This window comes from Prosopis cineraria, unplaced genomic scaffold (genome assembly GCF_029017545.1).
Source record: "Prosopis cineraria cultivar Desert tree isolate PC_DT_omini unplaced genomic scaffold, ASM2901754v1 PC4, whole genome shotgun sequence".
Taxonomy (NCBI): Eukaryota; Viridiplantae; Streptophyta; class Magnoliopsida; order Fabales; family Fabaceae; genus Prosopis; species Prosopis cineraria.
The window spans coordinates 3595387-3660431 of NW_026555335.1; the positions used below are offsets into that span (position 1 = coordinate 3595387).

General features: G+C 33.2%; 7 protein-coding genes and 1 pseudogene across 9 annotated transcripts; 5 read left to right on the forward strand and 3 right to left on the reverse strand.

Annotated features, from left to right (window-relative positions):
• Nucleotides 1–3290: 3290 nt before the first annotated feature.
• LOC129310053 (transcription repressor OFP12-like) lies at nucleotides 3291–4630 on the reverse strand. The gene has a single exon (XM_054951889.1). It carries the CDS (start codon nucleotides 4480–4482, stop codon nucleotides 3886–3888), a length of 597 nt encoding a protein of 198 aa, XP_054807864.1. The 5' UTR covers nucleotides 4483–4630; the 3' UTR covers nucleotides 3291–3885.
• A 5727-nt stretch (nucleotides 4631–10357) lies between these two features.
• Nucleotides 10358–11388, reverse strand: LOC129308358 (late embryogenesis abundant protein D-34-like; annotated as a pseudogene).
• A 538-nt stretch (nucleotides 11389–11926) lies between these two features.
• LOC129308089 (pre-rRNA-processing protein TSR2) lies at nucleotides 11927–13445 on the forward strand. The gene is made up of 4 exons (XM_054949087.1): nucleotides 11927–12158; nucleotides 12257–12348; nucleotides 12892–12985; nucleotides 13121–13445. The coding sequence occupies exons 1-3, from the start codon at nucleotides 11984–11986 to the stop codon at nucleotides 12949–12951; spliced, it is 327 nt and encodes a 108-aa protein (XP_054805062.1). The 5' UTR covers nucleotides 11927–11983; the 3' UTR covers nucleotides 12952–12985; nucleotides 13121–13445.
• Nucleotides 13446–15385: 1940 nt separating this feature from the next.
• Nucleotides 15386–20386, forward strand: LOC129309834 (folate-biopterin transporter 1, chloroplastic). Its single transcript, XM_054951568.1, has 9 exons — nucleotides 15386–15708; nucleotides 16387–16628; nucleotides 16853–16917; nucleotides 17004–17166; nucleotides 18177–18325; nucleotides 18411–18665; nucleotides 18797–18965; nucleotides 19056–19148; nucleotides 19752–20386. Exons 1-9 carry the CDS (start codon nucleotides 15474–15476, stop codon nucleotides 20055–20057), a joined length of 1677 nt encoding a protein of 558 aa, XP_054807543.1. The 5' UTR covers nucleotides 15386–15473; the 3' UTR covers nucleotides 20058–20386.
• Nucleotides 20387–30121: 9735 nt separating this feature from the next.
• LOC129309729 (uncharacterized) lies at nucleotides 30122–31257 on the forward strand. Its single transcript, XM_054951414.1, has one exon. The coding sequence runs from the start codon at nucleotides 30336–30338 to the stop codon at nucleotides 30720–30722; it is 387 nt and encodes a 128-aa protein (XP_054807389.1). The 5' UTR covers nucleotides 30122–30335; the 3' UTR covers nucleotides 30723–31257.
• Nucleotides 31258–39072: 7815 nt separating this feature from the next.
• On the forward strand, nucleotides 39073–40675 carry LOC129309927 (uncharacterized). 2 transcript variants are annotated; one of them, XM_054951696.1, is made up of 3 exons: nucleotides 39073–39774; nucleotides 39922–40071; nucleotides 40191–40675. In XM_054951696.1, the coding sequence occupies exons 1-3, from the start codon at nucleotides 39136–39138 to the stop codon at nucleotides 40479–40481; spliced, it is 1080 nt and encodes a 359-aa protein (XP_054807671.1). In that variant the 5' UTR covers nucleotides 39073–39135; the 3' UTR covers nucleotides 40482–40675. The 2 variants fall into 2 exon arrangements, with proteins under 2 accessions (XP_054807671.1, XP_054807672.1); XM_054951697.1 differs by having other exon boundaries at nucleotides 40201–40338.
• A 716-nt stretch (nucleotides 40676–41391) lies between these two features.
• Nucleotides 41392–44133, reverse strand: LOC129309290 (pentatricopeptide repeat-containing protein At4g14820). Its single transcript, XM_054950805.1, has 2 exons — nucleotides 43253–44133; nucleotides 41392–43019 (listed from the first exon to the last, which is right to left on the reverse strand). Exons 1-2 carry the CDS (start codon nucleotides 43840–43842, stop codon nucleotides 41426–41428), a joined length of 2184 nt encoding a protein of 727 aa, XP_054806780.1. The 5' UTR covers nucleotides 43843–44133; the 3' UTR covers nucleotides 41392–41425.
• A 1904-nt stretch (nucleotides 44134–46037) lies between these two features.
• On the forward strand, nucleotides 46038–56171 carry LOC129310078 (uncharacterized). 2 transcript variants are annotated; one of them, XR_008593013.1, is made up of 7 exons: nucleotides 46038–46227; nucleotides 46619–46724; nucleotides 47202–47246; nucleotides 47390–47498; nucleotides 53245–53530; nucleotides 54115–54438; nucleotides 55229–56171. XR_008593013.1 is itself a non-coding variant. In XM_054951918.1 (6 exons), exons 1-6 carry the CDS (start codon nucleotides 46180–46182, stop codon nucleotides 54307–54309), a joined length of 789 nt encoding a protein of 262 aa, XP_054807893.1. In that variant the 5' UTR covers nucleotides 46038–46179; the 3' UTR covers nucleotides 54310–54579. The 2 variants fall into 2 exon arrangements, 1 of the variants encoding a protein (XP_054807893.1); XM_054951918.1 differs by lacking the exon at nucleotides 55229–56171 and having other exon boundaries at nucleotides 54115–54579.
• The last annotated feature ends 8874 nt before the right edge of the window (nucleotides 56172–65045 follow it).

The following is a 65045-nucleotide window of genomic DNA, read 5'->3' on the forward strand; positions in this document are numbered from 1 at the left end:
ATTCAACTCTCATCCGTATGTTTTGTCAATTAATATACAACTGCATAGGATGAACATCCCTTAGTTACTGAGTAGTTGTACTCACCCTTCTTTTTTAATATTTTACAAGCTCTAACTTAGGTGCAAAAAGGTAAAAGGCTTTAGAAGCTTTTTATTATTCCTACTTTAAAGTCTCCAAAACTCATTTATTTTATGCATAGAATATTGCAATTTAAGGGATGCATTTTGTTTACACTTACAATATATCATTGTTTATGATTATGGGATGTATTTTGGGCCTCAGAATGTGGTATCTAAGTTTGATTATTGATGATAGGGCTAAAATACTAATGTAAGTGTAAAAATGTTGAATTATGTATAACTATAAAAGTAAATTAATGAAATGAAATGTTAAAACTTCCACTTCTGTTTTTTATATTAAAGGGTTGAAGAGTGAAAATGGGATTTTATTATGATTATGTACATATGGTGTTATACAAGTAGTCCTAGGTCCATTGAGTATAAACTGGGTGTTAGCATAAACTTTTGGCACAAGTTTGGGTTTTAGACACCTTTATACTATAAAAAGTGTGAAATAGTAAAAAAAAAAATTTAGGTATCCAACTCTCTTATAAGAAATAATTTAGGAGTGAAACCTATGCCAGAGAAATGGGGCGCGTCGAAAGTGCCATAGGTGTTGTCATATGATAGCATAGAACTGTCAAATTTTATGTAGCACCCTATGGCACATAGCCTCCGCATTATAGCACGCATCATAAAGAAGGACAAGCCACAAGTGTGTCCCTTTATCTTTCACTCGTTGATATCTTTCAACTAGTTTTAAGTTTTTTTGACTCCCAAAAGATATTCCAAAGAAGTAAATAATATTTTATTTACTAAATAATATTGTGAGTATTTTCTAAATAAGAAAACTTGAGATCCTATTTCAACAATGGAACTACCAAACACCAAGATCAATTATTGGTAAGAGGTTCTTTTATCTCAATCAGTGGTCTTAAATTTGAGTCCTGAAAATATAATAATATTAAAACTTAATGACAAAGTTCATGACAAAAGGTCCTACAATGCTTGATGACCCAATTAGTCCCCATTAAATCTCCTTAACCAAACATGGGACAAGCCCATGATATTGGGTGCACATGCAAATCAAAAAATCAACACCCATAAAAAACAAATTGGAATCAGTACTACTCTTACCCATAAATTATTAATATTCAGGCCAATGATAGCCTACTCAATGTTGACAGTAGTCCAAATGAAAGTATGGTAGTAGTTAGACTTTCCTTAAGACAAATGGTAGTAGTTAGACTAATTCTTTTCTTACAACTCTAGTTTTTTTTTTTTTAAATGAAGCGCCTCCCTATCATCAGAGGCTCATTGTTTAACTATATACGATTATTAAAATCAAGTCACTGTCTCTCTCTCTCTCTCTCTCTCTCTCACGCATTAGATGCATACTCATGGATCCAGGTGTTCGGTAGTTCCATGTGGACGTTGATCATTGATTAAAATTAAATAGGATATTGTATTATAGGTGAACATTCTTGCTAATAGTCCAAATGAGAAGTATGGTAGTAGTTACACTGTTACACTTAATGGAAATTGGTTAATTATTGGGAGAATGACATTGAAAGCCCTAAAAAAAATTATTACAATAAAGACTTATTAATTTTGCATAGGATATTGTGTTATAAAAATACAGATATATTGTTGTGAAAAGGTTAATTTGTATTTTTTTATTAGGATTTTCTCAGAAATTCAACAAGTTAAAGTTCAACTTTTCACAACATGTCCGTGTTTTAATAACAAAATATTCAAAGCAAAATTAATAGACCCATGTTGTAATAATTTCCCTTTTTAAGACCTCCAATGTCATTCTCCCTTAATTATACAGCCATGCCTCCCTAAAACCAACGCTAATGAGGAAAACGAACGTCTTGACAAATAATAATTTCTCAACTGTATAAGGACAAGCAGTATACCACTTACAACCTCAGCTAAACCACCAAATAAAACTCTAATTAATTACATATTAGTACTAACCTCCGGGACTAGTAATTTGCAATTCTAATTCTCACAGCCATTTTCCTTTCTGATGTATGTAGCTGCTGACACGCTCTACTTTGGATCCTATCTGGTTTGTCTCCGAGTGTCCCCTATATGAATTAATTAATCAGTACCGCGTTAATTAATTAATTAACTAAAATCCCATGCACACCCCTTTAAATTAATCCCCCCGATGTAATGCTCATTAATTGATGAATTCTTCAACCATATCTTGTGTTATGCATTTTATAGACCATCTCGGAATTTTGGACCTGATCACTTCACCCATCTCAGGACCCTGAGACAGTACACTTGATTTCCGAACTCTTCTTATACGGACATCTATACCTATTCAATTCATCTTGAAGGCCATTATTCTCAGGAGAATTATTGTGTAACGCAATCTAGATAACAAATTGACAAGAAAACGCATGCTCGTCGAGATGAAAGAGTTGTCTCTTTTCATATATTTAGATTTTGTGAATGCAAAGCGTTTTGTTTAAGCGCATTTGTGTCGGTGTTGTTCTTCTTGAAGCGTTGATTATTATTGACTTTTGACTCGATGTCTTGGACGTCAATTAATGTTTGAACGTCATATATATTTTTATTACAAATATAGAAAATAAATTTATTCTAGGAAAAACAAAACACACACACACACACACACTATGTAACAACTGATCAGCTTGCTCGTGTTTTAGTATATCTGACCAACGGTCGACTTACCAGATTAACTTATTCTGCTTCTTAAGGACAGGCTCTCGGAGAAACAAAGCCAATCATTGTACTTCCTGCTTCATACCCGTATACTAATTAATTGCCCCTCGTGGAGAGGTTTGTGACCCAACCGAAAAAGAAAAAAAAAAAAAAAAGGCTGATCATCAAGTTGGTTATTAGTACTACCATTCTAGGACCACGCAATACAATGCAAGGACAATAAACCCCCTCTCGTTTGTCCCCTCCCAAAATGCCACAATTAATTCCATCAAAATTACAGCCCTTTTCCCTTTTCTTTTGTTTTCCCGTCTCACTCGAAAAAACTCAGAAAGAGTGCGGTACTTCCTCCATCTCAATATACAAATATATATACTATATATACTTATCAAGACAAAAGAAGTTAATTATGTCCAAATTAAATATTTTATCTTTTCTAAAATCTACTTCTAATTAAATGTTTCATGATAGTTAAATCATTTCATGAGGATCTAAGAGAAAATCATCAAATATAATAGTACACGTGAAAATATTTTATAAAACATCTTATTAAATTTCAACATAAGTTATCATAAAAAGGGGACAATGACTTGAAAAAAAAATGGGTATGTTTGGGGATAGAGGGAGTAGTTTTGCTAATTTCCATAACAAAGTGATAATAGAGAAAACATTATAATAATACAGCATCGAGACAATACTAATAATGTCTCTCTCTCTCTCCTACAGGCCTCCTTGGTTATGTGAAACTGTGATCTTCAAAATACAATTTTGCTTTGTCTTCATCGCTGGATTCGCAATCCCCTTCACCAAGCACTAAGTATAATTTATAAGGGAAAAGAGAGGGGGGGCCTATATAGAATCACAACGGGCTTCACAACCGCCACTCCATTTCTCTCTTGGAAAACGTAATATACATCGATCATCAAAGCAAATTTATGTTATCCGACCAAGGGATCAAAGTTCAGCCTCGAAAAAATTAGCGGAATAGCACGTAGTAAAATTCTAAACATACCAAACTGGCGTAGTAGAATTGACGCTTCAGATCCGTAGCAGCGATGTGTTAAAGGGGGAAAAATAATTTTACAATAAATATACAAACACCCGAAAAAGAAAAAGCAAAAAAAGCTACTGTGGTGGTGGTGGTTGTTGGGTGGTTTCCGGTAGGGAGGAAGACGGAGGAGGAGAGGACAAGAGATGGACGACGAGGTCGGTGAAAGCTCGGACGATGTACCTGTGAGTGTGAGAAGGGTTGAGAGCGAGATAGCATAAAAGGAGGTCGTAAAGATAATCCCAATCTCTGGTGACGTCCACCGATTCCCTGGAATCAATCATCTCTTGCATGGAACGGCGGAAATCGTCGTAGGGATCGAGGGAGTACTTGGGCACTCCGACTCCGCCGCCTCTGGGCAACAACGTCGACATCGTCGTGTCAGTACGGCTGTGGGCGGTGGTGGTTGGACGAGTGTCGGGAGACTCAATGATGGAGTTGGAGAGGCCGGGAGAGGAGAAGAAGAAGCGATGGGAGGCGAAAAGGGAAGAGAAGTCAGGCGGGAGAGGATCGCGAGTAGAGTCGGAGTCGGAGTCGGAGGAGAAATCGTCGGAGAAAAGGAAGGTGGAGGCGGAAGAAGGAGATGGAGAGGAGGAGGAGTGTTTGGGACGGGGTGGTGTGGCGGTGGGGCACTTGAGCTTGAAGAAGCAGAGATGAAAATGCTTGGAGAACATGTTGGACACAGAGAGAGAGAGAGAGAGAGAGAGAGCAAGAGAAAGCTTGGGTGTGATTATTTATATATAGATAGATAGAGTGGTTGCCCTCTCGCATTTGTCTGCCTAATAATGCAGCCCCTAAACAAGCATCAGGATATTAAGTGGGATTGCCTTCATTTTGGAATTTGCAATCATGCATTTTACACATAAAATCTATCTATATATACATGTTGTAAATGTGGGCCGTTAGGTAGTGCAGTACTGTAGTAGCAATAAGTAATATATGTATGAGGAATCCATTTTTAAAATATATTGTTTATAATTTTATTATGTACAGGGAAGCCGAAAGGGTAAAATGAGTTATCATCTAGATTTTATTATATTAATTTAACATATTTTTTATTAATGTAAATTCGGTTTTAATTTTTAAATAACTTATGTTATAATAAATTATGGAATAAAATATAGGATAAAGTGAAAAATATCCATAAAGTAGTTAGCCAGGTGATAACTCACATTTATTACACAATTTTCCTTATTATTATTAATCAAAAATCATGTTATATTTATTCAAATTGCATACTTATTGCATTAATTGTGAGAAATCGCCTAAGTAGAGGATTCTGTGAATTATGGGCATTTTGGTCATAAAATTGAACTTCTGAAAAAATGTTTGAGAAAATTAGTCAAGATGTATTTTTAGTCCAGAAGAACAATGGTTTAATTGGATTTCTAAAATTTATTTTATATTGAGAGTAATTAATTTCATAAGTTGACTTTTTTAGAAAGCCAAAGTTTAGGTTGACTTATTTTTTTGTACTTAGGCTAGGTCATTTTGTGCATGTGTGGGCTTATAATTTTTAGGCTATATAGCATGTCCCTAACCTCTTTTATGATGTCAAAATTAATTTTTATTATTTAATTTATATTGTGCCACATATTCAGGAATTAACTTTAATAAAAATGTAATTATTATCCATATGCTTGAACTTTAATCTTGTGTCTCATATTTATTTGTATAGGGTTACACAACTTGAATTTAGCACTGAAGTAATAAATGAGTCAAAAGGCAAAAACACTTGAGTTTTGAGGTGAAGTCAAGTCTTACATGATCTTGCACATTGTACCACATTTGAATCCACTCACTCTTTCTCTTAATTTGCCCATTACCTTTAACTAACTTATTTTTCAATTTTCAAATCATTTTCATCTGAATTTTTGTCCTTTACCATGGTAAATAATAAAGTTATCCTAACTCATTTCTCACCCCTTTTTTAACACTAGAGTTAAACCCATTCACCTTAAACTTGAATCAAACTATCTTAATTTTATTTTTAACATTCATTCTTCCATTCACTCTCATTTTTCAGCCTCCACCCTTCTCCATTTCCTCTCCACTGTTCTTTATGTTCTTCATCTCCATCTCATCTTCTCTCCTCCATATTGTATGATCTAACCATCAAAATCCTAATTTGACTCCACCATTCTTCTTCTTCCACCTTACTCTTCAAACCTCAAGCTTCATTTTCTTGATTTGGCTTCAAAATTCTCAAGGTGTACATGAGTATGGTTCAGCCATGGTGAAAGGATTATGCTAAATTGGGTTCCAAGATGACTAGAGGCTAAATCTACAAGGAGTACTAAGAGGGAAGGATGCTAGAGGAGTCTTGAAGTGCTTTAAGGGGTTATGGCCACTCTCCATTAAACCTAAGTTGATACAATCTTGTTCTTAAAATTAAGAGCATTAATATATCTTGTTTTAATTAACTAAAATTGATATTTAACTTGTTGGTTTAGTGTTTTTTCACTTGATTCCCCTTTGCGTAGTTGCTAAAAATTTTTGCCAATACATTGTAATTCATATAAATATATGGTTATATATGTTGAATGTCTCTTACATTGATTATGCATAATTATATTTGGTTAGTGCTTGATAAAATATCTTGTGTATAAAATTATGCATTAGACTTATCATAGGTTGATCTACACATAAAGGGAACCTAAGGAGAATTTTGATCACTTCGTACTTAATTAAGGAATTGATTAGGGACTTGTACAAAATTGTGCAAGGACTTGGTTAATTGAATTGGTCAGGAAGGCACACTTATACAAAATTGTGTAAGGGGTTTAATTGGATCAAGAGAGTGAAAATTAACTTAGGCCTAATTAAAAAGAGTAGACAAGGAATCTAGCATCCCATAACTCTTAGGACTCTGTTTAGTAAGAGTTAAAATACTCTCATTTACACTTCACCAGTTAATTAGGTTTTTAATTAAATCTGTCCACTTAGTTTAATTAGCTAAAATCAATCAACTCTTAGTTAGTTAAGTTCACTAATTTAGCCTTAATTAATGTTAGTTAGCCTCCTTGGTAAAGAATGACCTAAATTGCCACTAGTATTATATTAGTGTTAACTTAGCTATTTTAGAGTGTAAACAACATACGGTCTATCAGGGGCAACCAGTATCCTAAAGTGAGGAAAAAGGGCAAAAATAACTATAACGTTATATGAGTGAATGTAAAAGTGATCAAACCATTAACTTTGACCTAACGCCATTAATTTTAACTGTTAAATGCTAATTGCGCATGCCACTTGTCAGTCTTGCCTAATATGGAGTAATAAAGGGGCAAAAATGATATGAAGTCGTCAGTCAGGAGTAAAAATACCCACAAAATTGTTGGCTAGGAGCAAAAATACTCATAACATTACTAGAGTTAGTATAAAAGTGACCAATCTATTAAATTCATTAAATGTTGATTGTTTAGCTGACACTTAAACAGAAGTTGACAATTTTTTTCACTGATATAGACAAAAATATTCCCAAATGAATTTTTATGGATGTTGATATATCATTGTATGAGTACATATAATGTTACTTTAGTAGGTGCAATAGGGACTAATCCTTCAAAATTCATGCCATATGTTTTTTTCCATCGTCACATATCTCGCCCCCTTCCTTCCTCCTTTTTCACTAATTTTTCTTGTCTACAAAATTTGAGATTCAACTTAGTGTGAGATAGATTGTACACAATCAAAAATCGAGACTGAGCACACCTCCTATGCCTCTCTATCTTAAAAATATTGTCACAACTTTAAGCAATTTTATTTATGATAGGTTCAAATTTTTCAAATAATTTTCACCACTGCTGTAAAGAAACAAGTAATTTAATTTGATACTCAGTCAAAATGATATTTTCTCATATGATATTCATATAATGATCGATTAATCTCTAGAGAATTTCATCTACGAACATTTTTTTATCCATTTCAGCAAAAAAATGGTCAACTTTTGCTTAGATTTTAGTTAAACAATCAACATTTAAGAGATTCGATAGATTGATCACTTTTGCACCAACTCTGATAACGTTATGGGTGTTTTTGCTCCTAGCTAATGATTTCATGGATATTTTTGCCTCTTTATTAGTCCACATCAGTAAAGATTGACGCGTAACATGCACAATCAATATTTAACAATCAAAGTTAACGGCATTAAGTTAAAGTTAATGGTCTAGTCACTTTTACACTCACTCATGTAACGTTTTGAATATTTTTACCTTTTTTCTCACTTTAGGATGTTGGATACTCCTGACTAACCACTTTATTGGTATATTTGCCCCTTTATCCTAAAATATATCATTTAAGTTTTAAATTATGCTCACTGGTCAACAAAGTTTTAAATATATGCGAGACATCAAATCATAAAGTAAAACAAGTGGTTATCTATATTTTAATTTGCATAAGATAAAACATTCTATGATGAGATAAGATAATGTTTATATTTTTAAGTACATGAGGGTACTAAATTCTAAAATAACCTGAATAAGAATAAAACAAGTGTTTGCTTCTTTTTTTTTTTTTGTAAGTAAGATTAAGTTATACTGATATATAGTAAAGAATATTTTTTCTGAGATACCGAGAGCCATTGTTATACCTTTATCAACTAAATTACTACATATATGTAAGAATTGGGTTCAAACCCCCAATTATATGCCCATAGTAGTATTTCTAAAATAATTTGCACGAAAATAAATAAATTGTTATTTATATTCTTAATATGTATATATGGTAAATTCTAAAATAAATAAGGATGTTCATATATGGAAGAAGCAAATTCAAAATCAAATATAAGTTTTAGATTTTTAATTTGTATAGGTATATATCATCAATTTATAAACTAGAACAAATTGTTATATATATTTGATTACACTTGGCAGATAGCGGATTTTAAAATAGAATAAATTATTTTATATCTATATTCTAATCAAGACAATCATATTTGATATATAATCTTCCATTAAATAGGGGCATATCTCTCAATGATGATTTAAAATTTGATTTGTCATTTAATGAAGGACTAATCTTTTTTGTCAGATCTAACTTTAGTTGGTATTTAACTTTTAGAAATTATTATTGGTTATATGGAAAAAATTATCAATTTCAATATTCAACTTCTATGAGCATGTTATAATTTTCATTAAAATTTCATATCCCTTCTTATCCAATTTTTTAGTTGAATTTATCAAGGCCTCCCCCCTTTGCATAGTTTTTTTTTATTATTATCTCTATCTTTTCACAAAATTATTTTTTTCCCTTAGAGTATTTTCACAATCAGTAAGCATGAGATTAGTCCCTTGAAGAATTTGAGTTATTTAAGGAGTTGCCCTTTTTAAAAAAATGCTCTCCATACACATCTTCAAAAATTAAATTCAAAAAATAATGTTTAAGGAGTTCAAACCATTATTAGCAGTAACACGTGCACTTGGTTTTCACAAAATTATTTAGTCATAAAAAAAGTCACTTATCCTGTCTTTTTATTTAATAAATAAAAATAGTTCCAATATCCAATAACATACTATATCGTTGCACGCGTGGGATGGGGGTGGGGAGGATTGGGGAACAAAAAAGGGTGCGGGGCTGTGTTTCTTTCGACCATCTGGTGTAGCGCGATGACTATAAGTGGTTACCGAGCTCTGAACTCTGATCATGGATTTCGGTTGAAAAATATCTGTTAATTGGCGTGCCTTGGAAAAGGAGGAAAATCTGTTCATAATCATAAAATAGAGACGAAGTTTTGGGAAAGATTAACTATAAATCGTTAACAATCGAACATTCACCAACGATGCACGGACAATTTTCCCCCCTGCAGAGTGATTATTACCTGGATTATTGACTATAAAATGGTTCTAAAGTCGGACTGAACAAGCTACGTGAAATGAATTTTAAGGCCAAACGAAACAAACAATTCAAGACCAGAAGCGAATTCAATAAATTGAATAGAAGAGTGGAGGATGAAGGACGATACAGTAGAGGAGGACTGAAAAAACGAAACAAGCAAGATATTTTGAAGCACTGCTCATACGGGTGACCTCCCTTGTCATCACCCCATGTGCTTTCTCACTGTCCTCCCACTCCTTCGGAATCTCTCTCTCCTGACCTCCCTCCTTCCTTTTATTTTTTGAATTAAAAGTCACAGAAAACAACAAATGTACAGAAGAATAAGTCATATCAAAGCTTCATAATAAAAAAAAAAAATAAAACATAAAGCGTCTTAACAAGACTGATATATATATATATATATATGAGCATTTATTTGCTTTCATGAAGACGTGAATTGAGAATAAAATTGGACACCTTCCTTCCATCCTATACATTACGGTGCTTACTCATATTCCATCAAAACATTGCGCGTGCGCGTAATTAACTAAGGATAACCTTCATACACTTGCATTTCACATACTACAACATTGCCACATATCACTTCCCTCTCGTGATATATATTACTTTCAAGTATTTAATTACATTCATCTCTAAAGTGTGAATTATTATTATTATTTTTGTCAATATCATAGTCATACATCACACTTTCGTCTCTAAGGGCCTGCTTTGCAATTACTACATGTTAATGTTCTCGTTGAGCCTTGCCGCTGCCGCCACGCCACAGAAGCCGCAACGCCGCCTGGAGTTCTTCCCGTGTTCGGATTGTTCCTCATTTCTGCACTGATCGCCACGTCTTCCGCATCCTCCCGAGTGGCCGCTTTATCCGGAGCCAGCTTCCCCGTTGCATCCCTCAGCACGTCGCTCAGCCTCACCTTGTCCTCGTCGCGACAACATCCCGCATTATACGCCACCGCCGACTGCGCCATGGTTGCCAACCCTCCCGCTGACATAGCATTGCTTACCGTTGCTCTCACTTCCGCCGCTTGTATTGCGGCAGCGTCGCCCTGCTCCACCGCCTTATCGCCCACCTCCCTGCCGCGGCTTCCAGTGCCTCCCCTATCGTCACCGCGGTCTCTCGAATTGCCCCCGCGTCACCCGCTTGAAACGGCGTCGGTTCAACATACTTCCCCACAACCTTTATAAGAAACGCAACGCGGACGTTATCCACAAAAATGCTTGAATAAATGCTTTAGTTGGAGAAAATGAACGAAAACGCGCCAATCGATTTGAAAATAAGAGATTCATTTGGATTATTTCTGTTGTTGACTAATTTGTAACTCTAAGGAGTTTGTGTTGCGACGAATTTGTTGTTTGCAAAATGAACAATATAGAATTTGTGCGCAAAAAAAAAAAAAAAAGGTTGAGACAAAAACTAATTAGCCTGTCCGGCAACTGATTCAGTTACAATGCGTTTCCAGGAGCTCGAGTCTCAGTAACGGTGACACCTATGTCACCAGTGACATCGTTAATGTCCTGGTGGCCGACAAGGCATGAACGTTCGTTTTGCGTCGCGGCTGACTGCATAACCGCGGCGGGTCCTCCGGGTTGGGTTCGTCCGAGCACCCTGGTTTTTCTGCACTCTGAATCGGGGCAGCATCCTCCGGTGCGACAGGCTTCTTGGCGAGGTCACTGGACACGTGAAAAACGTCAACGTCTTTGATAGGGTGTTGACTCCCGTGGGCGGGCCTCGGCTGTTCCTGGCTCATTTTCTGGGATTCAGCCTGAAAAGAGAATAATTTGCGACTAGGCGAACGTTTCCAATATGGCTTGGGGAGCTGCGCTTGAGCTAAAGAGATTTAAATATAGGATGTAGTAGAGCCCGTGTCGCCATAAGAAACATGGCAAGAGAACAGTAGTGTCAACAAGGAGACACGGCGCAGTCCTGTCATGACACTTGGAACGTCAATGTTACACGTGGTATCGACCGAGCATTATTAAGTTGTTCCAGCGCCCTACAAATGATTGAGTTTGGCGCCATGCAATGGCACCAGGGAGCACTCAAGATACTTCTCCTCATTCTAAGCCAACCCAATAACCTACATGAATAATTTAAATCTAATTACAAACGTGACATATGCATGTTTAATTAATTTACTTGCGATCACATAATATGGTTCGGTTACGAATTCCCACGGGTCTAGCTTCTCCCTGGATCATAATTAATTTCGTGGCTCCTTTTTCTTTCCCACGTCATGCAACTATATATAGAGATATATGCTCTCTGTTTGTGCGCGGCCCTTTGGTTGTGTGTTTTTGCGCGGACTGTGTGGATCGATCTCTCTCCTTTCTCGGCCGACGAAAATGGGATCGGGGAAGCGAGAAGGTAGAAATAGGTTGGAGGAAGGCGTGAGATTGGTGCTCTCTGGTTGGGATGGGCTTCAGCTGGCGGTGCAGAATCAGTGGGGTGGCTCCGATTCCGTCCAGAAATTCCATCACCTCTCTTCTCATCTCATCTCTTCCCTCTCCAAATCCTCCGGTCACACATCTCTATCTTCTCTGTCATTTTCTTCTTCCTACATCGCTTCAGTTCTTCATGTTGCACCTCAATTATCTCTATCTCTAAACCATTTGCAGCACCTGTTCGTCTCGAGGATCTGGAAAGTCTGCTCCACGAATCCATGTTGCTCACTTTTAATACCGACATAGAAGATGGCAGCATTGAAGAGGTATTATTATATAACCCGTCTGCTAAATTATCTAACACCCTTTACGTACACCTGTTCCTCTAATTAGCTTTATCTCGTTTCTCATCAATTCCCTTCATAAATTGTCAAATTGGGGTACATGTGGATATGAAGCACCAAATAACATGATACAATAAACATTGAAAACCTGAAGATCAGAGACATCGACGAATGTCGCACCTATATAGGTTATTGTTTATATGAAAATTTCATATTGTATCCATCCGATCTAGCTATTTATGGTTTGAACTCAACTAAAACAATGTGTTCCATGAAGTATACAGGAGCATCATTCATAGATCCTTTTCTCTAGACAGCGATGTGTATATGTATCTGTTCAACAATAACCAATTATGCTTAGTTAACTTTTGTCAAATTATAGCAGACACTGCGCAGCTAGAACCTATAAAACTAGTTATTTAAAGCAATACTTAGAAGTATAAGCATTGATATATGTTGAGCCAGGAGAACAGTGGTTATCTTTGAAGCCCTTATACTAATCATAACCTTTTTTCCCGTAAGCAGGTAGCAGAACAGTTGGTAATCATCCACGAAGAATACCTGCACAGCCAATTATTTTATTAATCTCTGTGAGAAATTTCCAATAATGATCTCAAAGGTAGCTCTGCGTATTAAACTAATTAATTATTATTCATAATTAGTCTCTACCTCTAATTTTTATATATCCACTTGTGTGTATGACGTGAATTTGTGTATTGATCATTCACATCATACCTTTTTGCAATTGACACAGGTTGCAAGTAATGAAAGTAAGATTTTGCTGAATGAGGATATTGATGACAACGAAATTAAGAGACTTTCAGCTCAAATTCATATCTAGGAGATTGCTCAGTGATTCAAAAATTTGTTAATAATATATATGAGTAGACTTTTGTATTTAACAACTAAATGGTAGGATAAATTTATTTAATTAGTAAAAGAAAAAAACGTGAAGTGTTATGGGCCCACGAAGACTCGCTTGCTCTCTTGTTTTTTCCTTGTTAAATTGATCCTCTGTTTAGTTATTGTTCTCATTTTTTTCAATTCACTAACAGCTTAATGTTACAGTTATTATTTCAGTACCTTTCCAGCGATATATTATCATTACTGGGTAAAACGGGCAGTTCCATTACATGCCCAGAGACTGCTTTGGTTATCGAATCGGTTGAATTTGTTGACGAAAAAGTGACAGGAGAATTGCAGATTTGCGGTAGTTCCCTATACTGGATTAAGAATTTTGTCATTCATTCAGTAACATCCAAACTCACATGTAGATTGAGTTTGCCCAGACGTGTGAAGGTAATATAAACATAATCATCAATATGCAGTATTAAGGTCAAATGCATTTAAATCCATCCACATCTTTCCTTATAATTGATCTCAAATTTACCGATGAATCTAATACTCCTTCCGCCTTCTGGTTCAATTTATAAATACTAATTAACTTTTTTAAAAAAATTAATGAAGTTTTAACTTTTTTCTTATTAAATATAAATATTTTAACAAGGCCAAAGTATACTTGTAATCCTTTAATTTTATATAAATTTTTGATTTAGTATCTTAATTTTATAAAGTGTCTTTCAATCATTTGACCCTAACACTATTAGTTTTAAGTGATTATTTTTTATATCAATCATTGTTATTCTAAAAAATTAAATCTAATGTATCAACATCTGACAATATTTTATGAATATTTAAAAGTTCAATATAAAATTTTTTGAGATGAAACTAATAACATTAGGATTAAAAGACTAAAAATGTTCTTTATAAAATTCATGAACTAAAATAAAACCTTGTACAAAGTTAATTTTAACCCTTTAATAATATACTTTCTTCCATTAATATTTAAAAAGGACAAAAAAAATTTGTAATAAAAAATTAATAACACATCTTATGAATATGATAAAAAATTATTCTCTCCTAAGAATGGCAGAAATGAAGACCCAAGGAATTTAAGGACTTGTTTGGTTTCTGTTTTCATTTTTATATTTAAAAATTATTTTATAATACCATTTTTAAAATTATTTTTAAAACAAAAAAATAAAAATTTATTTAATTATGTCAATTTAAAAACAGTTTTAACATTAAAAATGGAATCATAGTGATAGTTATAGGCAATTAATAATGATGATTAATAATAGAAATTGATCAAGGTAACTATAATTTTAATAACTAAATGTAATGTATTTTAAAAATAAGAAAAATAAAATGAAAATAACTTAAAGTTGTCGCTATTTAAAAAAAAAAAAAAAAACAGTTTAAAAAAAATCAAATGAAAACACCTATCCAAACAAATTTTTACATTTTTACATCTTTTTAATAATTTTTAAAAATAGAAAACAAACAAATCCTAAGATTCATTAACAATTTTTGCAAGTTTGCTCTACACTAATTCGAACAAATATTGCAATTATCATCAATGCACTAAGCCTCCCAAGGCCATGCACAAGGTAACGAGCAAACATTTGTCGTGATTGAAACTTACACACGGCAAACCCATTCGTCGGTATTTCAATTAGTACAATTACCTTCAATCAAACTTTAGATGTCGGTGGGCCAAAGTAAAAAATCTCAATGTTGTCGGCCTAAATCATAGCCCAATTTATGTTTTCGTTTCGGTAAGAAACCAACGATAATTTTTAGATGGGCTTTGTGGTGGGAAAAAATCACAATGTTCAATCCTTTGCAGGCGATGACGTGTTTCAAGCAGACGCCGCTTAATTTATTATGATTCTCTTACACATATCAATAACTTAATTGCACTCCACCACAATAACAACAAAGTCAAAATCAAAATTGCAAACAAAATAAAATAGATGTCATTATCTCAGATATCACATTAATCAAATGAATTTTAACTAATGATTCATCTAAAACATTTCAAGCATATTTATTGTACACTGAATTTCAGATTTTATGCACACATAATCGCTACTCCATTAATCTTCAATTGACAAACTGAAGGAAAGGGGAAAAAAAAGTTTTTTAAAGAATAAAATGCGAAACAAAATAAAATAGCCTCCGTGCTGTGGAGGGTGGAAAAGTAAGACGGACGAAGTTCTGAGCTTCATTGAGGCTTTCGGCTGCGAAATCCAAATAATTTAATAATGTATGCTCATGTTTCCTCCGTAATCTCATTTTTACCCTCCACAAATCCAGCTTTCTACCCCACCAGCTCCTCTCCTTTGCTCTTTGTGACTCGCCGGAAACTTTGTCTTAGAGGATTCCATCGGAAGGCGCGTCGGAAGCTGCTAAATTTTATTATGTCTGCCTCCGTTTCGAGGTCGGGATCCTCTCTTCGGCTTTATGATGATGACAAGCCTTTTTTAGCTTCTAGGACTTGTAAGTTTCTTTTTCGTTTTTTAATGCTCCTCTCAGAATTGGATACCTGGTAATTTTTTTTTTTTTTGCATTTTTATCCAGCATTTTCGTGTTCGCGAATGATTAATTTAAGATTACTGCAAGTTTTGCTTTTAAACTTTGAAATGTTTAAATGATGCTTGAATTAGCGATGAAATACGTTGTGAGTCTCCGTGATTGCTAGGCAATAGTGAAGAGGTTGCATAAGATGTTACTTTGCTGTTCCTTTACTGCTATATTTAACAGTGCATGAAGGTGTCAGTGCATAGCTTAGGGCCTGACAAGTGATGATAACTCATAAATTGTTAGGCTGGTGATGCGCTTTTGGATTATTTTGTGTAGATTTGCATTTTAAAACAATATCTAGATGTTTTTGAAGAATTCGACCCTCAAAAGAAGGGAATCAAGGGAAGTATCGATATTTTAGGGGAAGCTTAAAATGGAACTTTAAACTTTTGAATTATATAATTCTACTCGCAAAGTTACAATGTTCTCTAAAGATTTAATTGGATAATCAATTTTTCCCGTTACAATGACCAATTTTTGCTGCCCCTTCCAGATGCTATTTTCTCTCATTCACTCTTAAACTACTATACTCTGCATTTTGTTCCGCAAAATTTTTCTTTTACCATTGATGGACTAAATGCATGATTGAACCAGATGCAAGTAAAGGGGATTTGTTAACAACGAACGCAGAACTAGAACTAGAGGTGCCTCCCACAAGTAAAACTGCTCCTCACAAAAATAGATACCGTATGGGCACTATAAAATTGTTTGGGGTGGATTTATCCCCAGATAATATTGCTGTTGCAATGGTATATTTTGTTCAAGGTGTTTTGGGACTTGCAAGGTTGGCCGTCAACTTTTACTTAAAAGATGATTTACATCTGGATCCTGCTGAGGTATGTGTTCTTAATGCTCACGGTGTATTCTTCAGACAATTTCATGCTTAAATGCATGAATTGTACTTATTTTTATCTAAGTTCTAATTAATAATATATGAGCCTTTGCTTGGTCTAAAAATTGACACCAAAAAGTGATAGTGCTTCCGTGAAAATTGTGCCCTATTTCATTTTCTTCAACCAATTATACTTGTATGACTGACGAGTTATGCATGGCTGACTAGACAGCTGTTATTACCGGGTTTTCTGCATTACCATGGCTTATCAAACCCCTTTATGGATTTATTAGGTGCGAAGCTTTACTGTATCTCTTTTCTTATGCCCTTAACGGAACTAGGATTCCTGCATCTAAGTTATTTATAATATGCTATGCAGTGATTCTGTCCCACTTTTTGGGTATCGAAGAAGGTCATACTTAGTTCTATCAGGGCTTCTTGGTGCTCTCTCATGGAGTTTGATGGCTTCTTTTGTTGACAGCAAATATGGTGCTGCTTTTTGCATACTTATTGGCTCTCTTTCTGTCGCCTTCTCAGATGTTGTGAGTTTATCCGGCTTAGTTAATGACTTAATTCTGATGTCCTTTCCCCGAATTGCTTAATTACGTTGACACTTTACTTCCTATTCAGCTACACGTGCTGTAGATGGTATGTTATGTAATCAACAAGCCTGTTGGTCATATAAAGGTCATGGGCCTGGGGAAGGCTGGTTATCCCATCTCTATACCTTCATTTTTTCCTTTTTTTGGAGTGACTATCTCCATATTTCTAAGTTTCCTCGATTTGGATGGTTTTGCAGGAGAAGCTTTTGAATTCACTATTAGATCATTAATCTTTCTTTAATATTTCAATTTTAAGAAACTGAATCTTTACAATTATCATTTTAGCAAAAAGTAAATGTCTAATAAATAATGTACTCTAAATATTTTATTCCTTATTGAAATTAATTTAGAATTTCATTTACTTCTCTTTCCACTATTTTGCCATTTGGTTCATTCTCTCCACTGCCAATTCCTGAGTGTACTTCTTATGATTATATACTTCTATGTTCTAATCAGGAGAATCCAAGTTGGCTATAGTTTCTTTTGTTTTTCTAATTACCGCAATATTGTGGATGCACTATGAAGGCTTTTGACTTAGACGTGGAAGTGTTAGTGCTGAATATTGGAATAGAAATTTAAGATTTTATTTTTCTAAGTTCATATAAATTGCACCTGCTGGTGTCTGGCAATACTGTTTAAATATGCATGCCACTGGAACTGCTTTTGAGTTGACAAATAAATCAACAAATTGCACAGTTCAAATATGGCTTGAAGATATTTTGTGATTAACTTCACTCTTAAGTTATTGTGAACTTATGGCTTGAGGAACCTGCCCCTTCCCATATTACTCTGAATTCCTCTTAACCCCTTGCAAACTCCTTGCTCTCACTTTTAGAAGCATTTCAATCTGTCCCCCAATGTCTCCCAAACTATGGATTTAGTGTTCTATTTTCTTCAATATTCAATTTTTTCAGTTCAGAAAATGATGCTAGACACTGAAGTGGTTTTAGGTTGTAGATTCAATGGTTGTGGAGCGGGCACGTGGTGAATCACAAAGTACCTCAGGATCTCTTCAGTCTTTATGTTGGGGTTCTTCTTCTTTTGGTGGAATTGTGAGCGCTTACTTCAGTGGGTCTCTGGTGGAAACTTATGGTGTAAGGTACCTATAGAAGTTTGTGAGTCAAGATACTTCTGCTTAGTAATTTTAGTACCGTTTTTAACTCCTAAGAATTGGATGTCCCCAGGTTTGTTTTTGGTGTCACAGCATTGCTTCCACTGATAACATCTGCAGTTGCTGTTCTTGTAAAAGAACAACCCATGCTTGGTCCTGCAAGGGGCCAGAGTCCTCCTTTTGCTGATCCTGATTTTATGGAAAGCTCAAAACAGAATATTGTTCAATTGTGGCATGCTGTGCGACGGCCCAATGTTTTTCTTCCCACCTTGTTTATTTTCCTGTGGCAAGCAACTCCACAGTCTGACTCTGCTATGTTCTATTTTACGTATGTGCAGCCTTTAAATATGATCAGAATCTCTCATGTTTGGACCAAGTTTCTTGTTCTCTTGGCATTTGCTTGCCAGGACATAGCATTCCCTTTGATCTTACACAATCTTTCTTTCTGATTCATCACAGCACAAATGCCCTTGGTTTTACCCCAGAATTTTTAGGTCGTGTTAAGCTTGTTACCTCAATTGCATCCCTGCTTGGTGTTGGACTCTACAATGGATTTTTGAAGAATGTATCCTTACGAAAAATATTTCTAACAACTACTGTTGTAGGTTCAGCTCTCGGGATGACTCAGGTTTGTGGTATGTTTCAAGCAAGTCCATATACTTTTAATTCGGACTGACTGTTATTAATATGTTTTGCTTTCTTTTTCTTCTATTGCTAGATTGTCCTGGTTACTGGACTAAACCGGAAGTTTGGCATTAGTGATGAATGGTTTGCAATTGGGGATTCTTTAATTCTCACTGTTTTGAGTCAGGTAATCATTATGTGCTTTCACTGATTTTATTATACTACCTGCTCTGGAAGGAGATCTAACTAACCTCCTCTACCATGATCGTGGTCATGAATTAGGCATCACTTTTGCACATAAGCAATCTCTCTTGCAGAAATGAGTATTTCATTCATGCCTCTGCCACCAGAGAGAGATGCTTTTGCTCTGAAGCTAGTCCTAGTTCGGCATTGACGGTGCAGTTCAATGTTAAAAAAAAAAAAAAAAGCAAAACTAGCTATTGAGCAATTTATCAAGTCCTTAAAATTTTTAAATTTGCCTTAACAACATATTTAATATTTATGGTTAGATCATCAACAAACCACTTAACCGGGGGGGGTGAGGTACCCAAAATTAGCACGCACCTTTCAATTTAGACTTCATGTTATTGGGGATTCTGGGTCCTAAGGTAAATACCAATGTAATATATCAAAAAGCTGTACCAGTCCTTTATATAATTTTGGACATAATGATAGAAACGTCATGATTCAGGACATTAAATTTGCTTTATTCTATTGATTTGTTAATTAACCATTACTTTTCTTGTTAGTGCAAAATCTGTTTTGCATCTAATTTACATGTCTGTTTTAGGCGTCCTTCATGCCCGTTCTTGTGCTAGCAGCAAGACTCTGTCCCGAGGGGATGGAGGCAACACTTTTTGCAACTCTCATGTCCATATCTAATGGAGGGAGCGTTCTTGGGGGCTTGATAGGTGCTGGTTTGACTCAAATATTCGGCATTACCAAGGATAGATTTGATAATTTGGCTACTTTGATCATCCTTTGCAATCTTAGCTCATTATTGCCTCTGCCTCTACTTGGCCTCCTTCCTGGGGGTGACCCTGATGCAAACTTAAAGGACAATGACGACGACGACATTGAGATGAAGTCTAATTGATTCTGATGGCTTGCTCATTTTTGCCAAAGCTCTTGCCCAGTTTTGGTCTTCGTTTGTTTATTCAACTGGTGGTTTACATGCCAGAGAGGAAGGTAGAGATAAATCTGTACATAGTCACTTGCTAAAGAAGGTCCTGCTTTTGCCCATGCTTGTTTTGGAAGCCTCTATGAACACGATAACAGAGTTCACCTTGAGCTGACAACTGTGTGTGGTTTTCTCCCTCTCCCCTTCTCACCCCTTGGCGAGCCCAGTTTAGTCTTTTTCAGCGATTAATTAGAACAAAATAATAATAATAATAATAATAATAATATGCAAACATGTTATGAGTTTCTGATATCTAATGTTTTTCTTTTCATATCCAAATTCCCTGAACTGCACGTAGTAGTACAATGAGCGCATGAATTACGTGAAAATGTAGAATACTTCAATCGGAGATGCATGCTTTCGTGGATGACAACTTTTACTCGGCCTGTAACTGGGGCCACGGGCGGGGTCTGTCTTCTAAATCTATAGCTAGACCGATAGTTTTAATCTATTCATTTTCTGTATATTACACAAAATGTAAGAATTGAATTGCAAATTTATGTTCCTGATTTGTAAAATAATATCATTTTCTATAGATTATATAAATTATATTGATAAGCGTCAGCAAATGTTTTTCCTTTTGAAAACATTATTTGCTTAATTTATTTTTTAAGATTAAGCTTTTAATCTTTTTCAGGTTAAACTAATTTTATGTTATAAGCAAATTTGTTTTCCCTTCAGAAAACATTATTTGTCTAATTTTTTTTAAGATTCAGGTTTTTAATCTTTTTCAAGTAAAACTAATTTTGTGCGAAGATTGGATTATTAAATGAAAAAAAAAATTTAAAAGTAGATATAAATGTAATCTAATTTACCGATAATAGTTTTTTTGCAAAAACTTCATTTGACATGAGTCATATCTATCCAGCCCCAACTAAACTAACCACGAGACCAAACCAATAAAACATGCAAATTTCTGAAAGTGGTTGGTTCAACTCCATTTTGTTTTGGGTCTAAGATCAAATCAAATCCAACCATTAAACACTCCAACTAAAACCTTGACATGTATTTAGCAACAATGGTTTACCAAAAACAATAATGATTAGATTAAGTGAAAGGGATTCAATTCTTTTAAGCAAGGCGGAGAATTGAATCTTATAAATAAAAATTGTGTTAGGAAATGTATTCTCAATTAACCTCAGGCAAGTTGATCATTGACGTAAATTTAATATCTCCAAATCCAATCCTCTTACCCTTAGTCTAATCCGCTTCCACCTATAAAACAAAAGGAAAAAAAAAAAAAAAAGGAGAGCACAGGATTTATGTGGGATAAGGATAACAATAACTATAAATAAATATATAAAAAGAAAGATAAGACAATGTCCATACACGACAGATGCATGGAACGGGAAAAGGAACTTCAGAGGGCTCCGGATGCAGCAGGTGGACAATACACTCAACGGTGCACGTGGTGGGTCCTACAATTCATCCAATGCTTTGTCGTTGTCCCAGACTTGATCGCAGCACTCTGTCAAGTGGGTTCAATCTTTTACCAAGTACATGTCCAATTCCCGAAACTCGAATACAACTATGGGGATGTGTCCCGTCCTTGAATTGACCCCTTCTAAAACCATTAAACATTAACCAAGTTGTCTTCCGCTTACACTTCAGGTGCCATGTGATTGTGCGAAAAGATATTGCATTTCTCAATTCTCATCCAAAACCAGATGACTTGAAAAGCTCTTGCTTCGAACTCGTTGATTTTCTGCCTGTTTCCAGTCATCGTCATCTTTCTCAGTAAACAATCTTTGGTGTCTCTAATTCCATTCTGCAGAATGCTTTATTCTCTGGTACAAATGGATTGCTGCTAGTTACTTGGTCATTTCAGAAGCACCCCAACTGGCTTCATAATTGAATAACCTCAACTGCTTCATTCAAAATCATTATCTTTATCAATACCAACAAATGCAAGCTGTAGAAAAAACCCCTTGGCAGCCAGATCATTCCCAGCTGGCGCTTGCGGTGATTGTTTTCACTTTGTTTTCTCACTTATTTTTCCCCCCACACTTAATTTAATCTCATAGATTGAAGCGAAAGTTCATGCCAGCCACAAGTTTATTGGCGTTTCTTCACTTTGAACCTTTTTTCTGTTCCATGGGACTCTAAATGTAAATTGATTAGGTCATACCGGTTGACATTCTTCTGTGCAAAAAGCTTTCATATTGGGGGGAATGAAAGCATTAAAAGAAATACGCCACGCGGGGTAAATTAAAGCAAATGCTAATAACAGATCCTAGTTGTCTGATTTATCTGAAGGTATTGGCAAAAATAGGCCCCACGTGACAAAATATAAATAAATATTTGGGGCGAATCATTCTGAGAAGTGTATTCATATATACACAATCTAGCTTCTTCATGAATTTTCAATAGAATAAATCTATCTAAGAATTTCCTAAAAATATAGAAGTTTTCAGAATCCCATCACCAATAAAACCTTCTGGTTATTTGATTTCTTACTGAGGATATATATTGGCAACATGATAGCCAAGTTGATAAAATATAGCAGAGATTCACCTCTAAACAATCAATGATGTTAGACAGATCTTTTGATTACATTATGAATGCCCACAATATTTTGTTCAATAAAAGCGATTGTCATCTTTTTTAGATTTTTTTTTCCAGTTATTTGTTAAAGTCAGCCTTAAACAAAATTTTGGAAAACGCTTCTCAAACTGTCATGAAACTAATTTTCTCGAACGATCAAACAATCAGAGAAAAGTTCAGGAACAATATTAATGTTGATATTATTTCTGATACAGTCATAAAGAATGAGAATGGCAAAGATCGAAGAAAGATATAAGCTTTAAAGCATCACTTCTTTACAAGTGTTACAAATGCCTTTTCCAAAGTGCAAACCCAGTTTTCATTTGATAATGGCGGTGGTTGCCGCCTTTATCATTTTCCGAAGACAATGAGAACGCTAGTGATGATGGAGAAAGAGATTAAAGCAAAAATGATGATTGCTTTGGAGGTTTGTGGCTATAACTTATCTGTATGGAAGCTTATCCACTCATTTCAGCCTGATATAAAATGTTAAGGATAATATTAAGACAGAATAGTATGGTATAGCAGGTACTAAATGATTGGTATAATAGATGGGAAATGAGAGAGTCGTTGAGTGGGAAGATAAGAAACTAAGAATCCGTAAGTGCAAGAAAATGCATGTGAATTGCCATGTGAAGGGCATTAATTTCTGTAAAACAGACATATTCTTCAACGTACTCCCAAACAAAACCCATGTGAGAATTGTTTGACCCCTTGAAGTCAAGAATAATATATATAGTAATAGAGCTAAAGAAAATTGTGATAGAAGATAAATCTAGTTATATACATCAGGAGGAGTAATCCAAATGCCATTTTAGATGGAACAGAACAGGACATTGCCATGTGAGCACTAATGTCAAGTTGAACTATTCTGTGGTTACAAAATTGTTGCATGAGGAATTAGATTCACATCATAACCAAACTATACACAAAACAATCAAGTAATAGCAGAAACAAACAAGAGCAGAGTGAAAACTCTGCTGGCGTCTGGGAAAGCAAGATCAGAACTTTAGGGTTTCAGCCATTAGTTTGATAGGCAAATGAATCTGAAAGCTTTAAATACAGTTTGGTCCAACAAGAAACGCAGAGACGTAGACTGATTTCCTAGCATCATATCCAGTTTCCCAGAATCACATGAGAAATTTTCTGATATCATGGTGATCTTAATCTGGACTAGCCTATGACCCTAAGACATTATCGGGAAACACTTGTTTTGTGGCCACTGGAATTGCCGGAGGCCAACCAGACAGGCTATTCTATGTTTTGGAATGAATAACTCTGAGAATGATACAGTGTCTTTACGTGGCTGCGCACTGAAACTGGCAAATAATACCCTTTCAATCTAAGCAAACCTCACATGCATGGCCATGCCTTGTCTGTGGACCTACAAGGAATGTACAAAAGCTGTTCCTATCAGCAGAAACGACAATGTCTCGTCTTTGCCACTTGGTATTCCTTAACATACAAAAACCCAACCCTCCTATGTTGGCTAGTTTTTTCAAGTTTGACCGCATTCATCAGTTTTCTTTCCTGGGTGTGTCCATGGCTCCTCCTTTCTTTTCTTCAATCTAATCATACCCTTGGTGCAATTGTGTCTTCTGCATGTTTCAAGTATAGAGTTGTACTTTTTAGTGATGAGCTTTTTAATAATGCAAACGTGGGTTTGGTCCGATTACAGGGTCCTTTTATTATTATGTGTCTCAGTTTGAAACAAATCAATCTGAACACAATAGTTTGATTTCTTTAGTTTGGAAGGGCCTAAGATTACTGTTAATCAGTTGCGTTAGTCCCTGTACCTTATGTTGGATCCATGTTCAAATTTGGCAAATTTGGCAGTTTTCTGTTTTTGCGTTTTCTTGGTGAGTAAAAAGCAACAACAAAAAATTAAAATCAAGAAATAAGATAGGTGGGAAATGACAACAAATTTAGATCATATATTTATTGATTGACAGGTAACCAAGTTGAGATTTGAATTTAAAAATAAATATGATTTGAAGTTCAAGCATTGGTTAACAAACAAAGGGGTCATCAAGTTATTATTATCAGTCAGTAAATAGAATTATTATTGTTCGTTGACTCGCTTCAATTATGACTTTTCCTGTATCATAAACCTAATTCACTTTATTTAGGGCCGTTTGTTTTAAGCATTTCATGGAAAAATTGTTTATAATTTTTTTAAATTTAATTTTTGAGTTTCTATTATCTTTGTTTTAAACTTTCAAAAATAATTAGAATCTGAAAAAAAAAACAGATTTTTAGTTATTTTAAGAGGCTATATTGAATAACTTCTATAAATAATCTAATACAATAAATAAGAGAGAATGTTTTAAAAAAGCAAGATACACAAAAATATCATAAAATTTAAAAATAACTAATTAATGATATTTTTTATTATTGTAACCAAATATAAGATAATATCTACTCTTTATAAAATCTCTACAAAATAATTTTTTTTTTATAAAATCTCTAAACTATATAAAAATCACTTATTTTTTAATTTTAAATAAAGGGGCCCTTAATGTGGTTCAATAATTATGTGAAGTTTCATGAAATTATTCATCCTTCCAAGAAACATAACATTCATTATTAACTTTGATTTTCACTTCTTTTCAAGAAATATAAACGGATTAAATTAGCAGATATAAACGTGGCTTTTGTTAAACCTATATCCGACGTGGTCATTTATGATTAATTTGACTAATTTATTATAGATACAATCTGTTTCCTTGAAGAGTTCAAGATTTTAAGCACATAACATTGATTTTCCACGTGTCCAAAATTGAAGGGAACCATACATGCATGGGAAGCCAAGTCAACAAGATGAGATGCAACATTGTTGGTGTGAAAGCAACGTTGAAGAATGAGAGGATGGGATCAAGGCGAGGCTGTTCCAGACTACACACTGGCAAGATTAATTTAATTTGCAGAAAAATTTAACAGTCTTCCTCAATTATTAGTAGTTTGTTTCAGTGATGTTATAATTTCCTAAGTATGGCGTCAAACTACAAGAAAATCAAAGTATTTCCTTTAGATCACAACATCAAACAACATTAACTAATTTATGTTTCTAAAAAATACTAAGTTAAAATCTTAATTTTCTAAAAATTTACACATATTTCCAATCATTCGCCTTAAATATAATAAATATAATGTTTGATTTATTAATAACACCCTCATTAATTACTCAATAAAGTAAGGTTGTAATTGAAAAAAATAAAACACCAATCCAATGTCCTATATTTTTGAATCAAGTAAAATTTAAAAAAAATAATTTATATTATGGTCTAAAGGGGGTAGTTCAAAAACTTATTGACATCTATCTTCTATAATAATATATCAAATGCTTGAAAATAAAATGACATAGTGAGTAAAAATCTATAAATTCTAACTCTTTGTATATATAGTAATTTAGTTAAAAAAAACTTTATTATTTATCCTCACTGTCTCAAAAAAAAAAAATTGTCGGCAAACCCTGCTCCCTATGTGCTCACAATAAAAAATATAAAGAATTCACTTTCTCTTCTTCCGTTTACTCTATGTTTTCTTTCTATCATTATTCATATACACAAAAAGAGGAATAATGAAGAGCCTGAAATGAAAATCTGAATTTGAAGTGAGTTTAACCGTTTCAACCTTGCATTTTCACCCATAAATAGAAGGAGCTTTAACAAATTTAGTCAATATTATATGATTAAATAAAATTAATAACTCACTTTTTTTAAATTAAAATAATGGTTGTTTTTTAATTTACTTTTGATACAAAAGGTAAAATTGCCCTTAAACATCACAATACCTTAATTCTCCTTTTTCACACTGGTTTTGCTTTCATCGACTTGAAAACATGGAGACGACATTGCACTCTTAGTCACGACAGCAGAGAAACTAACAGTAAACAATGAAATAGCTCACACCGATAGATAAACAGAGTTAGAAATTCAGCCAGGAGACCACAAGAACATGGGGCGAGGCAAACTGGAAGCTACAAATTCAGGTTGAAAAATCATGAATGCAAGGTGAGGAAGTTCGAAATTGCAGCTTCTACACAAAGCCACACTAAAGCTGCAAATTCAAGGTGAGGAAATTCGGTCAGACTCTGTTACAAGAGCTAGAATTCAAGTGAGGATTTCCTGAGATTTGTTTAATTTATTTTGAGAAAATAATTATGTATTTTTCATGTTACTGATCTGCAATACTATAGCATTGATATACGACTGTATATCAATTCTAAACAAATTTATGTCTGATTGTCTAGTTATGTTGATTTACGATAGTATATCAGTAATATATTATTATATATCACTAATATTAAGCCATATCAGCGAAAACTTATCAATTTACTTATCATTGATATATAGTCGTACATCAATGATATAGTATCGTAGATCAGTAATGGAGTTTTTTTTTTCAATATTTAATGTTCTCTTCATAATATTAATATCTAGGAAAAATAGAGAGGGAGAGAGGGGAAAAGTTTCACGATGAAGATGGTGATCCAAGCAAATTAGATCAAAAATTTTGATGAAGAAGAGTACTGTACAAGAGATAAATATGATGATCCAAAAAATCAGATCCAAAAAATTGATGAAGAAAATATTCAAAGATGATAAATTAGAGAGGGAGTACGCACAATATGATTTTTGATAATAAAAATGAAAGATCCAATCAGTTAAAGATTAATTAAATTAAATATATTTTGTTTTAATAATAAATATATTCTAAAGATAAAAAAACATATCTAATTAATTTTATAAATGAACTATATTCTAAAATATTTAAAAATTTTATTTATAATTTATAAAAATTATATTTTTTAAGGCCATTCAGTTAATTTCTCTAAATAAAAAGGAAAAAAAAAAATATATATATATATATATATAGGCCAAAAGACGAATAGGCAACACAGTGTGTTTTCTTGGGAGCGAAGTAACAATATTCGAGAACAGATTTTAAGACCAGAAGATACCTTCTTTCCTCAGAAAAAGGGCAAAGCAAAAGACAAAAGGGCACGAGCGACAAAGTCTTTGTATAATTGGAAGACACACAGTAGAAAATTCTGGCACTGTATTGGGTAGTCATGTCTTGGGTTCAGGGTGTATGATCTTGCGTCTCATAAATATCGCCGGCCACTAAATTTCATGAGGATTCAGTAAAAATTCTGTGCTTGTCTTCTTCATGTATTATTTCATCCAAACAAAAACATACACATCGAGGTTGTCAATCAATGGATAATGGATATAACCTTCTAGCAATAATTAGATAGATATGAATTTTGTGCAATTATACATGGGTGGGCGGACCTTTCTAATTAAGGTTATTAGTAATTACTCACCAATACTTTTCTTGTTAGGGATGACAGTATTTGATATTTAATAGCTATCGTTCGAGGAAAAAAAGTTGGCAAATCATAAAATTTTCTGTATGATCGATATTAATATAAAATTTAAAACAAATCACGTTATTTATAATTTATAAGTAGTAAAATATATATTTTTCATACACTACATACATTAAAAAAGAGCTTGTGAATCTTTCCATTCACAAAAATAAATATAGAATACGCATTCGAAAAGAGTGGTACAACATAAGATAAAGCGATTTTATGTATCGGACACTTGCATCCCTAGAGTTCAATATTACATTTTTCTCTCCATCTTCCTTTAATTTTCACAAGTGATCAATGTAGAGGTCCGCGCCAAAAGAAAGGTAATAACTAATCATATGAATATATGTGAAATGTTAAGGATGCACATGGTCAAGCTTAACTTTCGGGAATTTAATTTTGTTTTGATTTAATTTGAAAATAATTACTTAAAATTTAAATCTGTATTAAAATAATACCCGAGTAAGGTTCAATTGATAAGTCAAGATAACTCTTAGAATTAGTTCAAATGCAATTTGACTCAATTCAGTAATTTAACTAAGTTTATCAAGGAAATAAACACCTTTATGCATTCAAAAGTTCAAAACTATGTTGTTTGTGTTTAAATGTATTTAATTTCAGCAACCAAAAAAAAAATTATAAACAGTCTATATAATAATATGTTGAAATTTCTAACAACTGAAAAACATGAATCTATGAAATGAAAGCGCAGGGGAGTGAGGCCCATGGTCAATAAAGTAAAGAACTTTTTCATTAGTTGTGGGGATGAATGTGATACCTAAGCAAATTCAAAAGTGATCGACGCGCATGGATTAGAAAGTGATTATAGTCAAAAACTAAACTTTTCGTTCAAATTAAAGTAGTTAATCAGACCAGCCTAGAAGTTTACCTTGCCATGTGCTGTGAGTATGCTTATTTCTTATCATTCTTATTATTCTATATACCTTATTAAAAAAAATCTAATTTCATTAAAGAACAAAGGATGAGTTGTAAATACATATATACAAAGCCTAAATTAAAGCCATCCCAAACATAAAATAAAATAATGATGGATAATATTAAGAAATTGAAGGAGAGTGATAGCTTAAGACAGACTTGAGAGTGTTGAGACGATAATTTTACAAAACGAGGAAGGCGAGAGAATTAGGTGTGTAGGGTCACCCATGAAATGAAACAAATGGACAGAACAAGGAAACAAAAATAGAGACGGAGAGAGAATAAATGAGAGATTAATAGCATGAATGTGAACAGCTGAGTGGCCCCCACATAAATTGGGAAGGGAAGCCAGCACGGATGTTTGCATTCAAGTCTTGAGTGCTGGAAGAAAGCAGCAGTTGAGGGTTTCCTCTCACTCATTTCCGCTTCCCTTTCAACATGCACCCAATTATGGACCTCTTTTTCAATCTTCCATTAAATTTGTCTACATTTTATACTTACTCTATATTAAAATATATCCATATTAATTTCATTATTGTATAAGTGTTGAAATAAACCCCATAAAAGCATGATTCATCTTGGAAAAAAAAACATTTATTATACTTCTATGATGTTAAAAGCTTTGAGAATTATTATTATATTTTCAAACAAACAAGTAATTTTTTTTTCTTAAGAAACCATTACTGATAATAAAAAAAAGAGTATTATTACTACTACTACTATCTCATTTGAGTTGATGCTAATTGGCATAATAATAATTAGAAGTGATGTGTTAACTATTAATTATTCAAGTGGTAATGTTACTTCTTCTTCTTCTTTTCTTTTAAGAAATCTTAAGTTTAAACTTCATGTTCGTGTGCGTGTGTGTGAGTGTATGAGTTTCCCAATCTTATAAAAAAGAGTTAGATTAGGAGTAATTTTTTTAAAAAACAACTAGAAATGATATGGTAATACTAATTATTTCATTCCATAGTTTAAATATAGGAAGATGGATTCCTCATTTTTCTTATTATTCTTTTTTTTTTGTCATTTTTCCTATTATTGACCCCAAAGAAAAGAAAAAGAAAAGTCCTCGTTTTCCTGATCCCACACTCCATAAAAGCCCTCATATGGAACAACGATCACTTGCTAGCTCTTGAAGCAATAAATAAGCCCATCAATCCCTCCCAAGTGAGAAAAAGCAGAGCAACAACACAAACAGAGCAGCCAAACCGAAACCTTCCTTTTGTTCTCCCCACCTTGTTGCTCAAACTCGTCTCGTTTCATTTCACGCTTTCAAGCTTCGCTCATTCCCAATAGCGCTCACACACACACACACACACACACACACAGAGATGGAGATTGAATCCGTCAAGTGCGAGTGTTGTGGGCTGAAAGAGGATTGCACGCCGGACTACATCGGCCAGGTCAAGGCCAAATTTGAGGACAAATGGCTCTGTGGGTTGTGCTCTGAAGCCGTCAGAGACGAAGCGAGCAGGGGGAAGAAGCCCATTTCCGCCATGGAAGAAGCTGTCAAAGCTCACATGTCCTTCTGTCGCAAGTTCAAATCCAACCCGGCAGTGCGCGTGGCCGACGGCATGAGACAGATTCTTCGGAGAAGATCAAGCGACTTGTCTTTCTCATCATCATCATCATCATCACCAGCTCCGCCGTCTTCAAGGAAGTATTCCAGGGCAGCCAGCACGTCCCAAGTCGGAGATTCTTCCACCTTCACTTTCTAATTAAGACTGTTGTGGGGTTTGAATTTGGAATTAATAAACCTGTTAGGTATCGTTATTAATTTAAACCCCCTTGTCTAGCTAGCTATGCTACTTTTTTCATCTTGTCCTGTACAGGGTGTAACTGATCATTCAGATGAAGCATCTACCTCTTCTGGTTTCACTCTGCTTCTAATCAATGATCTATATCATGACTTGGTAGGAGAAGAAACGTATGAAACGCGACGTAGGCCTGCATTCTCCTTCAGATATAAGATATGTAGTGAACTTAATTTAAAGCAGAATATTAGTTATGGCCTTTCTTTTTGCATGTTGCTGATAGAATAAGCCGTGAGTCTTATTCCTTCTTTGAAATTTATCATTTTGTGTCTCCTTCAAGGATTTCAAATGACCTGAGATATGGTGGTGAATGATATATTGAGTCAGAGAAGTAAGATTAGAAGTTGTGAAATCCGTTTGGTTTCATAAGGTTATGGAGAAATTTGAAAATTATATATTGGACATATTAGATTCATGGAGAATTTGAGTTCCTCACTGATGACCCTGTTGTTATGTTATTGGTATTATTTATAAGACAGATTCAAATAAAATGCAGCAACATATACATATATGAGAATCTGACTAAATTAATACCAATGAAGTTGCAGCAATAGTCAACTTGTCATTCCACATCCACCTGTTTAATTATATCCCAAAAACCTCAACTTCTAAAGCTAAAATGAGATTTTTTTCCCCCTCCATGAAAACTTCCATTGCAAAGTTAACTATGGCCCGGGTAACCATATTTTTCTATTCTTAATTAAAAAAAATAAAACCCTTTTTTCAATTAATCGCCCTCACATGAAGTAGGTTTCCATTTAATCATATTGGTACGTAGAATTATTGTTCTAACAAGATCTTCTACAGCCTTTTTTTTAATTTGTTTATCTTTAAAAATCATCTTTGATTTAATCCTCACAGATCACGAGACTATTTTTAATAATTCCCTTCTGTTAATTTATTATCCATGAGGTTTATTGTTAATTAATATACCTTTTAATATAATAATGATAATGATTGGGCAATAACATATATTGATGGTTAAACAAAGAAAAAAAAATATTCATGATAAAAGACCAAACATAAGTTTCAATCAATTTTTTATGTACTAAATACAACGTAGATCGATTGTATTTAGTATCTAGGGAATATCATGATAATTTGCTTTAAGTGGACGATGCAATGGCCATACTTGAATTGAGGTACGCATGATCCGTTGTCCCAAAGGAAGAAAAATTTGAGTGGTTAGGACGCTAATGTGGTTGAGTAAATAGAAAAGAAACACACAACTCAATATTAACTTGCTTTTAATTTGGCGGTCCTGTCATGTTAAACTTGAGTCCAGCGCAAACCTTGCTCACAATTGATATTCTGTTTAATGCTCATATTATTTTACAATGAAAAGATTGATGTGAACGTATGGTTAATTGGGATTCATGCCTCTTGATTAAATAATTAACGAATGTAAGTCAATACGTGTAACCAAGATCAAAAAGAAAGGGCAAAAAATAAAAATAGAAATTCACGAGTAAATAAATAATTTAGAAATAACAATGAACTCCCTTAATTATAAATATAAGTCAACTTTTAAGTTTTGACTAACTCATGCGCAAGGGTGTTCAATTTATACTTATCTTAATTGACCTGGTTACATCTCAACTGTAACTGGACAGGTCATATCTCGACTCAAAAATAATCAAAACAGGACCTTGCGGAATGAAAGGGGCAAGGAATTTGGGAGGAGATGAGACATAGGATTGCCCTTGAAATGCCTCATTTAGTCTCGAATATTATATAGATATATATATATTATTTTTTATTTTAAAAATATAAATTAAATATATTAATTATTTTAACATAATTTATACTTATATTAAATATAACTTCAATACGTGATATTCATATTTAAAATTAAATTTTTTTATATTGATAATGTTAATGATACAGACTAAGCAATACATGTTAATATCTTTTTTATAATATATTAATTAGGTTAATATAATTTATTCTTATAACTACTTATTTAATAACTTTTATTTATATCATATTTTTTATTTTATTTTTGAAAAAGTAACTAGCTTAACATATGTCAACTAAAGAAAAAGAACAATAACTTAATGTTATGCCGGGTTGTTTGTTATTGCTGCTCTTATAACTAAAAGATCATTTATAATTATTATCATAATATGTTAGGTCTCATATATACATGACTTTAAGTTATACATTTGTAATTGTGATTGATGTAATTCAATAATTGTTATAATTTATTTATTCGTATTATTTTAGTTTTAAACTTAATAAGTTACATGATTTAAAAATTTAATTAATGAATATTATACTCAAACTTTTCTCTTACATTGTCTATTTTATCATGATGGTGGGACTTCCTAGTCTCATCTCAATTCTTAAAACTACGGGATAACTTTTAAGATAGAATGAGATATGAAATAAAAATTTAATTTTAATTATTTTTTGGGATGGAATACAGAACAGGACGATCTCAATTTTATCTCGTCCAGTAAACACCCTTAATCCATACATATAAAAAAGTGGTTAAAGGCTAACAAAAGCATTAAAGTTGTCATAAAATTAAAATAAATTTTAATAGTATCCATATTAATTAAATTAATTTCTACACTCACCAACTTCTATATCATAGTTTTTAGTATAATACATACTACCTTTGGTCTCCATTATATGGCATTTTCTTAAAGCATTTTTTGGTCTTTAATATAACGCACATTATAAGGTATTAATTATATTTTTTATAATATTACTTATATTTAAACTCATTAACTATCAAAGAGAATGTAATGCAAATTTAAATTTTTTTATTTAAATAGGAGTAAAATTATAAGGTTATTTTATTTTTAGAAAAAAAGTTAATAATTTAACTATCACTCTTTAGTTCTAATGATGTAGTATTTGAAAGTGTATTATAACAGGGATATGAGAGAGTATATAAAAAATATTTGATGTTATAACAAATTTATAAAGTGACTGATAAAAAGAAATAAAGATACTTTATAAAAAATATTTAACACTCCTCCAATCTTATTTATAGGGTAAAGAAAGATGAAAAAATTTAATCTTATTTATAGGTCATGTGTCATTTTTTAATGCTTCTCTTTACAATTTTTTTTATTAAATGCTTTAAATAAAAATATTAGTAATAAAATTTAAGAATATTTATTAGAAGTAAATGTAAAAACTTGTTAAATTTTAAGATAAAGTTAATAAAATTTAATATTTTTTTAATTTTAATAAAATATATTAAAAATAATTTATAAATAAGATTAGAGAAGTATATAAAATTTTAGGGATTATTTTTATTGACAATTATTTAATCATGTATGAATGCAGTGAAAGACGGTGCGTGCAAGTGTGCGAACATGAACAGGAAGAGGAGAGATGGTGCTAGAAATTATCATGTCTCATTTACTGACGACACGCTATTTGTTATATATATATATATATATATATATATATATATTTGTGTGCGCCGCTTGCCAAGGGTAACTGCAACAAACAACTTTGCATGTGTCATCTCTTTTACCAAATTTTCATTATTTGGGCCCCAACATTTATCATTCTTTTGGGAACTCTATGCCTTCCACATCGTTCTTTAAATGAAGCCCCACTTATGATTTCAACATTTTCAGGCATAATTCGTGCACCTGACACAATATTATAATGAATCCATGTAACAATAATATAAACATTAGTAGTAAAATAAATGAAACTCCTTATAGCTTGGAGTTTTTTTATTAAAAAAAGTTAAATTTACAGGATTATTGAATGCTAAAATAAACAAGGGTAGTTGGATTTTCTAAGGTTTAAGATTATTGATGACATAATGCCAAAAAAAAAAAGAATAATTTGCGATAAAGACGTTTCCATAGTCTACAAGGAGATGGATTGCCATGAGTGGTGCTGATGCCAGCCTACATAGTAGGAGTTGGCTTCTTCTTTCCTTTGCTTTTGTCAAAGTGACAATAAATGTGGGCAAAAACGGTTTCATATTTATTCACATTGTGCCAACATAACCTCAAAGTGCTTGTGATTCTTTTAAATTCATTTATCTTGAATTTTGTATGAATAAAAAAGAAAGAGAAAATTGGTTCAATCACTTTATTAAGCCTCTTTTCAGATGTGTACTGATTTTGTAGTAATAAAAGGACACACAATATTTTCAATAGATAGAAGCTGACCTTTATAAAGATTATAATGAAGTTTTGGCTCAAGAAGAGCTACTTGAGTATCAAAAATCTAGATAAAAATGGCTCAATTGGGAAGACAAGAATTGTAACATCATGAAAAATTAACTCCTTACTAATCAACCTAATTAGGAGTAATTATTTAAGACTTGCATGGTGTGTGGTTAGAAAGGATTAATAACTTTTTTGATTGTGATTTCAATTTTAAATTTGGGCTTAAAGTAAAATAAGGTCACTTGAGCATCAAAAGTGGAGGAAAGCAAAGGAAGAAGCCTTTGTGCCATATGTTGTGGCGTATTAGACCAGAAAACATGAAGCAATCTTCTTTATATCACATGTCACGGTGTGTGTGATGTGTGATATGGCGCACGACCTATTTTCTGTAGAAATAAGGCATGAGAAACAATAAGGAGCTCTGCTGGGGTTTTCTTCTAGAGAAAGATTGGAACATTTTGAAGCTACCAAACCTTAAGAATAAATCTCCTAACTTGTTCTTCTTCCTTCCCAACCCATATTCTCAAGTTTTCTTGTTAGGGTTTAATGATGAGAGACTATTTTCAATCCATATTAATAATGAATCCAAACCCATTGACTCAAATAAAATTAATGGGAGTTATTTTAAATATTTAAACCTACAAATTATGAGTTTATACATTAATGTGATTAAGAGCCATTAATGTCCAAAAAATGAGCAATAACTATAGATTATGAGGTTGTTGGGAGACATCACTAACCGTATTAATGAAACTAATGGGGGCCAAAGAAAGTTAATACATCCAATGGATATGTTTAAATATGAGAAATAAGGGTTTTGGATATTTTAAAAATAGAAAATGATAGTTGGAGGTGTATATTTAGCAATGTTGGTGAATTTAGACTTGATTAATTGTAGATTAATTATCCTTGCATCATAATTAGCTTGAAGAGAAAGCTTGGAAGCATATATTGAAGGGCAAACCTTTGATTTATCAAAGGTTTGAGATAACTAAGGAAAACATATTTTGTGTAATTGTTTGTTAATTGATTTATGTTTTAAAAAATGGATGAATTGATTGGAATGGTTGAATATCGTGGTTGTTATTATGGTAAAAATTCTATAAGGCTTTACTAAACCTAATTTAGTTATAATGATGAAATTGAATTTGAAAAGTTTTCATGTGATTTTTGCAATGCAATGAAAAACTGGTGAATGAAAGTGATTATATTATGACGTGGAAAATGTATATTATAGGTTGACTTGATAGATGTGTGATATGGAGGTTGTGCATGTGAGTTTTGAAAAAAACTAATTATGAAAGTATTACAGATGCTCACATGGGTTAGATTGTGATTGTGACCTAAATGAGTCATTTATTCATGAAACTTTGAAATGACTAAGCATTGTACATTAAATGATTATTTGGCAAGAATTCGCTTAAGGAAAGGATTAGAAGAATCCATATGATTCTTATGGTAGCCTTTCGATGCATGAAGGCTAGCCTTGTCCCACTATTTGTAGAGGAATTGTCTTATAGTTTGTCGTAGAGCCGATAATTCAGGCCAAACTTGAATCTACTCAAAAAAAGTTAAGGCCGAGCTTGCTATATGGGCTTTTTTAAAAAGGATAGGATGCTTTAAGCCCGATCTAAATAAGCCTGACCTGAATTGAGTCTGACCTCTAAAATTTTTAACCTTATGTGTATATAAAGTTGGTAATTTTGGCCAAGCTTGACAGGTCAGCCTAAACCTGATAGAAAAAAGTTAGGGCTGGGCTTCGCTATATGAGCTTTTTTGAAAGGGTAGGATATTTCAAGACCTGAACCCAATAAGTCTGACCAGCCCGAATTACCGACTCTAATTTGTCAAGGGACTTGAATCTATCTCTACCTATTTGTTAAGAAGACTAACTTAGGGTATACAACATCCTAAAGATTTGGGAATGGAAGAAGCTGTAGTTTAAGAGTGAGTGTAGTGATCTTTGACCGGGTTACTCCTCATAATTAGTGAGTTTGAATAGTCCAATCACATGAATAGAGTCCTAACTTATATTATAATCCACAGTTTCGATCAGAGAAAATAAGAAGGTTATGAAGATTTATATCTCCACATGGTTAGTTAAGTTTGTGATAAGTCGTTATAGTTAATTGTGCCACTATATGTCACATAGTTGTATGTATTGTGGTAATGTGCATCATCATTATTGATTGAATTGTTATCATATGGTTATCTATATTGTAGTTACGTGTCTCATGATATAATTTTGTGGAAAAAAATTGATAACAAGTAAATGGTGTAATTGTAATATTCTTGTGTTATGTGCAGACATAAGTTTTGAGTATCCAACTCTTATGTAAGTGTTTTGTCGATTGATATACAACTGCATAAAATAAATGTAATTTGATTACCAAGAGATTGTATTCACCCATCTCGTCCAATAATTTAGAAGATTTGTACAAATAAAATAAAATAAAATAGTAACTATACAAAAATATCAAAGACATTATTTATATTTTAAAATTCAAGATTTAGATAGTTAAAATTTAAAAGTTAAAGATTGGCTAATAAAATTAAATAATGATCAATTAAACTCAATTAACTTCAAATAAATATTTAAAAGTCTAAATTAAAAGAATAAACATATATAAAATTATCATTTATCAATATGTATACACATTACACCTATTGACAACAACAGATATATATATTCGTTTCCCACTTTTTTTAATTCCTTCTTCCTTCTTTCTTTTTTTATCTTAAATTAGTCCAATAATTATCACCCAAATAATTTACTTATCTCTAAATATTTTTTAAAATTTCTATTAACCTAAATTAACTAATAAGATTTTAATTGGGATGTTACATCTCATCATCCAAGAGCAGATAGCATTAGAGTGGAAATGGATGGGTCCGTTCTTGCTAATGGGCATAGTGCATGTGGTGGACTTCTAAGAGATGCTACTGGTAATTCAGTTTTAATATGAAGATGGATCATGTACTTGCTGGCATTGTTGAAATTTATGGGATTTTTTATGAATTGGATTTATGCTGGAAAAAGGAGTTTAGAGCTGTAAAAGTCTTTTGTGATAGTGCATATGCCATTTCAACTATCACACGAGACAACCACGTCTATAATTCCTTTTGTGATATCATTCAGGCTACAAGGAGACTTTTACATAGGAATTGGACTGTTAACCTTCATTTTTTGTATTGAGATGAGAATGGGATTGTCAACTATCTGGCTAAGTTGGCTCATAATATTCCTTGCAATTTTAATTTGTTTCAAAAACCTCCTTATTAAGTTTCATTATACTTCTTTAAGGGGTCCTTTTGCGTTTTTTCTCTTTGTTTGTTGTTTCTTCTTAATTTGTACCTGTTTACATTTTTGTGAATGAAGTTTCCTAGTTTTATTTCAAAAAATTTTGTGGTAATAATGAATAAAATTGTCCTTTAATAAAAAAAAATAGAAAGAGAAAGAGAGAAAGTAGGAGAGAGAGAATAATAAGTATTTTGGTCAAGATAGAATAAGAGCCAAGCTCCCGTTTGTTTAGAGTAAGTATATACCTCTAAATCCTCTATCACCTTGTCTTTCTAAGGTTTAAATGATTCAATTTCTGACCAATCTTTTTTTATAGGTTTAATTATGTCCCGATTTGATTTGTTATGCTGTCTCTTGACTTGAAGTGATAATCTTTTAATCTCTTTAATCAACAATATAAGCAATTGGACTTGGAAAAGAGGCCAATGAAAATGGTATTTATAAATTGATTGTGTTCTACGTTAAAAACTTAATTTGAGGAATAATTGAGCAAGCTTCAACTTCCATGTCATAACGGCATTAGATCCCACACCATTAAAGCTTCAATTAAGGCTATTTTAGATTCTTGAAATTATTGCATACTTAAGTTTAACAAAATTTAAGTGAAAAGCCTCAATATCTATAAACTCAAATTCACTGCATCCATGAGACTGGATTAAAGTAGTTCATCTGCAACTGTAACATGAACAATGGGGGCATTATTGTCATTGCATAATGTCGAACATTTCAGGAGGAAAATGCCATACCAAATACGACCGTTGGGCTTCAAATTTTGAATGCCTCTCAACGGTAAAGGCCCAAACAACTTTCAAAAGAAACACGAGAGAAATTCTCACGAGAAAGCACGCACCAGAACAGAGAAGCCATGAGAACCGTCCCTTCCCAATCGAAATCAAGCACTGGCAGTACTGCTTCATCGGCTATGGAAAACCACGACCGATCTTCGGAAAATCGAGACAGCTACTACTATCCGGATTGCCTCAAAGACGCCAATTGCGACTGTAAATTTTGCTTGGAAAGCTATGCCACTCTCGACCGAGTGCCTATGAGCATTCAGAAAAGCTCGCTCACCAAGCTTTCTGCTCCCCGACCTAATGTTGAGCATACCCCTATCTCTTTCGACGTTTCCATTTTGTCCACACCCACATCAAATGCTTCCCACATTTCGCCTTCCCCTGCCGTCAAATCTGACGCCAGAGTGAATTTGGACGAAAAAATGAAACATGAGAAGGAAAGAGAGCGGAATTTTTCTGGGGTTAAGCTCTTTAGGTTAGTTCTGGGTTTGTGCTTGCTTTTTTTTACGGTGGTTGTTTTTACCTTGGTTGTTTCTAGGATTTTTCAACCTGTTCTGTCGCCGGATGTAATGAAAAGAGTTGGCGAGAAATCATCGGTAGATCAGAATTTGAATGGAAAGTTTAGATTTTTGCAGAGAGAGCTGCAACATATTGTTATTGGAAAGGTTCAGAATTGCAGCTATGGTAATTCTTTATGGGAAATCAGCCAGGTATTATTCATCAGAATAGTTTTTTATTTTAATCTCAATGTCTTAAGGAACAGCGAGTTTCCTTCTAATTTAAGAAATGTGGCATTCTAAATCTATATGTTAAGAAGTAAGAAATTATAGCTGACCAACCACAAAAATTGCCTTTAGAACGGGGTTCTATTGAACTCGCGTTGTACACTGTACAAATCAGCAGCAGAGGAGGTGGCAATCTGGGGATGGCCTCTGCAGACAGCAGGATTACTCACAACCGGATTTTCTTCTCGAACATTCACTATCTTATCTGGAAGAGTTACGGAGGTAATCTCGATACTGTGCCTTTTCTGGATTCAATGTCAGTATGTGTGCTTCTTAATTGATAAATGATTTTGGTCAAACATATGCTATTGTTGCCTGAGTCTCCATTCATCGTTCAACAGTGGAATGCAGGACAAGTTGGCTTTTTGATTCGAAAAGCAAATGCTACTTGGGTACAGCCAAAATGGGGTGCCTCAGTAGTGCAATTAGACTCCAATACATGGGTTCTGGAGTACAAGAGGAGCTTTGTTTTTGATAACACAGGGTTGTTTTCAGCAGCATTAGAGTTCTTCAAGTACAGGATTTCAAGAGCGGCTGGAAAAGTGAAGAAGGACTTTTGGCTATATGCTGCTTTTCAAGACCATCGATATACTGATTTAACAGCAAATTATGGCGCCAAAATGCCGACCTGAAGCCAGAAACGGATAATGGCATATATTATATTCTCATTGCTTGTGAGATTACGCATAACAGATAGCCTGTAGTGGTTCAATTCTTTTCCCTCTTTCTTTTCATTTTTTTCCAAATTGCCTCTCGCTTTTAGATGTTCAAGTGTATATTTTGGCAATGAATACCCTAACTTGATTATTCTACTTTATGCTTCAAACTCAAATGATTGATTACTGCATAACAAGAATATGCACCTTAAAACTAAAGTCACTGAAATCACTGATGAAGAAATAACCTCAATATAGGAGTTGCAATGAGAAAGTTTTCTCCAAGCACTGAACAAAAACGCCGGCTTGCTTTTGGAGATGTGTGCACGCGCGCGTTATTATATATTATATAGTGGATTTAAGATCACAAAGTGAAATTATAGGTAGTTGTCATCAGGGTTTTAAAAACCGGACCGAACCGGCCGGTTGAACCGGGAACCGGCTCCTGGTCCGGTTCGGTCGACCCTTAAAAACCGGTCAGCAGAGAACCGGTCAACAACCGGTTAAACCGGTCGAAAACCGGACAAAAACCGGACCGGGTCTCGTGAAAGAACCGAAAAAAAATAAAAAAAAATAAAAAAATAAATTAAAATTAAAATTAAATTACATCTTTCTTGATATTTAAATGAAAAGCTTCAGTTATAATTAATATTAATTATGTATTTATCAATAAAAAAAATTATATTATCAAGCATCTATAATATATATTTGAAAAAAATGCATATTTAAATGTATTTTTTATTTAATTATGATATATAAATTAAAAATATATTAATTTAATATCAACCGGTTTGACCCCGGTTCGACCATGGTTCAACCAATGAAACGTGAACCAGTGCCTCGTCCGGTTCAATGATCAGTCCGGTTTTTAAAAACTTGGTTGTCATTTACTATTAATTCAGTTTAATAATAAAAATAAGTCACCAATAATCTTTACAAGAACAAATACCCCCTTTAAAATGGTGAAACCTAGTCCTATCTCTCACAACAATCTCTATCTGATATACCTTTGAAACTAACTTCATAAAGGTATGACAATCCTCGCATGTTCTAAGATTCTTAACTATACGAATGCATGACTCTTTTCTCCCACTAATGAGCCCATAGCAAAGTGCTAACTTTTCACTATGCCATAGTATTACGTCCTTCCTTTCTTCCTCTTCTATATCCACCAAAATGCCTGATGCACTTGGTGTGTAGCCAGCCAGCTTTAACAGACTCACTACCTCATCCAGCTTCTCATATATTTCATCAGCTTGTTTATGATATCTATCTGCCATTAAGAACTCATGCACCTTATTATTCATTTCAATCCTACTACATCCCTTCTCCTTAGAAATACCCTTACGTCTCATTAGTTTCCTGATCTGTCCAACATCTTCCCACCTTCTGTCTTTGGCATAAATGTTTGACAAAACTACAAGGGCCCCATCATGATCCGGATCTAGCTCAAGAAGTCGTTTAGCAGCATATTCTCCTAATTCAAGCTCACCGTGGACTTGACAAGCAGACATAAGGGATCCCCAAATTATAACATTGGGTGCTAAAGGCATTGTCTCAATCAGCTCAAGAGCATCTCTCAAGAGATTAGCTCTACAATAGAGATCAACCATGCAACCATAGTGCTCATGTTTGGGAGAGATGCCATAATCATTAATCATTGATGAAAAGATTTGCCGGGCCTCTTCAACTAATCCTGCATGACTGCAAGCATAAAGGACGCCTACAAATGTAACCCAATTGGGCTCAATGTTTTCTTCCCTCATTCTGTGGAAAAGGTTTAAGGCATTATTAGCATCCCCATGCAAGGCAAAAGCATTGATCATACTGGAAAATGATATCACATTTTTTCTCCGCATATTCTCAAATAACTCTCTTGCTCCAAGCAAGCTCCCACATTTGGCATACATATCTATCAATGCGTTATTGACTGATAGAGCTTTTCCAAAGCCATTCCTATCTGCGTATAAATGAATCCATTTAGCTTGATCCAGTGCGCCAAGATGAGCACATGCAGAAATGACACTCAGCATTGTGATATGGTCAGGTATAATTCCCCGTTGCTGCATTTCATTAAACAAGTTAAGAGCCTCTTGAGGCTGATCACTTTCAGCATAACCAGATATCATTGCGCTCCAACACACCAAGTCCTTTTCAATCATTTGGTCAAATATCGCGCGAGCATGTTCAACCATTCCATGTTTTGCATACCCTGAAACCATTGCAGTTGAAACAACCAAGTGTGTTGATGAGAGTTTATCATAGAGTTGCTGAGCCAAATCCATTGCACCACAATTTGCATACATGTTGACAAGTGCACTCTGTAAATGAGAGTCAACAACAAGATCGTTATCCCTAATGAACTCATGGATTGTTTTGCCATAGCTCAAATTTCCAGCATGACCACAAGCAGAAAGTACACTGCAAAGAATTATCTCATCTGGCTCCATACCAGAGCTTTTCATGTCTTCATAGAGCTCTAGTACATGATCAGAAAGACCACTCTGGCAATACCTATTACAACCAAAGATCTTTAGGTTAATTCATGCCATGGCTGGAACAGTGTAGAGAAAGAAGTGGCATGTTGTGAAACTTAATGCGAATTGAAAACAACATAAAATATTAACCAAAAAACGGAGCAAGAAAATATAAGGAAATAACTAGAAACAATCTTCTCTACGAATAATTAACAAAATACAAAAGGGGTGAAGTTCTCGCAAATGAAAACGCAACGTATTAAGCCATACCCGTCTATCATAATATTCCATGTCACAATATCCCGGTGAGACATTTTGTCGAACAGCAAACGTGCATCTACAATCCGCCCACATGCCGCATACATTCCAATCAGCCCTGTCTGAATGAATGGATCAGAATCAAAACCCAACTTTGAAGCAAGCCCATGAATCTCCAATCCCTCATTCAAGGCAGAAGCTTTTGAAACCCCTTTCAACAGTGGTGGGAAGCTAAACCTGTCTAAATTCGACCCATCTCTCCTCATCTTCTCATACACCAAAAGGGTCTTTTCCGGCTTGGAACCGCGAGAAAATTCACCCAAGACTCTGTTACAAAAACGGGCTTCTGGGTTTCGAATTTGGCAGAAGACAGAGAGGGCATAGTCGAGTCCGGAGGAGGACAGGGTACAAGAGGAAAGGACAAGCTTGAGAAGGAGGGAATTTGAGCGATCAAATCTAGACTTGAGGATTTGAGCATGAATCTGTTTGAGGTGTGTAAGAGTTGTGGAGGAAGCGAGCGCTACTAACAGAGAGTTGTGCCAAACAGAGTATGGTTTTGGGTTGGGAGGAAGAGCTAAAGTGGCATGAGTGAGGCTGGACATGGTTGCTGGTTAGCAAACAAGAAATGGAGGAAAAGCAGCAGAATTAGAGCTCTTTTATGTCTATATCCACGAGCATCTCGATGAGAGTTCGAATCGGATCAGAGAGAGTGAGTGAGTGAGGAAGGCAAGCATTGCGAGTCTTTCAACGTCCGATACTCTGATTTGTCATGTGACTGGACTGACGGAGCTGATTATCTCCTGGCAGGCTGGCATCATGCATGGATGAATGAATGGTAATATGATAATATCCAGGGCGACTGGGGAAATTAGATTTTGGGTTTAGGACTGAAATACTGTGAAATTATAGTTGAAGATTTTCGCTTGTTAAGGTACAGGCTTGAAATATCACAATTCATCTTTTTAATGTTAATAAAAGAGATTGAACACAAATTATTTAACCAATAAATTTAGGTGTAAAAATGACAAAGGTGCCTTTTAAATTTTGACTCTGGATATTATGTTCTAAATTTTAAGATCAAATATTTGAGAAACTTGTTTAGTCAATATGTTTAGATGCAAGAATTTCATAGTTACTTTCCAAAATTTGATATTCAGATGTGATAATTTGTTGTTTCTTTTTATAAGACGGAAAGTATAACGCATTGTTTATATTACAGGAAAAAAAAAACGTTATTTATATAAGGTGTAAGGATTGGACATTCCCTTCCCAAATAATTTTTTGAGTAGAAAGGAAATTTTATTAGTGCAAACTATACAGCGCTTCAAGCAAAGCAAAAGGAAAAGCAAAATTATTAGAATTCTATAAGTGGAGTTAAGTTCTGATGATATGATCAATTAAAACTTTAACATTAGATAAAATGCTATCAACAGTAAAGGTTTCTTCAGGGAAAAAAATGTGATGGTTCTTGACTTCCCATAATTTCCAGTACAAAATGCCAACTTCAATTTTTCAAGAAAAATCAATACGAGAGTCTGATCTAAATTCTACTATGAAAGATTAAAAAATAATCAATTAGCACATAAGCTTATTTACTCACTCGCGCTCTAATATCGAGTTAGAGAAGTCTTTTTTATTTAAATTGAAACTGAAATATACATTAATTAAACAAGTCATAAGCAGTCAAAAGTCTTGGGGGAGTTTCCATTATGGCGAACGGTCAAAGCCGTAAAAACTAACAGCGAGAGAACATAACCAAATAATGAGTGTACAGATTTTTCTCTCCAATCAAATGATTAAACTGAAGAGACTAATGTCTATAAACCGACATGCGTGCAACTACTACAATATCTCTAAATGGGCGATTATCCTCGCAGCGTCTTTGAATCAGATTAACGGCAGCCATGCAATCAGAGTGAATGGCCACCTTTCTCTAGCCGTGTGTCCTGCATAAATCTATAATAACTATAATCTCTGCAAGGTGGGACATTGATAATCTTGTTGCTAAACTCCTCCTTCCAAATTCCATGCTTATCCTGTATGACTCATGACTCATCCACTTCCACTATGTCCATCAAGCCTAGTTAGAGAAGTTCTTCCCCCCCGGGGGGAATAGCCTAGTTAGAGAAGTTTGCCTTGCTTTAAGTGTAATATTTTAATTTCTATATTTTTTTATTTAAACTAATTGTATTAACTAGACACATCAATGTGTGCAATTAATAAAAATAATTAAATGAGTCTGTATTTTTAGTTAAAAACAATTTCTTATAAAATAATTAACTTAAATTATTTGTTTAATTTGTAAAAATTAATTAGCTAGCTTTTTACATTTATGATAAAAATAATAATAAATATTGATCATGAGTTATAAATTATGGCCTTCAATAAAAAAGTGTTAGGTATTTTTAACTGAATCTCACCTTTATAAATTAGTTAAATGTCTTTCGATTGATATTATTTTTTTATATTATTTTTATTTAATAGGGTATTTCACTTAAAATAAATATGAAATAATTTATTTATTAAAGGCATTTAAAAAAAATATTAATTATATTTTGAAACATTGCAAATATCTAAAATTTTTGCATGGAAGGAGTATAATTGTTTACCATAAATTTTTTAACTCACCTTCACTATTTAAAAAGTTATCTAACTCATATTTAATTTTAATTCATAAAATATTGATATAGCTCACCTTTCAAATTTAAGGTAAAGAATGTTATGCACATAAGGTTTTTTTTTGCTTTTGGCCCACAAGATCTTTTTATAAACTCAAAATTTATCATCTCGTACGTGATATTTGGGCTTTAAAGAAAGAATTAAAACGGACAACCAAACAGAAGCAGCAACCTACGGAGCTGTGGAGCGATTCAGGATAAAGCAAACTGTAAACGCGAATTGAGAATATCATTGTGGAGCCGCAAGCAAAGGAGATTAATATGGGTGACGCATTGTTCATGCTGGAGCAAGCTCTTAACTCCAAACGGGTACATTCACTTTAGGGCTCTCTTCTCGAGATTTTGCTATGATCCAGCTTCAAATTATCACCCCCAAATTCTTGATTCTTGGCGCCTTTTGTCATGCTTATTAGCAATTCTATTTGTTATTGCTATTGCTGCAAGTATTGGCAATTTAGGAGTATTTGTTTTACTCTATGGCAATCAGTTGATTCAGAACTGGACTGTTTCCCCGTATGTTGTAATTGAATGGTGAACGGTAATCATAGGAAGACATATTCTTTCAAATGATTTTACATGTGTGTTGAAAATTATGAGTGCTTGTGAATGCTAAGGAGAAGACGTGAAAATTCCATGTAGCTGGTCTTGATGTTGTTGCTATTACTTGTATACCCAACACTACGTCTTTTTTATTTTTCAGGAGAAATTGACACCTCAGGAAGCTGATATTCTCTCTTCATGCAAAACTAAAGCTCTTGAGAATTTCACTGATAGTGCAATTATGGCTGGTACAGTTGCATGGTCAGGTCAGTGACTCCAACTCTTGAATGCCCCCCTTTTCTGTGTGGAAGAGTGACTTGAGATTTGTACTGGTGCTTATCTGCAACAACATTACATGCATATAGGAGTATTATCTGCTAAAGATTTATTATGCTCCAATATTTCATCCATTCTTTGCTGTGTGCTTTTTGTTAACATTCCTTAATCATGGTTAATGTTTAGCTGATTATCGATTTCGTAAATTTTGAATCCCAACACATATGCTTACTCTTATTTGTAATAACATTACATTTAAATAGGAGAACTATCTGCTCAACAGCTCAAGATTCGTTGTTCTTTAATTTTGCAACACCCTATTCCAAGGTCTGGTCTGCAAAAACATTACTGAATCTGTTCAACATACAGCGGATGATCAAAGTTTTTAACTTCTAATGTGTTTTTTTAGTTCTTTTCTGTATGTGATTCTTTCATGTATCCTGATTACAACAAATCCTTCATGGCAGCAACTTGGAAACTCAAGAGATCATTTCGAGTCAACCTTGCAGCTGGTAAAATTTAATATCTCTATTGGTTGGCCAAATAAAAAAGAGATTAATATCTCTATTACCTTTCACTTGTGATCATTTCTGGTATCATTATGCCCCTGAGATTTTACCCCCTTTACCTTGTTTTTTGTGTTGTAATTTTTCAGGGGCTGCTGCTTTCTTTGGGTTGAGGAGATTGTTTAGATCCTTGGATTCCTCCATAGATTATATTCTTCAACTGGATGGAAGTAGAATGCAGCAGGAGTTAGCAGATATGTAAGTCTTCTCACATGCCAATTCTTAAAACTCACCTTTTCCTGTTTGTACAATATTCCGTAGTAGTAAGATGTTCTTTGGTATTCGTAAATAGACATTTGAATGAGTGCTTGCTGTCATAAGTTATCTGGGAGACCTAGGCAACGCTGGCTTTAGTTTTTAAGCATTTAGTGAATTGAGAATTGAATTTACAATATCTTCTGGATACAATCGTCTAATGTAATTATGAAGGTAGAGATATTTGAAAAGTAGCCAGTGAAAAAATATTGAGCTACTACAGTCATATTTATAGTCATACGTACAAGACAAAGGAGTGATGAGTATTAATTACACATTGATCTTCTAACCCAATTCTAGTTAGTCCTAGTAATTAATGTGTCCCAAGCCAGAATCACAGCAAAGGACAATAAATAAGACAGCAACAGCAATAAATATGAGAGGAAAATACTTAGGTTTTGACGTTAATGAGATGAATAAACCTAATCAGATTTTCAAGGAGACTTTGATTCTGGCCCAAAACCCTATTTCCTCTAAAAGATAACAATAACACCAGTAACACAGATTACAAGCTTCAAAACAAGAGTGTCACTCCCACTGGCATTCAAAGGCCGGTCTCTCCTCACAATTCCATTCTCATTCTTCTTGGCCCTCCCTTCCTAAGCAAAAGACTACTAATACTTTTATTGTGGTTGACACACAACTCATACTACCCAAAAAATCCTAATCATTACGAAAGATCACAAACTACTGTTCCTTATGGCTAGGGACCGAAGGATAAGCTTCTGGACCAGTTAAAGTATTTCCATTAGAGTTATTCTTCCCCTTTGACTTCCTCTGATATGTCGTAGGAAAATAATGGGCCCTATCAATAACCCAATTCTAACCCTTTCAAGTTGGTGTGTATAGATCATATGTACCAAGCTTGTTACAAATGTACTTTATTCGAGGACCCTGGAGAGCTTTAGTTGATATGTCTGCTAGTTCATTAGAGTTAACATATTTCGTAGCAAGGTATCCTGATCAAATCTTTTCTCATACAAAATGACAATCTATTTCAATGTGTTTGGTCCTTTCATGAAATATTGGATTTGAGTTGATATGTACTGCAGCCTAATTGTCACCAATCAAATCCATTCTGGTAATATTCCCACATTTCAATTCTTGAAGAAGCTGTTTTAACCAGATAAGCTCATATGTAGCTAAGGCCATGGCACAATATTCTATTTCAACACTAGGCCTTGCAACATTCTGTTTCTTGCTCTTTCAAGAAATTAAGTTTCCACCAATAAACACACAATATCCTGAAGTAGAGTGTTGATCAATTAGGCATCCATCCTAGTTTGCATCACTATACCTAATAACTTGAGTATCATCCTTATCACTATAACCTTAGCCAATAATTTGAAAATTTCCTGTCTTAATATAAGAGTCCTTGACTCAGGGGAACCCTTGATGTATCTAAGGATGCAAACAGTAGCTTCCTAATGGCTGTCACATGGAGATTTTAAAGAGTGACTGACCACACTTACAGGAAAAGAGATATCAGGATGAGTGAGAGTAAGGTGGTTGAGTTTTCCAACCCATCTTCAAAGTCTTTCTAGATTTGCAAGTGGCTCCCTCTGTTGTGGTAGCAGTTTGACATTTGGATCCATAGGAGTATCAACCAGTTGAAAGTCCAACATCCCTATCTCTTTTAGAATATCAAGAGCATACTTCTGTTGTGCTATAACAGCTCTATATGATGATTGAGCTACCTCAATATCTAAGAAGTACTTGAGATTGCCCAAATCTTTCATTTGAAAGGATGTCATTAAATGATGTTTGAGTTTAGAGATCTTTTCCCAATCATTGACTGTAATAACAATGTCATCCACATAAACAACCAGATGATGAGTGATGATAAAAAACAGAGTGATCTGCAGCACTGCAAATCATCCCAAATTCCTGTAGGATCGTATTGAATCTATTGAACCATGCTCGAGGAGATTGTTTTAGAACATAAAGGGATCTACATGTTGTACAAACTTTCTAGACTCTCCCTTAGCAGCAAAACCAAGGCGTTGTTCCATATACACCTCTTCCTCAAGTTTTCCATGGAGAAAAGCATTTTTGATATCAAGCTAGAAAAGAATCCAGTGATTGATGGCTTCAATAGCCAAGAGTAAGTAGACAAACGCAATTTTGGCAACTGGAGAAAAGGTGTTGTCATAGGCAACACCAAAGATTTGAGTATAGCATTTGGCAACTAAACGTGCCTTCAATCGATTGATAGATTCATTAGGAGCAAACTTGATGGTAAACACCTATCGACAACCAACTAGAGATTGTCCTTTAGGTAAAGCAATGAGATTTCGAGTATGATTAGTATGGAGAGTTGCCATTTCATCAAGCATTACCTGCTGCGACCCAGGATGTGAAAATGCTTCATTGACATTCCTAGGAATGGTAATAGAATCCAAAGAAGATACAAAAACAATATATGATAGAGATAAATGATGATAGCTCTAGAAATTATAAATAAGATGGCGATTATGAGTAGAATGAATACCCTTAAACGAAGATCAATAAGAGCATCATTAGGAGGAAGCAAGACCTGAGCAGGGGCCAATGCTAGAGTAGGGCCAAGTCAATCGGTAAATTACTATGGCTAGTCGTTGAGGGAAGGTGAGAGTGGCGTTGGTATGTTTGAGTGATGGGAGGTTTGTCAATTATGGGTGGATCAAGGTAAGGAAGAGAAAGGACTTAAAACACAAATTGTTCAAAATCAAAGGAGAGAAAATAAGGAGAGTTTTCAAAGGTGACATAAGCAAAGACAGAGTAGTTGTTGGTGGCAAGGGAGAAACACCGATAGTCTTTTTGGACTCGAGAGTACCTAAGGAAAACACATTTGATGGCTTTGGCTACAAGCTTATCCTTGCTAAGAGTTAAATCATGGACAAAACATGTACACCTTAAAACATGAGGAGGAAGTGAATGAAGAGATGTGGAAGGAAATTAAATGGAGTGAGAATCTCGTCATGCAAAACAAAAGAGGGCATGCAATTAATCAAATAACAAGCAACAGGATTACCAATATAATTAGTAGAGGCAACATGTGATCGTTTATTGGCCAAGAAACAGAGGTACTCTTCATAGTCGACTTCGGTCAAGAGTAAGGAAGCAAGTGACTGCCTATCAGTGAGTGTAGAAGAGACATTAGACATTTGAACAACATTGGCAGTTCAAGGAGGTCTCCTATAAAGGCTTTAACAACAATCTTGACCATGACTCAATTTGTTATAATAAGTGCATTAAGAACATTTTCGAGGATAATTATGTCCACCCTTACTTTGTGAGAGACTAGAACTGAAGCATTCTAAATAGTTTCTGTAGAAGCCACATTGTTGAAGGAGACTTGCATAAGATGAGCAAGGACATTATCTAGTGTAGGAAGAGATGATCCGCCAAGAGTTTGATCTTGAAGATGAATAAGAGCAGGACGGAGATTAGATAAAGTGAGAATGATGAAAAGTTTGTCCCACTCTTTTTCTTGGACATCAAAAATAGCAAGCATGAGAGATCTAAATTCTTGGTGTAGGGACTCAATGTGGCCAACATAGGTAGTATCATCCATATCTTCCTGTTTCAGACTAACAAGAGTATTAATCACATCATAATAATGATGAGTATCATTACTATATAAGGAGGCAGCCTTGCTGCAAACATCAAAGCAAGTGTCAAAAGACTAGTAAAGAGGAAGTAACTTAGGATCAATGGAATTCCACAGCAAGGAGCATAGCTGAGCATCCATCTTTACCCAGGCTGAGCCTTGGAAATATCTGTATCCCTCTTTGTCAAATGGTCCTAATGACCTTATCCCTTGAACCAAAGATGAACTGAAGCAGCCCACAACTTGCAATTTGAAGGCCCTCATAACTTTTCAATATTGATAACAGGAGTGCCACTAAAAGCAGAAGAGAGGGAACTGGGTTTTGAATGTGAGGCAGACATTACTGAAGCACTGCCTGAAAGGAGCAATTAAAAATATGGAAAAAGCAACAGAGTGGAAAACGAAGGAGCACACCTTGTGATCAAAGAGACAAGACCATGGCGAGCATAGTGGAACAAACGGTGAAGGAGATTACAGCAAGACGTGCAGACATGCACTGGCAAAGCAATACTGGGCAGAAAAATGGGGACGGCATGTGGGAGCGATTGCAACGGTGGGTGGCAATTGGACTCCAAGCTCTAATTGGTCAGCAGCTTCCAAACACAGTGGCGAGGCATGTGTTGATGGCAGAGCTTCTGATGGTGGTAGGTCTGAATGCATAGTGACTCTTATATTCTTGAAAGAAGGAAGGGGTTGGAAGGAAACACAACCCTAAAAAGATTAAGAAAGGTGCTTCTGAACTCTAATATCATATGAAGGGAGAGATATTTGAAAAGTAGCCGGTGAAAAAAATACTGAACTACTACTGTCACATTTACAGTCATATGTACAAGATAGAGGAGTTATGAGTGTTAATTACACATTGATCTTCTAACCTAATTCCTAGTAAATACAATACTACTAATTCTTAACAGTAATGATAAGATCAATTCTATCTGAATTGATGTAGCTTATTAATTGCAAATAGTTCATAGTAGATTATGATTCTCTTGTTGGTTGCTGGTAGGAGCATATTCATTCTTCAAGTAATATTTTATTTTCCCCTCATTCACGTTAAAGTGAAATGCAGCAATGACAAGTCCTAACAAGATGGCTATGCACTGAAAATAAATTACATCAATAGCTAGGCAATGCATTTCCCGTATGAAGAAAAATTCTTACTTCATCGCTTCATTTTCCCCTCATTTTTATGCTTCACAATTTCATTGATAAAGATCAAAATTGCTCGCATCTACTTTCAATTTCCATGTCGTCTTGCTATTTTATCAATTTTTCACTCTGCATTCGTAGGCATAATATTAGCGCTATTAGAAGAGTGAAAATACATTCTGATCCTTCAAAGGTACAACTTGTCTGAATTATGTCCCTCAAACTTCAAATGTCTGAATCTGATCTGCATGTTAAGCTCCGTTAGAACTTTAGTGAACCAAATTAAGACAAGGTATGTCTTTGGAGAACTAGATTATCAATGGACTCTTCTTAAAAAGATCAATAGATTACTTATTTTGCATTTGAATATAGGGACAGTGCTCAAGATGGTCGCTAGCATTTTAAAATTTACTATGTTTTAAACACGATGTCAAAATTTCATTTATTTTGAGTTTATTATTGTATTTGATCCCAGTTTTCTACCATATAGGAAATATGCATATGAAAACTATAAATTGTGCTACATCTGTTATGTATTATATAACAAGAATAGAAGTTTTTTATTCTGAGGGGCCATCACAGCACAAATTGAATGACAAGAAAAGTGAACGCCAGGACTTTCACTGATAAACGAATATGACAAATACTTGTTATATTTCTGCTCAATGGAAGACTGATTACTGAAAACCCGCCTAGCATTAGCATGTCGTTACTGTGCTTCAAAATCGTTACTATAATGTCCTCTTTAAAGCATGTACCTCTCTATAGCTGTTTGGGTTCAGATTACTGTATCATTGACTGCATTTATAGTCTGAAAGTCACCCATCGGAGGGAGGCAAGCAGGAGGAGAAATTTGTTTTTGTTCGGTAGCTGGTTTCTCTCATATATTGCACTTGCTTTTATCCACTTGCATTCTATTTTTACCTGTATATTATTTTCAAATGACAGATTGGTGACACGGTTTCAGAATGATCCTTCAAAAATGCAACTTGTCTCCAAGCATTTTTATACGGAGAGAGTATATGATGATTCAACCTCTAATCACCCTAAATTAAGATGGCGATATCGGAATTCCTATAGCGATATTCATGTCAATGGTCAAAGGAAACTTGATTATGACTTTTCTGATAGTTCCTTTGCTGACTCTTATGATGACTCAAAAAATAGTTCCCAAGGCAGCTCCGAGGAAGCCTTTGACAGCGCAAAAACCAAACGTGACACCAAGCATATTTTTGTGAGTTTTCTTATATTGCTTCTGAATTAGATGGTATCATACTTCTGATGGAGTTCTGCCTTTAGTTAAGGATCTTAGGGCTTGGACAGTGGCAGAACCAGGGGGAAGTTGTCACCCTGCCCACTTATACAAGGGCAAAGGTTTTGTTTAGCGCTTGAGCCCCATTGTGAAACCCCTCGGCGGTTACTTGGATGCCAAGACGTACATTAATGGAATTGATCTCTTGCTGTGCTTTGCCAAATAATTAGATCAAATTGATGCAGAAGTAATGTGATGGATTGGGAAAACTTCTCGTCAGTTTCAGTCATTTGTCATTACCATACACTTGAAATTCTTCATGAAACATATATATTTAAACATCTATATATGATATAAAAATATAATTAGTTACCCTATTCATAAGCCACAAACATTGTAATGCAAATGAGACCCACACTTGTTTTTAGTAAATATGGTATTCCCATGCATGTCTTTTACGCTATCATAATTTCATTTCAATGAAACTATATTTTTAGGACCTTTTTTTTTTCTCCCCAAATTTGAGCGTTTGAATGAATCTCCTTTTCATCAATCTTTCATTGCAGATAAACCCTGTTCTTGATAGGGAGGAAGAGACACATCCTCTTGACTATCTTTTCGCTGTTGATAGTCCAGTGGAAGAGATTCATCATTCTAGTGCCCCAAATAAACCAGCAGAGATACCGAATCGTGCCCATAGAAGATCTCACCGTAGGCATCGGATGCGTCGTCATCAAGATCTTTCCAACTCTAAAGTATGAACCTTGCAACAGCTGGTTAACTGTTGACTGACAAATCAACAATCGATGAGTTGAGATATAAAGATTATGCAACTGTATAATCTTGGTCGGGGGAAGATAACATAGAGATTACTTAGCATCAGTCTTTCGGTAAGTTTTGCCTTTTTTTTTTCTCTCTCCTGTTGTTGCTTTGCGTTGTTCGAGAAGGAAAAACCTTGCATAATCTGGTAAAATGAAGTTATTATTTAAATTGTTCTTTTTTCTTCAAGAGAAGCAACCAAGTTAGGCTGTCTTCTTTTTTTTGACCTATATTATTTAACCTGTCTTCACGAGGAAGAGGGTTCTGCACACATCACACCTTCACACACAATACTGTTTTCCCCTTAGCCGCATAAGGATTCAATCCTGGAACCTCTTGCCTCAGGGAATAAGAATCATGTTACTTGAACTACAACTCTTGAATGTTAGGCTTTCCTTTTTAATGTAAGAGAAGAGGCAAAAAGAAAAAGGTTTTTTTAAGGACAATCGCTCAATCAAACGTCATTATTTATGTCAATTAGCCTCAATTATTTTCATAAATCAAATATCGAAAACAAAACAATTATTGGAATTTCTTATTAAACTTAAACTACTATATTGTAGTACATCTTTTGAAACTCCATTTTAAAATAAGAAGAAAGAAAAAGTCATTTCAAATAGAGTAAAATTATAAATTTAATTATGAATTATTTTTCACAAAACATTAGGTAGGGTAGCTTATGTTATCGGGTGGTGCAAAAAATCATTAATTATTTAAAACAAAGTGCCCAACACCTGTTGTTAAGTTTGACCAAACGGATATTAATTCCTTTATGAGCCCAACTCAAGTTTCACTGTACTTTCTCCCCCTCTCTAGATCTCATCTTCTCTCTTAATTCGTCACCTTCCTCGTCTACCTCAGGAGGAGTGGAAGGTCCCAGAGAATTAGGAAATTGTTCACGAAAAAGGAGAAGGATTGTGGAAGAAGCGTTAATGGCAGATTTGATGAGAAAAGAGATATGTGGGCGGGCAATCACGAAGGCGTTTCTAGGTCTACATCTCCTTATAGATTTAGGAAAGACAGTGTATTCGGATCTGAAGATGGTGGTGATTTGATCTCATTGGGCGCTATGAGCTTTATTTCTGCGATGAGAAGCTTCGTCATGAATGATAGTTTGCTCCTAGATTTTAGAGGAAGAAGTGGTTACAATGAAGCAAAATTCAGACGGAGTGGGTTTGACGAGAAGAAGAGATTAATTCATGGACATTGATGGAGGATTCTACAATATAAACAGGCGTGTTTTCATTGAGAGAGTGTGATTTCAAAGGCATCGATGAGTCAAGATTCATCGACTTGACGCTTGATTATTTTTCTTCAAAATCAAAACCAACGTATCCATCTGCAAAACTAGGTGATAGACTATCTACATTTGGGAGCACAGTATGTGGGAATTTCAGGGGCAACGAAGGAGATGGAGATTTAAGCAATGTAGGATCATTGTAAATGACCGAGGAATCAAGAGAGGAAGAAGAAGCATGAAGAGCTGGGGATGGATTTTTAGGCACCATGGAATGGAAAGAAAAAGGACAAGAAGATCTCATGTTCAAAACATGATAATACAATATTAATCGCAAAGTATCAATCAATCAATTAAGCAAGAATTGATGTCTTCACCATCATTCCTCTCATCCTTGCCTTCCTCTACATCTGTTGGAAGAAGACGAAGTTGAAGAGAACGTGGAGAATGTGGATCCACAAATTTGAGTTAACGAAGGTCAGCAACAATGGACAGAATGTTGCATATGCTCCGTTTTTTAATAATTGATGATCTTTTTGCACCAATTTATAGTATGGGATATTCACTATTCTCTAAAAAATGATTCATGACTAAATTTTTACATTTACCCTTTCAAATAAAATAGTATTAAAAAACTAAATATAATGAATTAACAGCAAGTGAAAATAAATAAATAAAAATAAAAATTTAATATTCATGTTGTGGGATGAACTACATGTACAATACTTTGATACGAGTTAGTGGCTGCGCCTGTGATGTATAAAAAGTTTTTATGCTTTCAACTCCTAATACTTTTTTAAAAAAACTAAATTTTGAAAAACAGAAATTAACTAAAGAAAAAGTTTACAATAATTTAAATAAAGAATAATTATACGTGTACGTATTCATAAACAACTAATATATTTTGATGCATATAAGAGATTGTAACTTAAACCATTTTTTAAAAATTATATCCATTTTTCTAACATTTAAACCAAATAAAATATGTAGATAAATAATTAAATATTAAACAAATGAAAAATTAAGTCCTCTCAAATAATCGCCATCAAGATCTCCGTTGAGTAAAGGATGTGATGGAGATAGATAAGCAAGCAATTTTTCCCATTTTTGTATCTAAGTATAATTTAACAATGGTGTCGATAACATCATATTGATTGGTATAATTATTTGTTTTTCTTCTTTTTGTTTTTTTGGAAATGACAGTGACAATGGACGCACAATACCTTTTTGTCTTTAATTCCTAAAATAGGGAAACCCTCTTGTCTTCATCACATGCAGAAAAAATGATTTTTTTTTAGAGAAAAATGATAGAGCATCATACGTTTTATATGTTAAAATTTTTAATTTTAAAATTATTTTCAAAAAATTAGAAGAAATATATTAACTGAAATCTTAAGTTGTGGTTTTCTACATGATTTTATTTTTTGACTTTCGTGTCTTTGGTTTTTAAAATAATTTAAAATTTTTAAAGAATTTAATATAAAATATATTTAATCCAAGATTCTCCTTCACAATTTTTCGTAAAATTGGAGTCACTTTTTCACTTCTTTTGGGAAGTTTCACATCGCCTTCATTCTATGTCTCTATACGTAAATCCAATTTGTAATCTGATCTTCATTGTATGATAAATAATACTATTCTTATTACGAAAATTATGACAAAAAGGGAAATTAATAATTATATTCATAATGAAAAATAGGTCCTGGTCATCATAGTTTGAAACATCATAAGAAGGTGAGAATGATATCAGAAGTTGTTGCATCTTTTGTTTTTTATTTCATAATACAAACTCATTTACGTGTAAGTTTCCGTTTCATGTGGTACGCGTAATACAACGGTAATATTCAAGCAAGGAACCGTGTTGTTGTGGACTTTTAGCATTAATAATTGACAAAATATCAACCAATGACCGTTAAAAGAAATTTATATCAATTAAGGATTAATAAATTTTAAAATTATATTACAATTTTTGGTCTTTAATTGATATTAATTTTTATATAAAATCACCAAATTGCCCTTGAAGTTTAAAATGAAAAAAAAAAAAAATTCACTCCTCATTGTCGCCACCACCAACCGATCATCAGAGCTTAGGCACTAGCGATACTTTTATTCAAGAATCATTGATAAAGATAGTCAAATGAAAGTTTGATCTCATGACCCTTTGACTACCTAAAAAACTTGGTGGCATAGTAGTTACTAAGTCCTTTAATTATATATGGCAAATGTGTTTTGTGTTTGTGTGTGTGTGAACCACACTTTTAACCACTTCTATGTTATAACATAACAGTGCATTGTTAATTCTTGAATAACACTTATTATTTTACTAATGTTATTTGTTTATGACATGAATAATAACAAATTGGGTGCTTTAAAACTTTGTGTATGTTACTTGTTAAAAGTCTAAATGTTTTATTATTAATCATGAATTAGTTGTTGTCAAAATTCAAATGGATATTTGTTGATAAATGAGTAACATGTATAATTATGGTCATCATATCTATTTTGTTAACTTGTTAAAGTCTAAATTGAGTGTTGTTAATTTCGAATAAATTATTATTAACACCTAAATGGATTGTTTTTACATTTGTTTCATTAAACATGTGCTTTTAATCATCAACATCAAGTATCTATTTGAATTTTGACAATAATTCATTCAAAATTAACAATGGTCTATTCATACTTTACCAAACTAGAAAAACATCTAGGATAGGCATAATTGTATGTGTTAGTTTTTTGTCAACAAGTATTCATTTAAATTTTAATAATTATTAATTTAAAATTAATAATAATTCATTCAGAATTCAACAAGCTAAAAAAATTGATAGGATGAGCATAATTGTACTTGTTGATTCTTTATCAACAAGTATATATTTAAGTTTTAATAATAACTCATTTAAAGTTAACAATAATTTATTTAAGTTTTAATAAGTTAAAAAAATGAATAAGATGGGTTTAATTATATAAGTGTTAATCGTTCATTAACAAATATACGTTTAAGTTTCTACAACAATTTATTTGAAACTAACAATAATATATTCGAGTTTTAACAAATTAGAAAAATGATAGGATAGATTTAATTGTATGTGTTAGTCTTTTAACAATAAATACCTATTCAAGTTTTAATAACAACCCATTCATAAGTAAAATGTATAAAGTTTTAATGATCCCAATTTATAATTGTTCATATCAGTTTAATAAATAATATTAGTAAAATAAAAAGTGTCATTTAAAAATTAATAACATATCATTATGTTATAACATAAACATGGTTAGAAACTTTGTTTACTATTTATTTATTTATTTTTTTTACCATATATAATTAAATGGCCACCAATCTTTTTAGGTGGCCAAGAGGTTATAAAATCAAACTCTCCCTTAACCACTAACCTTTACCAATTATTCTTAAATAAAAGGGTTGCCTATAACGGGCGTCATAAATTAGGACTTAATCATCATACTAACCATGGTTAATCAAGGACTAACCCAAATGGATTATACAATACGAGAGTAACCTAAATGAATTCTTAATATGTATTTATTTTTCACAAAATATTTAATATAAAAGAATCCCAAGTCTTTAAAATATTTTAAGAACTCATATCATTCAATTAAACATATGCGGAAGCATGATAATAACTATTTTTACTTGCACAAATATTTTGACCCATTAATATAATACAAGCATCAAAACAAAATCTCAAGAGCCCAAAATACCTTTCCATCCTACACAAAACCCATAGTGCAAATGGATCAAGAATATATTATCCTAATTGGCAATATCATAAACTAAATATACATATCAACAAAAAAGGAGAGAGGCCTACAGAAGTGATTATTATCACTTGGCCTAATGCTCCTTTCCTCTATTCTTCTCAGATGAGCTAGCTCCTGTAATATGTTAAAAGAGAGGGGTAAGTAGAACCACTCAGTAACCAAGGTATATCTAAGTTATACAAATGCATGATAATTAATCATGAATGCAAGTGACCAATAAATTTATCAAAGTGACCATTCAAACAATCACATTAATAACATGTTAATCACATTAACATTTAACTTGTGAATAATTTCAAGAATAAAGTCAAGTATAAAATTTGCACAAATAGCCACACATACATTATTCGCATAATTACTATATGTTCTCATTTCTACAGTTATAATCATATTCTCAACATAGCCATCAATCACTCAAATGACATGATAATAATAATATGCATGATCAATCTCTTCCTTATATCCCCCCTTATTTCCTCTGACATGAAATCCGTGGGTCAACAACCGAAAGGGATCATCCATGTGGTGAGGCTACCCAAAGCCTTAATCATATCATGAGGGGCTACCGGGCCAGGGTTACCTTACTCACTTATGAACACGGTTTCCCCCAAATCACACACTATGGGGTGTCATACCCAAAACTAGCTCTACCCAAAACTCCAGGTAGGCCAGTAGGGTCAAGTTCCTTAATAGGAACAATGCTACAGTACCTTACAAGGTAAGTAGCGGCTATAACCCCTAGGATTATTGATTAATAGCCAAATACCATATGGATTTTGTGTAATCGCTAATTCCTTCACTAAGGCGAACTCCCGCCATATGATCATACTAATAAAAAATGCATTTTAAAAAAAACTCATATATGTAATTCATAATTTATAGTCAAGATTGTGCACATCATCATCAACATCAATCTCATTACTTATACCAAGTCATAATTAACTTGATCACAAATCATAAGGTCTCAACAAAGTCACATGCATTACAAACAACTATTTCAAATTTAGATATATATATATATATATATATACATATATATTCTTTTGTTTCACCAATATAATTAATTAATTAATATACAAATGCATAAAATAAATTTTTCCCGGTTACCTCAACCTTTGAGAGGTCAAAGGTTACCCCTCAAGTTACAACACTTCCAAAGCTTTCCAAAGCTTGAATGGTGTCAAAAGAAAATTAATCTATAATTGATCATATCCCAATATGTCAATAATATTATTAACACAATTTTCACTTATACTCTAAAACCTAAGTATTTATTTTATTTTATTTTATATTTATTATTTATTTATTTTTTTTAAGAAATTAGTCTTAGTCTCTTAAATTCTAAAATTTAATTTCATGTATTTGAACCTATCTACTTGGTTCAATAGTCTCCTTCACAATAATTTCATTCAAATATTTTTCTAATATTAAAATTTCTCTTTTTATTCAAAAAATTCGCACATAAAAATACCCAAAAAATTACAAACTTGATTTCAAGTCTAGAATCATTATTCTATAGCCATAATAATCTATTTCTTATCCCAAACAATCATCTAAATATCAACAAATCAATTTATATTTTCAGATCTAACCAAAAATCTACCCATAGGGATCTAAAAATAAACTTAAATGCCTCAAATTCCAATTCTATCAACAAAATAATACTCTAGAATATTTATTACACTACTAACGACCTCAAAACTATATTTATTCAACATAAATTCATCCCTCTTCCAGATCTTAAATTTTCTACACCACAAAATTAGAAACTAAAGAGAAAGGATGACTAAGAAAAATTTTTAGAACACTTACCTAGTCTTAAAATACTTAAAATCTTATATGAAGTATCCTAATATGGAGTTTCACCTTCTAAATCAGCTATGTCGCAGGTGTCGTGCTCACCGTCTCTGTTTTCGCTCTCTGTGTCGCGCAAGAAAGAATGAAGAAGAGAGGAGAGAAATGAAAAACGCAGATTGGTTTTTAAAATAAAGAGTGGGTCCCACAATTTTTTTTAAAGTTTTCCTCTTTCCTCTCTCCTTTTTTTTTATTATTATATGTATAGGTAATCATTCACCGCCGAAAGCTTCTCTTCCTCTTCTTTCTTTTGTTTGTTTGTTTTTTTATACCTTTTTCCTTTTTTTTAATAATAATAATAATAATAATTTAATAGTTTTTTTAATTAATTAATTAATTTTAATTTTTTTTTATTTTTTTTAAATTTTAATTTAGAATTATATCTTAAGTTAGATTTAATAATCATCTCCTACTAATTTGTTTACCTCTAAATATTTTTTAAAATTTTTATTAATTCAAATTAACTATTAAAATTTAAATTGGGATGTTACATTGCCAATGGAGTAGCTTTGATGATTGGCCACCAGCAGGGGCTCTGACACTGGTAACTGTAAGGGTGGCTTTTTTATTTTAAATTTTAAAAGCAACTTGATCATTTTACATAAAAATTAATATTAGTTAAGGATTGAGGAATTGTAATGCAATTTCAAAATCTATTGATCATTGATTGATATAAATTTTCTTCAATGATCATTGGCTAACATTTTTCCTTAACAATTCCCAACTTCGAACTGAAATTTTTCTTCAAGTTAACATAAACCACCAATACTTGTTATCATTCTATTAAAGATTATTAAAAACTATTTGTTGTTATTTTTATTACAAGTCACTTATAATTAACGTATGATAATTGAAAAAATTGTCTAAAAACTGCTTTTATATAATTTTTGTTTTCTCCCACAATAAATATCATAAATTTAAAAACAGATATTTTTTATCTTCTCATTTGAAATTAAAAAGAAAGGCATAATTTAAAATAAATAGGAATAAAAGTACTTACTTCTCCCCAATTCATGAATCACAAGTTCGCAGCTACTTCGATTATGTCATCTAACAAAATTTGAGAATGTGTTTGGCGTATATACTAATGATTTGAAGATCAGACTGGATGTCATCAGCCAGTCACTGTAGTGGCCTGATTTTAACCATTAAACTATTTTAAGAGTTAGGTCGGATTGAATCACTCAGGTCAGTGGTTAGACCAGTAATCGCTTGAAAACTATGAACCGTGTCATCAGTTTTTTAATTTTATTTTTTGACCAATTTTGTTATCAATTTTTTAAAAATGTTTGTTAAAGAAATCATTTTTTTTAAATAAGATCTTTACTTGTTTGCATACCTTAATATTTTTTATAGTCTCTGTGAAAAAATTATTTTTACAAATATCAATTTATTTGGAATGCTAATTTTTTTTATAATTATTATCTCATTTATTATAATACATATATTATATTTATAATGTTTAGCTATTTTAGCTTTAATTTAATTTGATTATCGTAAAACATCTAAAAATATATCTTGGTATATTATTTTTATTTATAATAAATAATATTTAACTAAAATATATTTTTTATTATGCCCGGTTCAACTATGATTGAATGGTTTAACCAATAAATCATGAATCGATATTTTAACTGGTTCAATAATCGATCTGATTTTTAAGATATTAATATATACTTGACAACGTACGATGCAATAAAATATGTGATATTGAATATGATAACATAAATTTGGCGGTTAAGCTAAATATAAAAAGTTTTGGCATTTTATATTGGGCCTAAAAGGGTAATTGCTGGTATTTTAATTGAATTTTGAGATACGTGAAACAACATTAATTGTTAGTTGTGTTTTTATATAAACAAAGGGTTGTTTATTTTCATTTTCTAAGCACTAAAAAGTAAAAACATCCCTATATATCACGCAGAAAAATTAGAAAAATATATAGTTATTTATACTTTTTATTATTATAGTTATTTATATGTAATTATTTACATAATTTTATTTTACACTTTTTAAACACAGTTACCTCAACTGACTCTCTATATTTTCATGTATTTTGAGGTGTTTCATTGGTTAATTGAAGAGTTATCTAGTGATTTTTTTGTTAATTGTCTTGTGTTAAATGTTATTTTGGTATTAGTTAGCTTGTCATGTAAATATTGTGTTTTGATTTCTTTTAAAGTAATTTTGATTGTTAATTTAAGTTGTTTTAAATTTAGAAATCCTTGTAAAGCTTGGAAGAAGTGAATGAGGAAAAATATGATGATTTTAATAAAAAAAATTAAACTTTAATGATCACCTATTATGTTATGATGGGTTAGTATTATAAAACAAATTTTGAACTAGAAATAGAGCTTACTATAATGGATTTCACACCAGAACGCATAGTTTTAATTTTTCTGTATGATAAAAGAGGAAAAGTAGGGTTTTTCAAGGGAGACTTTATCTTTTTTACTTTCTCTAAAAGTCCAAGGATGATTTTGGAGAGCTTGGGGTGATTTTAAAGCTTGGAAGTAAGCTAACTTATTATCATTCATGTTTTCATTGAGTTTTTCCTCACTATTGTCTTTCTTTCTCCTACATATATGATTTTGACCCATTATTTTGCTATTTTAAGAATGTATTTAGCTATGTGTGGATGAACCTTGATACTCTAAAATCCTATGAACTCATTTGCTCCAGTTGTATCTTGATTTATTAATTACTTTGTGATGAATGGATGTTTAATCTTTTAATTCTAATTTATCTTTGTGTTGCTTGATAATTAGCCACCATTAAGTGAATATTTGGAGGAATAGAATAAACTTGAGAAAAGAACTTCTATTTGGACCACTAGAAGTGAACTCTTAGGATTAACTATAGTTAATTTGCCTCTAAAATAAGAATGCACCTAAAGGACCTTAGTGGTTAGAAGGAATTTAAATCAATGCTCTTAATCTAATTTTGGCAAAGAATTGTCGGGTTAGAATTAAGAAGAATTTTGGGTAATCAAAAAATATTCAAGATGAATTCTAGTGTTCTAACCCATAAAACTAAAATTAAAAATAATTTAATTGGTAAGTTGAATGTAATAGAGCAAATAAAGAATCAGAACTCTAGGGTGTTTTTCTAAGTGTTTTTTTGACTTTAGAGTGTTTCAAAGTCTTAGTTGTTTACTTTACATTTTCATTTTTAATTTGAATCATTCATCACTATAAGTTACTTGCTTAACTCGAATGAAATTAGGAATTTAATGTCTATTTGTCATTTTACTTAATTCTCTATAGAATTGATCTTTATTTGCCATAAGCTATATTTGCGATCTGTACACTTGCGGTGTCTATTGGTTTTTGTGTATATCAACTTTTCATGAAATTGTTAAGTCACAATCTATTTTTTAACATCCCAAAAATTATTCCTTTGATTACTTAAGCAAATAAAGGATAAATATGTAAATTTAAATATAAATAGATTTAAGGATAATTAGAGATGGCTATTGAGTTTGGCTTTAGGCTTTAGATTAGGATCAAAAGTACATTAGGTCACCCAAACTCAAATTGTAGAGAAAAATTTAATTTTGGCCTACTGCGCATTATGCTACAGCATAATTTTCAAAATCAATTTTTTTAAAAAACATAAAACTTGTTCAAAACAAAGAGAAACACTAGAAAATAGAGAAGGGGTAATAGAGAGAGTATTTTCTCTATTAGGTTATCAACTTTTAAGTATTTTAGAGGTGAATGGAGCTTGATTGAAACTTATTGGATGTAAAATTGATCTTGTAATTGAAAAATTTAGTTATTAAAGCATGAAATTAGATGTTAGAAGTGGTAA

Bases quoted from the DNA above. Each gene is read 5' to 3' on its own strand.
- LOC129308089 (XM_054949087.1), top strand. From the start codon at position 11,984: ATGGGATCGGGGAAGCGAGAAGGTAGAAATAGGTTGGAGGAAGGCGTG. The intron at 12,159-12,256 runs GTCACACATCTC...AACCATTTGCAG, and splicing joins TTCCCTCTCCAAATCCTCCG to CACCTGTTCGTCTCGAGGAT. The intron at 12,349-12,891 runs GTATTATTATAT...TCCCGTAAGCAG, and splicing joins AAGATGGCAGCATTGAAGAG to GTAGCAGAACAGTTGGTAAT.
- LOC129309729 (XM_054951414.1), top strand. From the start codon at position 30,336: ATGGAGATTGAATCCGTCAAGTGCGAGTGTTGTGGGCTGAAAGAGGAT.
- LOC129309834 (XM_054951568.1), top strand. From the start codon at position 15,474: ATGTATGCTCATGTTTCCTCCGTAATCTCATTTTTACCCTCCACAAAT. The intron at 16,629-16,852 runs GTATGTGTTCTT...ATGGCTGACTAG, and splicing joins TACATCTGGATCCTGCTGAG to ACAGCTGTTATTACCGGGTT. The intron at 18,666-18,796 runs GTATGTGCAGCC...GATTCATCACAG, and splicing joins TCTGCTATGTTCTATTTTAC to CACAAATGCCCTTGGTTTTA.
- LOC129309927 (XM_054951696.1), top strand. From the start codon at position 39,136: ATGAGAACCGTCCCTTCCCAATCGAAATCAAGCACTGGCAGTACTGCT. The intron at 39,775-39,921 runs GTATTATTCATC...AATTGCCTTTAG, and splicing joins CTTTATGGGAAATCAGCCAG to AACGGGGTTCTATTGAACTC. The intron at 40,072-40,190 runs GTAATCTCGATA...ATCGTTCAACAG, and splicing joins TATCTGGAAGAGTTACGGAG to TGGAATGCAGGACAAGTTGG.
- LOC129309290 (XM_054950805.1), bottom strand. From the start codon at position 43,842: ATGTCCAGCCTCACTCATGCCACTTTAGCTCTTCCTCCCAACCCAAAA. The intron at 43,020-43,252 runs GTATGGCTTAAT...TGGTTGTAATAG, and splicing joins TGGAATATTATGATAGACGG to GTATTGCCAGAGTGGTCTTT.
- LOC129310078 (XM_054951918.1), top strand. From the start codon at position 46,180: ATGGGTGACGCATTGTTCATGCTGGAGCAAGCTCTTAACTCCAAACGG. The intron at 46,228-46,618 runs GTACATTCACTT...TTTATTTTTCAG, and splicing joins AAGCTCTTAACTCCAAACGG to GAGAAATTGACACCTCAGGA. The intron at 46,725-47,201 runs GTCAGTGACTCC...CCTTCATGGCAG, and splicing joins TGGTACAGTTGCATGGTCAG to CAACTTGGAAACTCAAGAGA.
- LOC129310053 (XM_054951889.1), bottom strand. From the start codon at position 4,482: ATGTTCTCCAAGCATTTTCATCTCTGCTTCTTCAAGCTCAAGTGCCCC.